The sequence below is a fragment of the Spermophilus citellus genome (genome assembly GCF_964194105.1).
Source record: "Spermophilus citellus genome assembly, chromosome: 3".
In the NCBI taxonomy this organism is placed as follows: domain Eukaryota; kingdom Metazoa; phylum Chordata; class Mammalia; order Rodentia; family Sciuridae; genus Spermophilus; species Spermophilus citellus.
The window spans coordinates 225,352,584-225,423,564 of NC_138184.1; the positions used below are offsets into that span (position 1 = coordinate 225,352,584).

At 48.6% G+C, this 70,981-nt stretch overlaps 1 protein-coding gene across 5 annotated transcripts; it reads left to right on the forward strand.

Moving 5' to 3' along the window:
- Positions 1-18,584: 18,584 nt before the first annotated feature.
- On the forward strand, positions 18,585-59,258 carry KRBA1 (KRAB-A domain containing 1). Of its 5 annotated transcripts, none has more exons than XM_081282967.1 (19): positions 18,585-18,785; positions 24,897-25,023; positions 25,410-25,529; positions 26,091-26,240; positions 26,867-27,022; positions 28,005-28,136; positions 28,353-28,526; positions 29,534-29,689; positions 30,366-30,566; positions 31,038-31,181; positions 31,556-31,729; positions 33,472-33,624; positions 34,182-34,358; positions 35,006-35,209; positions 35,300-35,440; positions 35,882-35,989; positions 36,469-36,579; positions 38,083-38,508; positions 52,507-52,868. In XM_081282967.1, the coding sequence occupies exons 1-19, from the start codon at positions 18,774-18,776 to the stop codon at positions 52,644-52,646; spliced, it is 3,006 nt and encodes a 1,001-aa protein (XP_081139093.1). In that variant the 5' UTR covers positions 18,585-18,773; the 3' UTR covers positions 52,647-52,868. The 5 variants fall into 5 exon arrangements, with proteins under 5 accessions (XP_081139093.1, XP_081139094.1, XP_081139095.1 ...); XM_081282968.1 differs by lacking the exon at positions 52,507-52,868 and adding an exon at positions 59,135-59,258 and having other exon boundaries at positions 18,586-18,785; XM_081282969.1 differs by lacking the exon at positions 52,507-52,868 and adding an exon at positions 39,087-40,784 and having other exon boundaries at positions 18,586-18,785.
- Positions 59,259-70,981: the final 11,723 nt, after the last annotated feature.

Genomic DNA, 70,981 nt, shown 5'->3' on the forward strand with positions numbered 1-70,981 from the left:
GCCCCGCTTCTGGCATATGGACCCTGGAGTCCAGCCTGGGTAGTGAGTGGCAGCCTGGCTCTGGGTAGTTACTCCCTTTCTTTTGGTAAGAGACAGCTTCATCCATTCTCGAAGTCTCCATCAACTGTAAGCGTAAATAGCCATCCCCAGTGGGACCCTCAGTAACGGGGTCAATGGCCAGCATCTCATTGGGGGCTCCTTCTTCCTGCCCAGGAGGATGTAAGCTACCCTAAAACTTAAAGTCTCAAATAATTAGTGAATAACAAAACACAAATATTCAAAAATATATTTACAAAAGTGAAGCCCCTGATAGATCTATCCACATGGGCACCGGGAACTAGACAGAGAAAAGATGGCTCCAGTGGTTTATTTCAGGGGATCCATCAAAGGCAGGGATAAGGTTTCAAGGGTGGAGTCTTGCTTTGTGATGTCTTACAGTCAGCAAATTGATTGACATCTTGGCAGGTCACACCCATCTCAGGTGCTGTGTGGGCCACAGCAGTGCAGGATAGATTCACAATGTCCCTGGGCAACTGACCAGAGAAAATATCCACTGGTCATTCCCAGACATCAGATGTTTCTATCCACTGGGCTTCCGTTTATGATGACCCATATGCAACCCATGGTTGGCTTGTGACACCTCACCAAGCCTGGGGAGGTTGGGGTTTAGATGCAAAAGGAAGGGAGTTCTGGTAGGGAAAGAGACCAGCCATCTAATTGAAAGGTGAATCTGCTGTATAGGACTGTGGTCACAAACCACCGCCAATTGGGTGACTAACCACATGGGAATTTTTTCTTTCATGGATCTGCAAGCTAGAAGTTGGAAATCAGAGTATTAAAAGGGCCGCACTCCCCAGAATGGTTTAAGGCAAAATCTTTCCTTGCCACATCCAGCTCCTAGTGGCTGCCAGCAGTTCTTGTCCCTCTTCATGCTTAATGTCATGAATATGTTTTTCCCATTAAAGTAATGAATGGCCTGAATCTGCAGTATTTCAGCTACTTTTTGAAGCACTATTTTGGCAAATTTCTTCTTGCTTTAAAATACAGTGCTGATACTGAAAGTGGCTCTCTGTGCTTAGGACCTCCTCAAAACATGGAATTGAGGACATTTGGGGGGATCCTGCAGAATCAAAAAGAGAAAGTGAAAAATATTCTTTTATAAGTCTAAAATTATGGACAGTCTAGCATTGGTTGAAAAAATAATCACAGAGAAAAGTAAAGGTTAAACTATGAATAATTGTATTACGTTATTAAAGGCCACAAACATATTAAACATCTCATGCTGTAGATGTGTCCTCCAGTTTCTACCTCTATTCTCACATGCACATGGCCTTCTTCCCTGTGGGTGTGTCTCTGTGTCACTCCTCTTCCTATAAGGACACTCTTTGTATTGGATCAGGGCCCACCCTAATCCAGTATGACTCACCTTAAATTGATTACATCAGCAAAAACCTATATTCTAAGTCGGTCATGTTCACTGACTGGAAGGTCCTGGAATAGGACTTTGGCATACCTTCTGTGTGGACATCATTCCACCCACCTGGAAGACTTGCAGAAGCAGCAGTGAGTTACTAGAATCTTGAATGTGCTGCCAAAAGTTAAAAGGTGCCAATTAGGGGATGTTAATAAGCAAGGGGTTGTAGCTCATGGTAGCTTTTGGCTGCTGATCAAGAATTCCTGGTTCAAAGTCACATCCACTTTGATTACTTTCTAATTTTCTTTATAAAAGGATGGCTAAGAAAGTAAATTCAACTCAGAAGGATAAAAATCTGCTCAGAGATCATCAGGCAGGAAGAAAGTTAAAACTATAAAGTTATTAGTGAAAACTATTTCTCTTGGAGACCCACTGAAGCTCCAAAATGTCATAACACGTCCCTTCTTTGAGAAACTACTATTTTATTTGCTGAGAAACTTTGTCCTCTAAAATCACAGCTATCAAAATCTCTTAAAATGTTATCAATAAGAATATATGATGTATCAAAGTGCATTCTATTATAACTAATTAAAACAAATTTTAAAAATTAAAAAAAAAAAGAATGAAACATTCCACTTTTTTCTTCAAATAGCTTAAAACAACTCAAATTTATCCTCTTATTGGTCTGAAAGCCTGAAATCCAAAATCAGTTCCACTGGGTCATAATCAGGGTGTGAACAGGGCCATGCTCCCTCCAGAGGCTCCAGGGGAGAGAAGCATTCATCCTCCTGCTTGGAGAATCCAAATCATGTTGGAGCAGAGTTAGAGCCTCAATTTCCAACGACTTGCAAAAGTTCAGACGAGGGGTTTCTTGTCGCAGCTTTCCATAGGGATTTTAAGTCTGTAGTGACCAGGGAAACAGAATCTGGCCCACAGTGCCACCCACACCTGGACTTCACCACAGCTTGCTTTGCTTGGAGTCTGTCAATAATCCTATCTGTTCCTTTGTCTGGTGAGCCCCTGGGGTTCCCTCCGTGTGCACCCTCACAGCAGAGGGATGATAAGCCTGACTCTCCACACGTGAATCAATTACGGGGATCTTAGCTGATAGGGCTACCACAGAGAGGCTGCCTCACCCTCCCTTCTCCCGCGGGTCAACTGACAGGAACGTTTCTGCACAACAGGAAGAGCAAGGAGACCAAGCTGCAAGTGAGTCCCAACTACTGTTCTTCCAGCAAGGCCTCTGAGGACTGTGCCCCACCCTGCCTTCTGCTAGGGCTTAGATATTTGTGATTCTCTTTGTCTTTCTTTCAAACACAAGCCCTCCCTCTAACCATTGCCCCCTCTTCTTTCTTTCTTCACAAAGGCATGGATTATACCAGAGACAAACAACCCACAGGCCAAACCTGCCTGCTTTCTGCTTTGGTAAATAAAGTTTTATTGAAACACAGCCACACACACTTAGTGATGTCTCTGGCTTCTTTCCCAAAACTTCCACAGAGCTGGGCAGCTGCGACAGAGACCATCTGGGTGGTAAAGCTGGAAATATGTACTCTCCAGCCCTTTGCAGAGACAGTGTGCTGACTCTACCTAGAACTCTGCTCTGTCAATCCCGTTCATTTCTCAGTTCCCAGAAGGCTGTCTTCCACCCTGTGCCTCTCAATCAAAACAGCCTTCCAAGTCCAAAAAGTAGGTACCAACGTGTAGAACCAGGTCTGGAATGACATGTGCATTGTATAAGTGTTATGTTTGTTTTTGTTTTAATTATCATTAGTGTCCCCTTTGTCTTCCCCTCCCTTTGCTTTGCTTTCAGGACCTGTCCCTTCCCTGACCTCTTCCTGCCTGCACACTGGTCTTTCTTCTGTCTAAGGCTTTGTTCTTTTCATGCCACGGATTAATGTCACTCTGTGGGCTAACCTACATTCCCAGTGTCGGTTCCTCTAGGCTCATGGAAGCCAAGTTTGTCTCCCTGGGCCTGTTGCACAGACACCCTGAGAAGTCACACCATCTGCTCCTTCCTTCTCCCCCTCCCCTCCTCTGTTTAGGTGACTGGCCTTGTCAACTCTCCAGATCCCCAAGCCAGAAACCTGAGAGTGAGCCCCGCCCACCCTCAGCTCTGTACCTCCTCAGTCTCCTGCAGATGGTGGTCCACACCTTCCCAGTTCCTTCTAGCTCTTCCCTCTGGAATGCTGCCCTCTCCCACCAGCACTCTCTGAGCCTCAGCTTCTGTACCCTGATGCTTCCTAAAACGAGGAACCACTGGTCCAGAGCAGTTTTGAGGAAATTGACCATGTCCTTGCTTTAAAACCTGGACCTTAACAGGAGCTCTGGCTCACAAGGGCTGAAGTTCCAAATCCTTACCGGCCACTTGATGCAGTACCCAGTACTTCCTGCAGGGGCGCAAAGGCAGCAGATCTGGGTCTGTGGCTGGCTTTCTCCAAGGAGGTCTATGGATTGCAAGATGGCTTCTAACCCAGGGGGCGGCTGCCTGCTAATCAAGCTCCCAAGATGATTCCCAAGGACATGAAATCTGAAGACTATCTCCAGGGGTGGAAGCCTGTACCAGTTCCAATTCCTGAGGCCCCATCAGCTTTTCCTGAGTACTTGAGCTCTGTGGGACATACCTACTCTTCCAAGTCCAAATTCTAGTGCCCCCACGGCCTTAGGAGTGTATCAATCTATGGCTCCAGGTATGAATCCTTTGAACCTATAGAAGATAGGGACAAGAGGAAGATAAGAGAGTCACGGTTTTAGTAACAGGGTCCTAAATCCAGAGTCAGAAGGAGTGGACTCAGCTCCTGCATCTGTCAGTAGGGAGCCAGGTGCTCGAGAAGAACATTGATCTTGAATCTCTGTTGTCAGATGCACACCGCTAAGGGCATACACTAGGGGCTCTGAAGGCCCTTCTAGCTATAAGTGATAGCATCAGTCCTATTCCAGAAAGGCCAAGGAGCTGCTATAAATGTCATCAAAATGACCGAGCCGGGTGCCAGCTTCAAAGATCAGCAGAGCCTTTATTCTGCAGTGGAGTCATGCCTCCGGTGGACCCAATTTCCTGATGGAAAATGAGCCACTGACCAAGGGGGAGTCTGGCTTATATATGCTACACTGAAAGGTGACTTAATTATTGACAGAGCATGTCAGTTTGGGCACTCAGGAAACAGGTTTATAAGAATTTGAAATTTGTTTTTACTTGGAGAAGAATGGAGGGTCTGGGTTCAGCATTCATGCTTATCTTTTTCCCTTGTGCAAAGATATGCCAGCACTACCACAATTCGCTGCACCAAATGATAGTTCACAATGTATACAAGTGATACATAGTCCAGGCAAGTTCTGCAAGCAGTTCAAAGCGGAGGAGTCTATCAATATGTCCATTTCCTCCCAAAGTAAATCGAGTCCTTGATTGAGCATTACTTGTTGAGTTATATTCATTGATGCATCAGTTTATACAGTTTACTGTGATAGCTATCATAGAAGCTGTAGTTTGGTTTTATCTTAGTCTTCACCAGCACTGGGATGGAGATAGGAATTCTGGCAATGATGCTAAAGAGACATTATCCTGAACAGAATTATTAAATATAATGAAAAGGAAAGGTGAAAGTAAACAAACAGATCTGTTAACCACCTTTAAAAACAATCCTTAACAGCTGTTTACCTAATTTAAATTAAACCATTTAAATCACGTGAATAAAAAAAATAATTCGGATCCATTTTTTCATGAGCGCTCCTCATATATGATATATGGACATACGCACACACAGACATACAACACAAAACACAAGAGTGCACACAAACGTACAACACATAAGACAATAGTAAAGGCCTTGTAGCTTTACCTAGGTGAAATCTCCATTGCAATGTTTAAAAACGCCACAGTCAAAAAATAAAACTGATCAGAAAAAACATTAACCTAGGTTTGTATGAGCTCAAAAAATAAAATAGAACTTTATGATGTGGGAAAATGCAATAATAAAATAGATATTGAAAAAAGCACCCTGGTTAATCACTGTTGCAGATGTAAGAATAGCCAAGCTGGAACTCTGGATATCAGCTGTTATGGATTTGAGTCAAATCATCTTCTTTTTGGTCTGTAGAAACTGCTTTAGTTAATCTCTCTGGAATCCAAATCGGCTGCTGTTCTCCCTGTGGAAAAACACAAACAGAACCCCGACTCCAGACAATCACTGGGTCAGAACCTTTCCATTGTCCTGTTAGAATATCTTTCCAAAGTACCTTAGGCTTATGTACATTTTTTGGATACATATGTCTTTCTGCAGCACTAAGCCTGATGAATCCAAATTTAAAAAGTTTAGAGTAAAAAGGGTTATTTTAAGTTTATCTTTGGGGGATATATACCCCTTAAAGTTCCTTTTAAATTTAAGTCTTCCAAAAGCATTTTGCCTTAGTTTTTAGAATTACTTTAGTCCTTTTAATTTTTTGATGTGGTTTTAAACCAATTTCCTTCTAGTTAATGTTTTCTAAATTGGCTCTTGTCTATAAATTTTAACGCCCTCATCTGAGACTTCTAATTTCTGCACCACCAGAAATTAAAGTTGATGGGCTTTTTGAAAAAAAAAATACTAATAATCTCCTTGTTCTTCTATTTTATCCAATATTTGACTTTAAACTTCTCTCTTCTACCTTTTTCTATCTTGAATGTCTGTATCTAATAGTTGTCTTAGCCTTTTGCATTTTCTATCTGAAATACCTTTACTTGACATTTTCAACCATTTTATATCTTATTTTTATCTTCTAGGTTTTTTTTCCTAAGGTTTGTACATTTACCCTTAGTTGCTTTTTTTCCTCCTAGTTTTCTTTTGTTTCCTATTTTGTGCGTTTAAAATTGTCTTCCTACATCTTCTCTATCTTCGTACATCTTTTCTTTTTACATCTTCTTTATCTTTTTTTCTTTTTAACTTTCTATACTTCTGTCTTTAAAGTTTTTCACTTCAAATTTTTAATCTTCTTTATCTAAATATCTTTTATCCTATTATCTTCCCATTTTCATGAGTTTTTTTTTTAAGTAATGCTTTTAAGATTAACTAGGCTTTGAATTATGCAATCTTTCCTCCGTCATGAAGGCATATTAACCACCTTCAATTTAACCTTTTAATGCCTTTTGCAACTTACTTAGACATTTTACAACTTTTTACTTTATCACACAAAGATTATCTCATCTAAAAACATCTCTTTTTCTTATAACCTTCCATATTAAAATATATTTCCACATCTTGAATCTTTTTATATCTCTTTTTTCTTTTTTTCTGCCATGAAGGTATCTCAACCACCTTCAATTTAACCTTTTAAAGCCTTCCAATTATCATCTTTACTGTACTTTTAAATGTACTTTTTCACCACCTACAGCTTCACTCTTTTAAACGAGGCTTAGATTCTGTTTAAATCACTTAATGTTAGTTTACATGGCTGCCCTTCAACTAAAGGCCTTTTTTTTTTACTCCATTAAGAAGCTTTGTCTCAATCTGCCATGTACAAATACCTTTTTGTTCTTTCTTCCTTTCTCAAGCTTTTAAAGTAAGTCTAGTTTCCTCACAATCTTTTTAAATGGCATTTTACAACTTTTTACTTTACCACACAGAGATTATCTCATCTAGAAACATTTATTTTTCTTTTAACCTTCCATATTAAAATATATTTTCACATCTTCAATCTTTTAATATCTCTTTTCTAGCCATTAACTCTTTTATAAATTCATATTCTTAAACAACTTATAAAATTTCTGATTTAGACAAATTACTCCACTTTAATAAGATGAAATACTTTTATGATTTTTTATGATACTATAATACTATAATTGAAACCCAACTGAAACTTCTTATATGTATATAAATTACACATGATAGAATCTTAACTCTTAGTAACCTTGTTTTAGCAAAGACACAGACCAAAGCAATATTAAACCTTTTTTCCATTTACCAATTTATGAAAACACACATAATGTTTAAATATATTACCTTATGGAACTTAATAAGTAAAGAGTACTTGATTTTATATTTAGTGGTTGATATTTTAACACTTTAGCTTTGTAAATTAATCAGATGTCTGTAAAAACCAAGATCTTAGACAAATGTAGTAAACAGAACTAGCCATCTCTTTCTTGTTAAAGAAAAATCCTTCTACAGGATACCATGATGGTCCCATTGATAGACTTAATAACTCGTCTTTAAAAAGCCATGGGCTACATTTTTGTATAGTATCAACATATGTCCTAGCTGTTCTTGGTCTTACTGGGGTACCTCCTTCCTCTAACAATTTCTCTTCCTCGGGGGTGAACAACTTCAAACTTTGAGCCAACCATTTTCCCCAGTTTGCCTGAGAAAGTTCTAAGAACAGGCAACTTGAAATAAAAACAAAATAAATCAAAACAAGAACACATCGTTTTTTGAAATGGTCACCCATTCCTTCGTTCTCCTTCAGGGGTGAGTAATTTCACTTACCTCCAAGTTTTAGTCGTTCCATGTACGGACCACCAAATGCTGCAGTCTGGCTGGGCACAAAATCATGAGCCACTCACACCTTGCAGATTCAAACAGCAACTCTTTATTCTCGAACTGTCACCGGCACTCTACACATGTTCTGGGGAAATCCATGTTCTGAATCCCAAATACTCTCTGAATCCCGTGAGAACTCATCGGGAACTCAAGGAGCCAGTGTGCCTGAGGCAGCAGGATACGCCCTATTCCCAGAAGGGTACACCTTAAACCTGGAACTGCCCTAAACCCAAGGAGCAGGATACTCCCTAAAACCTGATCCACCCTAAACCCAGATCCGCCCTGGTCCTTGAGCAAGGTCACCTTACTCAAGCACACATGCAATGTCACTGCAAATGACCTGGGTCCAAAGGCAAGCCCATTTCCACAATGGAGAGTCCTTCCTCTAAGCAACATGGAGTAGGCTGACAAAGAAATTGCCATGCGTCAATCCTACTTGGCAATGGCTCTCAGCACCCTTGGGCTCCCATTGTACTGTCACTGGGAAAGGATTTATTTGGGGAAGGATCAATGCTTTGGCTTCCTCCCAGGACTGCCATGCTGGGCTGGATGGATATCTTCTTCCCAGCCATGGTCTTGTCATGGATGGTGTTTGCTTCCTTCCCAGGGATTGTCCTGTCACTAGGTTCTTCCTCACTGACTCTTCCCAGGCCACGCTATTTTGGAGAGGCACGGCTGTTGAGAGGCAGGCTTGGCAGCTTCCAGGAGGCCCAGCCTGCATGAACATCCGTGGCAACATTTTATAGGAATGTTTGGGCACAGCTTCACAGGTGAAGGCCCATATAAACCTCAGGGGGCATGGCTCAGAGTACAGCATTTGACTACATATTAAGAGATTCCTGGTTCAGATCCAGCTGTCCCTGCTGTTCCAGTTTTTGCTCACTAGAGCTGGTGTTGAAGATCAGCTCCCTACTCTAATCCTAATTTCAAGATACTGAACCTCCCCAAATCCAGGGTAAAGTTAGGGGTAATTAAAACCTTCAGCACCCCAGACCCAAAACAACAAGTTCTTTCAATTCTGATTTTCTATTTCACTTACCAAAGGTTTTGTTTTCATAGTTGGTTTAGTTTTACCTTTTGTATTTGTTTTCATGACCCTAAAACAGTAGTATTGAAGCCAGATTTAAAATTAGGTAGTCAGTGTAGTTAGGTAAATCGGGTCTAATATCAGTGAAATCTAAAATGGAGGCCATGCTGAGAATGATTCCAGGAAGCAGGACAACTCATGGAATGTTAATGAAGTCCCGGAAAGGCCCTAGGCCAAAGTCCACCCCAAAGAAATGTTAATAGAACCCAGGAAACAGCCCCCAACAGATTTGGAGACATCCCATTCCAAAAAAGTGATAATGAAGTCCTTCCTGCCCAGATTACTTGTTTGGCCCACCTGTGTCCCACCCCTCGGGCCTGCCCACCTACATTCCATCACCAAAACTATAAAAAAGGGAGACAACCACACTTCCACGGATTTCACCTCTTGGGTCCCCTTCTTCCTCTGGGAGAAGTCTTTTCTGCTGTCCTTTAATAAACTTCTAATTTCTACTCTGACCTTGCCTCATCGTGCTTCTTTGGTGTTATTCTTCAACATTGGGGAAGCAACAGCGGTAACAGTATGGTGGTAGACAGTTAACACCGGACTCTCCAGGGGTATGTGATTTGTAGTGTTTTTTAAATTTCATATCATAAGTAATCCCACCATGACCAATTTCAAGCTCCAAATATGAGGTCACTCAACATCAAGGTGGAAAGATATGCTGACAAGTGATCTCTGCTGCCGGGCAGCTGCAGCACACCACTGTCCCTAGCCCATCTTCCCTGTACAGGCATACACTCTGACCCTGCTGTCTTCACGGTACTTCCTAATGTCAGAGCAGCAGCTCCCCTCCATCCATAAATCCATAAAATTACTCATTCGTTCAAGACATATTTGATTCCTATCCAGGGTCAGACATAGGAAAGCAGAACTGAAGGGTAATAGTTTTTGGTGAGCAAAACAATTCACTCAAGAAATGATAAGGAGAACCCAACAAAAGAAGTAAGGGCGCTATTTGTAAATGAAAGGATTTTTGTTACTAGACTAGATAGTCTCAAACTCCTGTCTCCCCACATCCAGAATGCAATGTGAGATATGCAAATATCTATTCTTTGCTGAGTTCTCTAAAAGGAAAGGAAATCTTGGGGTTGGGGATGAGGGATGAAATAAAGCCCTGAGTGGTGGGTTGGAGCCAATCCTGGGCATGCCTAGAATTGTGGTGGGATAATCTAGTGCTTGAGTTTTTGTAGCCATCTGGATGAAGGAGATATGGCCTTAGACTTGGAGCTCCCTCCTCTCACATAAAGTCAGACTCTTAGCCAAACTGTTAGTAAAAGGGTGGGGAAATCCATCCACCATGAAAAGAAGACAAGAGGTTTTCTTCCTAGGGGCCAAGGGCATTCCTCTGAGAATTCATAATCACAGATCTACCTTCACACAAATTAGAGTTTTGAGTTAACACTACCTGAGTCCAGAAGCTCCCCAACCTGATAATGTAAAAAGTGATCAGGCTACCCTCACACTGGAATACCAGTGCAAACACACACTCTGAAGGTCATGCCTTCAGTCCCTACCCAGGATTCTCACAATCAAATTGAGTGTAAAAAGGGCTTACAATTCAAAATATACCAGTCCCTTTATCCACATGATCTATATGTGCAGATTCAACCAACTGTGACCTGAAAAATTCTCCCTAAATTGTGTCTGCAGTAAACATGCCATTAAACATGACTTTTTCCTTGCCATTAACCCCTAAACAATACACTGTTAACAACTAATCACATAAAAGTCACATTGCATTAGAGATCATAAGTAATCTAGAGATGATTTAAAGTATGCAAGAGGTTTTATGATTAGGTTCTATGCAAATACTATAACATTTAAATAAGGGACTTGAGCATCCTTGGACTTGGGCATCTTCAGGTTGTCCTGGTGATGCTGATAGAGGGTCCAATTTGGGTCCAGGTTCTTGGTGTCTCAAAGAATAGAGCAAGACACACAGGAGAAGCAGCCATAGCACAGATTTACAGAAAACTTACTGAAAGCACACCCCAAAAAGTGGAGTGGGCCAGCAGGAGAAAATAGCTCAAGACCATGTCTACACAGTGGAGCCCATGTTTTGTTGGGTACCAGTTCTTCCCCTTCTCTCCTGGGTGGATTCCGGGTTGACGGACACCTTGATTGACAGCTGACCCTGCCATAATTTATTTTCTACTACACATGCATCAGTTTCATCCCCCACCTCCTTCACTCCCACGAATACACAGATAAGGAGCAAACCGCAATGCTAATGGTAGGTTAACTAGCAACAGGTTTACTTAAGGTCAGTCCCTGGGGCCAGTCTGCATGCCCAAGATCCGGGACTTTCCCTTCCGGTCTTGAATTCCCCTAGTGGTTGTCTTGCTTCCTCCTTTTAACCACAAGATGGCCCAGTTTCCCCTCGTAGGAAGTTTCAGGTGGAGTATTAAGTGGAACTGAGGCCCTGGATGAGGCCTTCTCCCTTCCTCCTTTTCTGTCCCTTCCCCATCCCTCTCTCCTACCTGATGCTGGAACCAACCCCCTGAAGATTTAGAGGGGTGTCTATAATTAAATATAAAGGAGCCAGTCTAGGATAAGTGAAAACCATCATATAAAATCATGTCCCAGAATAACATTATCAGACACTATAAAGTAAGTATAGGGTATTGACTTAATATTCAAGCAGCCATCTTCAATGTTAACCGTCATCTTATAAGTTTCACTTTCCTATACTTCCTCTTACCTGAACTCCCCCCATCCCCATCCAATCCCAGAAGGACACGACCCCTTGACTCTGGAAAGCCCCTTGGTGCCATTGACCTAAGCCAATCCCATGCTATTCCCACCCACCTATCTCTGACACAAGACCCCCAGCCTCTCCCATAGTGCCACAGCTACACCGCCAAACCCCTACCCCACAAAAGCTGAACCCCCAAACATCTTGGGACCTCTCTCCATCTATGGAGAGATGGCCTTTATTTGTCAGCTCTGACCAATAAACTCTTGTGTGTATCTCTGTCTGGTCTCCGTCTTTCATTTCTCACTGGCCCATCTCCAGGTTCCTCTCTTTCCTTTCAGTAAGAATGGTTAAAATTATTGAGGACAGAAGGAAATGAAAGCATGATGCGATTTTAAAAATATATATATAAAACATTCATCTTACATTGTGGGGAGCCATTCTCACTGGGCAACTCCCGGTTTGGGTCTGAGGCGCTCTGGCTAAACTGTGTCAGAGCTTTCCCGACCCTCTCCTGGTGCGAGAGCCTGTCCATGTGGGGGTGTGACTGACCACTGACCCCGGGGGCCAATCACTGATCCTGACCTTGGAGTGCTGCCTCCCTCAACCTTCATTGGATGGAATTCTCCCCTGAATTTCTTGTTCCCCAATAAAAGTCCACTCCCTGGTGTGCTTTCTCTCTCTCTCCTGCTAGCCCTGAGTAATCCTTGCTGCCCTACTGGGTGGTTCGAGGTGGGAGCCAGAGGGGGAGCCGTCTTGGACCTAGTCATAGAAAAAGGTAACTGAGTCTGTGTGTTTATTTCAATCTCTAGCTAACTTTTATGCCAAGAACCTCTTTAATGAAACCAGTGCGCTGGCCGCATGGTGGAATTACATCTAAGGTGAAAAATATAATTACTAAAATTGATTATTTGACTAATAAACAGAGTAGACAAAGCTGAAGAGAGATTTAGAAGTGACATAGAGTTATAAATCCTAAAAAGTGCCTAAGAATGTAACAGTAGTACCTCAGATTTAGGCTTTATAAGTAAGATAAATAAAAGATTCTCACCTAGGCATACTGCTGTGAAACTTCACCTACCATAAACAAAAGGATCTTAAGATCAGCCACAGAGAACAGACACATCATGAAAAGGAATAATTAGACTTATGGTAGGCTTTTCAACAGCAAGAGTGAAAGTCAAAAGAAAATAGAATAAAGTATTAAAAGTAGGGAAGAAAATAACTGCAACCTAGAATTCTCTGCTCATACCATTGGGCGGAAAGAGAAGTAAGATATTTGCATAAAACAGAAAGCATTTCTAACATACCCTTGTTGAAAGAACTTTCAGCTTATACCTCAGGAAGCTGAACTCTGGACCCAGAAGGGAGAAAAAAAGCAAGAAAAAGCGAGCAGAGAGAACTCTGGTAAATTTAAACAGCATAGATTGTACAAACAAACAGTGACTTTAAATAGGGAGGAACTTAAAAATATAATGAAAAAGAACAACTCACACAAGATGGAATGAGTGTGGTGTGATTAAACTAGTATACCAGAAGCCTATTATCTGGAAGGAGAGTGGAAATAGGAATTAATATTAGTTTATATAAAACCAAATATGTGTATGAAGTTGTAAACAGTAAACCCCAAAAGAACAGAAAAGTAAGACATTGCTTTCAACAAGTAGAAAGAAAATAATAAATAAAGCAAATCGATCAATCCAACATGGAGAAAAATGGAGGAAAAAAGTCTGAAAAAATCAGAATAAATAGAAGCACAAAATAAGATGGTAGAAATGAATGAAACCTTGTCACAATAAATGCAAGCAGATTGCCAATTAGAATAAAGATTGTCATATGGAATTTAACAACAACAAAACCTAGCTACATGCTCTTATATGACACACACCTAAAACATAAATTTACAAGAAGTTTGAAAGTAAGAGGATAGGAAAAGATATATCAAGTAAATGTGAGCCAAAATGAAGTTTAATGGAGTGTTATGGTTTTGTAAGGGACCGGCGAAACGTTGGAGGAAGAGACCACAAGAGACTAGCTCCATGCAATTGGCAAAAGGGGATTTATTGAACCAGCATGCTAGGGCTCCGAGCCCACTCGAGAAAGGAGAGCAGCCCAGAGCCCAGAGCAGAGGTCAAGCAGAGCTTAAGTACACTTTTTGGAGAGGGTGGGGGGCTTTGCATACATCAGAACAAATCATCTTGAGGTGTGGGAAAATTGAACAACAACTCTGAGCCATGATTAGTACATTCATTGGTGGGAACAGTCTGGGCAGGGGTGATTGGTCACTCCTGAGCAGGGTACACATTTAAACTGATTGGTTTTGTAGCCTGGATGCTTATGTGCTGGGCTATTTGGAGCCCTTAGCTAATAAACAACCAGGGAATCAATGGAAATATTTACTGGTCAGTTCAGGTATTGTCCTAACAGCTACAGAGATTACAGGTTCCGGGGGTTGCAGAGGAATTTTAACAATACCTGGTCTATTATATATATTTTTTTTAGCCCAAGCCTTTCAATTTAGAAACTTTACAATGCCCAGTCTTTTACACTTTAACTCAGACTCTTGTAGCTTAGAATCAGCTTAGAAATTTTACCTTTACAGTTTAGATTTGGAGTGTCCTCCAAAAGCTCATGTACTGAAGACTTGATCCCCAATAAAGCAATGCCCAGAGGTGGGGCTTTGGGGAAGTGACTGGATCACCAGGCCGGTAACCTCATTAGTAAAAAAAATCCATTTGATGGATTAATGATTTGAATGGACTCACAGGAGGTGGTGGAAAGGAAGTAAATCACTAAGGGCTTGTCCTTGGGGACTGACCTCTAAACCCCTCCCCCCTCTCCTTTCTTTCTCTCTCTGCCCTGAGTTGAGCAGCTTCCCTCTGGGAGGCCCTTTCTCCAGGAAGCTCTGCCTCATCTCAGGCCTACAGGAGTGGAGCCAGCTGACCTGCATGGCAACCTCTAAAGCAGCAAGCCAAAGCTGTCCTTCTTTAAATTGTTCTTGTCAGGTATTAAAAGCTGGTTAATGCATGTAGGTATATTAATATTAGACAAAACAGATTATAGACAAAAAATATTATTAAGGGTATTGTTACTTCCTAATAATAAAATCAACAACTCTACAGGAAAATACTACAGTTCTAAACTTGAATGCACATGGCCTCCAAATACAGAAAGCAAAAATTGTGACAAATACAGGAGAAATTGACAAATGCATAATCTTGATATAAGGTTTTAACATCTCTTTCTCAACAATTAACGGTTTAAAAAGGCAAAAAAAAAAAAAAAAAAAAAAAAGATAAGATGGGACTGGGAATGTGGCAGTGGTACAGTGCTTTCCTGGCTTGCATGGGGCCCTGGGTTGATCCCCAGCACCATCACCAGAAAAACAGAAAAAAAAAAAAACCTAAACTATATAAGAAAACACAAATAGCAGCTGTTTTCGTCAGCTTTTTCACTCTTGTGTCCAAAAGACCTGACAAGAACAATTGAAGTTTCTTTGGGCTCATGGTTTCAGAGGTCTCCTTTCATAGACGGCCAACTCCATTCTTTGGAGCCTGAGGTGAGACAGAATATCATGGAAGAAGTACGTGGCAGAAGAAAGCAGCTCAGGACTTGGCACCAAGGGAGGAGAGTGTGCTGTGCTCAACAAGGACAAAATATATACCCCAAAGGCATGCCCCCAGCCACATCCCCCGTAGTTACTACCCAGTTAATCCATTCAAGTGGATCAATGCATTGATCAGGTCAAAGATCTCATAATCCAATCATTTCATCTCTAAATTTCTTGCATAATCTCACGCATGAGCTTTTAGAGGATGCCTCATACCTAAACCATGACAGCAACCATTTCACATGGAGCAGTGGACAGCTCAACTGCCACTAGAGAGGCCAGATGATTCATCTGGGGTAAAGAGCTAACTAGTCTGCTAAAGCCCATTCATAGAATGACCAGATAGCCAAAATCCAAACATGCCGAAAGCTAAACCACTGTATATCAACTTGCTGAACAACCAATTTGAATTATTGAGATTTTTCCAAAAATGTGTTTCATCTCCACTCCTGACCTTGCCTGTGTCCAAACTGCGAAAGTTGTCAGAATCAAACTGGAGTCACCCATGTCAAACCCTAACAGATTGGAGCCACCTGCGTGTAACCCTAGCAGAAACAGAGAAACCATGAGAGAGAAGGTTTCCTCACACAGATTTACCTGATGACAAGAACCATCAAAAGACTGACAAAACCACAATTTTGCACAAAGGTCACAGCAATCTTGCAGAAAAAATACATCTGTAGGATGCCTACCCTGCAAGAGCCAGTTCAAAGTTGACTGGCACCATCCTTGTGGCCACAGATTGTTTCAGAAGAGCTATGTAACCTTGCCTATCTTACTCTTTTGGAAACCTTGTCCTTCTTTTGCCTCCTCTCTGGCAAGTATATCTTGGATTGCAACCCCTGTCATCTATACCATTCATTGTAGGTTGATTAAAGCCACCAACGAAACCCCATTTAGGCAAGTTTTCTGCAATCATTTTGTATTGCAGATACAAGAACTGGCACAGATGCACATACAGTCAAACGTGCAACCAAAGCTTTAGGGGAGAGGATCGGGGAGGTTTCTTATAATTTGGCCATCAGCAGATTTGATGCTGATAAACTGCTTTTAGTGACTAATGGCCCAGAGTCTACAAATGGGGGTGCTTGAGTCAAGAGGGGCCAAACGTTGTACTTTAAAAAAGGAAAGTTTGTCTTTCTTAGATGGAGATACTCCTTTGAAAGCTTTTAAGGTGAAAGAATTTTAAAGTTTAGGGGTCTACAGACCAGTGATAGTGTCCCTGGCCTTAGGCCTAAGACCAAACCTGAGTTGCCAGGTCCTATAGGGATTTGGAGAGGAGACACTGAGTTTTAGTTTGACTTTTCTGCATGGTTAAACTTCCAAATCTTCTTCAATAGGCTAAACAATGCTGGACCTGTGCCAAAGGTGCTTCCGGGTATGAAGGAGGGGTATTGCCCCAGTGTGCTCTGGGCAGTGATGGAGAGTGGCCAAGCCAAGGGGTGTCAGTATCATATCCTGTTTCCTGGATTTCTGGGAGGTAACCAGTCACAAAAACAGTGGGGCCTATGGTAACCCAGCGCTGCTAGAGACCCACACCTGGATAACTGGGATAGAAATTCACTTTCCTGGCTGAATGTTCTCTCTGATATGTGGATACTATATAAAATAAGGGGGAGGGAGGACAAGAATAGAAGTTCACTGGATTAGACAAAGGGGAATGAAGAAAGGGAAGGGGTGGGAATAGAAGAGACAGTAGAATGAATCGGACTTTGCTCTCCTATGTTCTTAGATGAATACACGTCTGAGTGTAACTCACATCGTGTACAACCACAAAAATGGTAAGTTGTATTCCGTGTATGTATAATATGTCAAAATACATTCTGCTGTCATGTATAACTAAAAAGAACAAATGATAAAAATAAATTAATAAATTTCCTCTCAAGTATTCTGAGTTAATGATATGGAAATGACAATCCCAAAGCAAGAGGGAGGAAGGAAGAAGGAACATTGATAATCTTGATCCTTTCCCAGAGACAGAACAATCTCTGGGAAGGAAGCAAACATCATCCAGTGATAAGACAATCCCTAGGAAGGAGATATCCATCAAACCTAAAAGTGACAGTCTTTGGAAAGAAGCCAAAACATTGATCCTTCCCTGCCACAAAATCCTTTCCCAGGGACAGTATAATAGACCCCAGAGGGAAAGAGATAAGATGTAAACATTTGAAATTTGTTTTTACTGGGCAAGTATGAAGGTCCAGAGTTAGCATTCAGTGCTTATCTGTTAAAGTTTTCAATGGTTAAGCCATCTCCCAGTGTGTAACCTATGTGAACCCAGACTTCTGTAATCAGAGGCCATTTTCTACCCAGAAAGTGAGCCATCTGATGCCTGACTCCACTGCTGAACAAAAAGCAGAGCTGATCCTGAAGTCTGGTCCTGGCCCGATTATTTGTACTTTCTTTATGGTGCCAAAAGGGTTTTGGTTATTTTTGCTTATACTGAGTATTCCCGAAGATGAGGGGCCCTGGGCGGCAGGCATCTGGACTGGGTCCCAGATTTAGAGAAGGTCTGCACTTCGGGAGACCTCTGTTCCCGCTGTCCCTCCGGACTGGAAGAGCAGGTTTACCCCCGCCCAGCCCACCTTCTCTGGATTCTTCTAACTGGCTCTCCTCTTCAGAGAGGAAAACGCGGCTCAGCGGGCTCTGCCTGTGGCCTCCCCGCAGAGGGCCCAGCATCTGAATTCCGGGTAACACAGCAGGAAGTGGATAATGGTGAGGCCAAAGCTTAGTTCACTCATTGCGTGTTTACTTAAAATCCCACAGAACAGAACAGAACAGCAAATAGTCACATGAAATACAATGGCACGCAGGGGTCAGTAGTGTGGTGAGTGAAGGGGCTGGGAACAGATCCTGAATACGCGCCAGGATCTGGCGGCCGCTCCTGCCATCCTTGCTGGGCCCCGCGCCCTTGGGCCCGCAGCCCTCGGGCTCCCCAACTCAGGGTCGAGTTTACATGACAGCGGCCTCTGGGAGACACTGGTCGCTTCTCGTCGGAGCATCCCCATGTGGCTCCTGGACAGGATGCTCTCGGTGTCGGATGCCTGCATGAATGAACAGAGACAGAAGGATGCTTCCACGCGGGCGCGTGCAGCTGCAAGCTGGACAGAGCCGGTCCGCCCGCCCAGCTGTCTGGCAGCCCCGGGGTAGCGGGTGATGGGCAGCAAGCAGGCCCCGGCCCGCCCCGGCCCCGCGGGGCCTTCTGGGAAGCGTAGTCCGCGCGTGCGCCGGCCGGAAGCGGGACCACCCTCCCGGGATGCGCGGCGCGGGGGCGGGCTCGGCCAGGCGCGGGGCGGGCCCCGGCGCGCCCACTCCGCCGCTCCCCCGCGGCCGGCGCTCGCGGCCCCGCCTCCTGTCGCGCGCAGCCGAGCCGCCACGGCCGACGGTGGCTGCCTCAGCCTGTGGCCGCCGGAAGCTGGGCCGGCCGCGGGGCGGCCGCGCGGCTGAGTGCTAGGATGGCGCGCCAGGTAAGGCGAGCCGGGGCGGGCGCGCGGGCCGGTGGACGCGGCGGCGGGTCTGCTGTGCGCAGCGCGGCCCGGGGCGGCGGGGCGGGGAAGAGCCGGGACCCAGCCAGGCCAGCCCGGTGCTGAGGACTTCGTGCGCTGAAGTCCAGGTCCAACTCCGACCCCTACTCTCTTCCGGGACCCACGGACCCGAATCCCAGCCTCCTGGGGAAACTCGTTCTTTGGACTTAAGCATCGTCCTCCCTTTCTGCGTGTTTCCTTTTTGCTACAAGTTATCCTGAGAGTGGTGGGCATGGAGGCCTAGGGGGAACTACTAAATCCTGGCAAGATCCTGGCTCCAGGGAGTGGGGAGGTGGAAGTGGAGAAATAGAAGATAAAACAGATTCCAAGTTTTATGTCGGTAAGATGCATAGTGGTATATCCAAGAGGTGGAGGGAGCCCCTGGGCACCTTTGAGACTGAGTTTGTGGGCAGTGAAAATGCCAGTGGGGAGTTGCAGGGTTTCCTGGACAGGAGCTGGCAATGCAATTGTGGTGGCCTCTGAACTTTGGCCACCTTTAGGCAACTATGTTGGGATAGTGGTGGGGACCGTGTGTGGCCAGGTAGAGCAGGTACTGTGCCAGGATCTTGGCATGGCAAGTGCCTAACAAGCATCTTGGGAGAAGGAAGAAGCCAGGAAGCCAGATGGTACAGGCTAGGGCAGTCTCCTTTGTAGCTCTGGCTGACAGGGCAGTCCAAGGACACCCTTGCTCAGATATGCTCACAAACCCCATCCTAGGGCCTCCTCGTACAGTAGTTTTCTGTTCTGCAAAGTCAGGGGGTTAGAGCACTGGTTTTTCAGATCTAATGTGCAGGGAAGTATGCATTCTCATGCTATGTGACTTCTTGGAGAAGGTGGCCTGTATTGGCCTTGGGGAATGCAAGGTCACAGTGAATACAGGGCCTGTAGTCTTCATGTCCAGTGTGACTCCCAGGAGCCCAGGACCTTGTGAGCACAGTGAGGGCAGTGTGGTACAGGGTCTGATCTGCTAGTCTGAGTCACACTGGGAGAATGGGTCTAGACTAGCAAGGACTGTGAGAGGTGGACAAATCCTCAGGACACTGAAGCTGCAGTTTTGCATGGGGCTAGTCATGCAGTAGAAGGGATGTTTTAAGAGAGAGCTACAGTAGGCCTGGATCAGCCCCAAAAGCTTTGCTGTGTTGGTTGGGGGAGGAGAGCAAGGTTGAACACAAAGAGGACAGTGGCTTTCCTTCTCTGAAGATGAGTGTTTGCACACTTACTTGTACACACACGTGCACGCACACTGCTCACTCTTCTTAAACTCAGAACCCTGAGAAGCCTTTGACAGGAGCACTTACCCAGGCCACAGTCAGTTCCCATTCGCACTTTATACCTCCATCACCCAGGAGTCCATCTTGAAGCTGAGGTGGGGGACCTCTGGAAAGCATTGCTCACAGATGTCTAAAAAAGCCAGATATATATATTTAGCCTGGCGATAAAGAGTTCCTGGGAGGTTAGGAGTAGTGTGTGGAAGAGCCAGAGGTGGCAGGCTGTGCCCTGCAGGTGGATATTAGCAGGCAGATCTGGCTGCAGATCAGTCAGCATTTATTTTAGGCATTTTTCTTATATCAATTGATTTTTGTCTCCATATCATCCCTATGAGGTAGGATGTTGTGATCCCAGTGTTATAGATGAGTTTGTTAAGGCTCAAATGGATTTAGTAGTTTGGCTAAAATCCCATAACTAATCTGAATGTTGTTCATTGCAACCCTAGGTTATGGTTCCCAGGAGAATCAACTTTGAGTTATCAACTCAACTGTGAGTTATCAAACTCACAGAAGACAGATAAATCAGGATGCTGTGATTTAAGGGTGTCTCCCAAATTTCATGTGTTGGAAACTTAATTCCTAAAGTCAAATGCCATTTGAGAGGTGCAAATTTGGGGAGGTGATTGGGTCTGAGGGCTCTGTCCCTGTGAATGAATTACTCTATTCATGGATTAGTGGTTATCAGGGAGCGGCCTTGTATGAAAGAGAGAGTGCCAGCCCCCTCACCATATTATGCCCTGCATTAGGTTATGATGCAGCAAGAAGCCCTCAGCAGATGCCCTCAAGTATGGAGTTTCCAGCCTCTAGAACTGTAAAAAATAAATGTCTTTTCTTTGCAAATCGCTGTCTCAGGTATTCTATTACGGAAACAGAAATGGACTAAGACACAGATTAAGCCAATTGCTTCAGTGAAAAATAGAACTGACAATCAAACTGGAAATAAGTGGTGGCCAATTAAGTCTTCGGCCACCTGTCTTGTTTGTTTTGTGCTGCTATACCAGAACACCTGACAGGGCAATTTATAAAGAACAAAGATTTACTTCACAGTTTTGGGAGATCACAAGTCTAAGATCAAGGGTTCGGGATCTGGCTCTTGTGGAAGGGGGAAGGGCAAGAGAGAAAGAGCAAGGGGCTGAACCCAGCCTTTTACCAGGAAACAATCCCAAGGTCATTAACCCGCTCCCACAACAGTGGCATCAGTCTGTTCTTGGCCTGATGACGTCATAAAGTTTCCACCTCTCAACACTCGAGTTAGAGGTGAGGTGTCCAACACTTGGACTCGGGGGTCACACTCACACCATAGCACCACCTGCAGTGGAATCTGCACGGGAAGCCTGGTCCTGACACAGAGCTGCTTGGGGAGCATGCAGGTCTGCTCCAGTGCAGAGCTGGAATGGCTGAAGTGTCCACTGCCATTCAGGAAGAGCTCTGCAATGCAGGCAGAGCATGCCTGCTGCCTGGTCAAGGCACGTGAGACAGTGCCACTCTGTTGGCACACCCTCTCTTCAGGCAGCATGCATTGCTGTTGACCCGTCTCCACCTATTTTGTGCTCCTCCAGTCCCCCAAAAGGTCCACATACAACACCTGTACACTCCTGGCACTGTTGAGCGACATGTTGCTGTGCCACTGCTCTGGGTATTCCTTCAGGTGGTTAAATGTTCCCACTTGCTTTAACTTCAGCAGTGAGACAGTTGGACTGCAAATAGGGGCTTCCAGCCTTCTTGACTCTGTGACTCCTCTTTTTAACTTCCCCAGTCCCCACATGGTGGTATTCTCAGTGCATTAGGTTGTAGTTTTTTCACATATTTTAAATTAAATCCATATTACTTTTAAAGGACATGCATGCTGGCCATCACAGCATCTGTACCTTTAAACTTAGTAATCAAGGAATACAGATAAAATGTTCCTGCTCAGTCCATAGGTGGCATTTATGTCCATTTGGACCCTAGGCCTATTGTGACAAGTCTGAAGCTCCCAGCAGCCTTCATTAGTTGGATACTGACTTGCTTTGATGACCTTTTGGCCCTGTCCCACTCTGCAATCCCCCATGGTTCCCAAGCCCTGGCTGGGTAGGTCTCTAGGAGGAAGAGGGAGAGCAAAGGCCCAGCAGATGGAGGGGAGGACTGAGGAGTGATGGGCCCAACACAGTGGGGCATGAGGTGGCCAAGCATAATGGAGCCCTGTGCTGGGGTCCCCAGGAGCATCCAGGGCCCAGGAATCCCTAGGAGGACAAGCAGGTCGACAGGCTCACACCTGATTCATTACAGTGGGAGGACACAGCAGGCTCAGCAGTAGCAGAGGCACCGGAGTGAGGTCAGTGGAAACGGGCTGATGGTTTCCCAGGGGCCTCCTCCAGATGTACCTGACACCGGATGCACTTCATTCTTCCTGCATGGCATTGTGACAAGCCGTGCGATAAGTTGTGCATCTAGGCAGTCACTAGAGAGACTGTCTAGCTGGGTTTGTGGATGGTGCCCACAGCACCAGGGGATGTGACTGCATGATGCTAGCTGTCAGCTGTCAGGGTGACAGGCAGGGGAGTACAGTGAGTGAGTGACAAGGCTGCCAGTTAGTAGCAGTGACGGTTTTTAAAATCACTGAGTAGATGAAACAAGACAGAAGCTGTTTTCTTTGCTTTACAAGTGTCTTCATTTTCTTTATAATTTCTTTCTTACAAATCATAATTCACCTTCATTTCTGAACCAGAAGGACACTTCTCAGAACTTACATTTTGCTTAATTTATACAAAGTTCATTTTTGCCTTAACTTTAAATTCTTTCCTGTCCATTTTCTGGGTGTCATGGTTGTTTTAAAATCTACTGAATGACAAATTTTAAAGAAACTAAGAAGGGTTGCTTTTACCTTAAAAAGCCACAGGGTAGCCGAAGATGAGCGTGGAAGGTGTAGAAATCGGATGAGTACTGGGTGTGTAAGAACTCCATTTCCAGAGCTGTCCAGGGTTCTGGGGTTTCTTCTGGGTACTTCTTTAAGAAAGGCACAGTGTCTAATAGACTCCCATCCCCAAGGAAGAGAGGGTGAAACAGAGGCCTGGGGTAGGGAGCATGGCGAGGTGAGGACAGCTGGACTACAGCCTGGAGTGTCACTGGACAGGGGTCCAAGGAGGTCTCTCCAAGGGGACAGTGGGATCTTAACTTAGCCCCAGCAGGTTCTTTTCTATGCTGCTAAAAATAACAGGACTGTCAGAAGCCAGGCACAGGGAGAGATGTGGATGCCTCTCACCTGAGACTGTGGCTTGCCCTGGGTTGAGCTCTCTGAGTCAGGATTTTCCTGGGAAGAGAAGTGCAGATTCCCAGGCAAGCTTCCTCGAAAATCAAATCCCATGCCAATCATTTGATATATGGGTTCAGAATGATTCTTCTTGGTTAAGCATTCTAGCCATAAATCAGTTGTGGGCTCATCGTGTGGGTCTTTGAATCTAGTGATGTTTAAATTGATGATGTTTTTGTTCTGGTTGACCTGATGCAAACATGCGCTGGAGGTTTTGTTTACCTGACTAAAGAGACAGTTTGACTGGTTTTGCTCGGACACCTGGGCCCCTGTCTAGTAAGGGTCTCTTTATCTGTCTCCTGGAGAGTCTACCTATGCAGAAGGGCTTCGTGGGCATCACCTCATAGAGCTCAGTGCCTGTGTACTGCAGGGTCCCCATGGGGATGCGCTGTTGAACGTCAGTCCTCAAAGGGCAAGTGGGACCTGGAAAGTGAGGCAGGCTGTGCCTGGCAGAGCTGGGAGCTGGACTCAGCCTGGCAGCAGAGGGTCTGTGGAAGAGCTGTGGCCATAAGATGGGAGTCTGAAGTCAGAGGGGTCACAGGCTACTAGAGTGGCCTAGGGAGGGGGTCAAACTTTGTTTGATTCCTGAGTGTTGTAGCATCCCTGCTTAAAAAAAAAAAAAAAAAAATACTTTTTTTTTCTTAATTATATAGATGTGCATCCCTATCCCTAATAAAAAATCCTGAAATCTAAAATGCTACCAAATCCAAAACTTTTGAGCATCATGCTACATGTGGAGAATCCCACACCTGAGCTCGTGTACCAGGTCACAGTCAAAAGGCAGGCACATTAAAAAATACCTTCAGGCCATGTGTATAAAATACGTAGGAAACATAAATGAATTTCAGGTTTAGACTTGGATCCTGTCCCAAGTCTATCTCATTATGTAGAAGCAAATATTCCCAAACTGGAAATCCAAAAGACTTCTAGTCCCACAGGTTTGAGATAAGGGATCCTCACCCTTGATAACTAATTGTTTTTATTAGTCGACTCTTTTTTATTTTAATCCTCAGCAGTAGGATCTCAGGCCTTCACATTCTCAGGGAGGTGTGCTTATTAACTCAGAGAATCTCACAAGGTGAAGTCCAGGCTGGCCAGAGTTCTCATCCCAGGGTTGACTTTTGTGGGGCCTAGGGACTGGGCGACATGAGACTGTTGTAGTTTCCTGGGCTGCTGTGATGGAGCCACAGACCCAGGTCTTAAAGCAACAGAGCTTCATTCCTTCTGAGTCTGGAAGCCTGGAACTGAGATATCCATAGCTGCACTCCCCCTGCAGGTTTGAGAGCAGGCTCTTTCCTTGCCTCCCAGATCCTAGGGACCCAGCTGACTGCCAGCACCGTCTCTAATTCTTGTTGCTTCTGGTATCAGGTCCCACCCACCCACCGCTCCCCCTCCATCCCCATGTTCACCCAGAGACATGTGCAGGGCACTGAGCTGAGGGGGCAGCTGGGCTGGCCCTGCTGGCAAGGACTGCCAACATTCCCCAACCACCCGCAGGTGCCCATCAGCTTCATGGACTTGGCCGTGCGGTTCTCCGAGGAGGAGTGGAGGCTGCTGGAGGAGCGGCAGCGGGAGTTCTACCGAGACGTGATGCGGGAGAACTACGAGACGCTGGTCTCCGTGGGTATGCCTCCACTGGCCTCCCTGGGGTGCAGGCGGCGAGTGCCAACTGAGAATGGAAGCGGAGAGGCTGGAGTCCAGGAGGCCCCAGGACTGCAGGACCCCAGGCCCCACCAGGCCTTAGTCTTCTCATCTATGAAAGGAACAGTTTTAGGGGCCTCCTGAAAGCTGGGTGCTGGGCCGGGCCTCCCTTCTGTTCCCGCTGGGTACCGTTTGGTGAGGTCTGCAGTGACTGCCAGGTTCTGCTGCTCTGTTCTTTGAGTGTGGGTGGCCCCACCAACATGCACAGAGATACTTGCACAGATGTGTGGGGTGCCTGGGCCACAACTCGATTCTGTGACGGAGAGACCATTCTGTTTCCAGGGTGACTGTCCTTGCTTTTCTCCCCAGGGACAGATGAGCTGCTTCCCCTTTCTGCTTTTCTGTCACCTACGGAGCCTGGAGCAGCTATGGGAGGAGGGAGTCGAGGTGATGAGGGGCAGGAGCCTCCTGTAAAGGGAAGCCCCCAGGGTAAGTCCTCTGGGCAGACTCTGGGCTCCCCCTCTTACTCATGGTCCTCAGGTGACACTGTGACCTCAACATGCTTAATTTAGCCCTCCCTACTGCAGCCCTCCCTGGCTTTGACCTGTCACTGCTCTGGACTAGGAGCATGTTACATATTGTCCCTTCCACCGAGCAGTGCCAGAAGAACCTGGGCTCACCCTGGAGAGCACACCCACCTCAGGCCTGCTCCTGCCCCCAGCGGAATCCTTATCCCTCTGATGTAGACTTGCTCCACAGGGCCCAGATTGGGCAAGGCCGGGAGTTTAGGGGATTCCAGGAAAGGCCGAGGGCTAGCTGGTGGGGACAGCCCTGCTTAACATTCCCTTAAGAAAGAGACAGGTGTAGGAGACCCCTGTGGCCCTGTACACACTGCTCCTACTCGATCCTGGCTGTTCCTTAGGCACATGTCTTGATCTGAGCCCACGGGACATCAGGCTCTCCTGGCTGCTCCTCCTGTGGTCGGGAGGGCTGCCTGAGGGACAGGTGCTGAGCAGACGGGGGCGCGGGGCTCACTGTGGCCCTCCACAGGAAGACAGCCTCGGCACAGCCTGCACCTCACCGCCCTGGTGCAGTTGGTGAAGGGGATCCCAGAGTTCTTGTTCCGGGAAGTCAAGGGCACTGAGGACAGCCCTGAGAGCAGGGGGACCAGCCTGGACGGGGAAAGAGCGAGCCCTGAGGGTAAGTCAGCCAGCCAGGCCGGTCTCTGTGGCACTCACAGCTCCTCCACAAGGTGAAGTCCAAGTCCACACCCTGGGCCCAGTGTGCCGCCCAGCTCCTCTCCACTCCTACAGGGAGGCAGTCGCCAGTGGCTCCTGATGCCCTGGCTGTGTGCCTGGCCTCTGAGCTCCTGGGTGCGGTGAGCGCAGAGTAGCTTGGGCTTCTCACGTTGGCCCCAACCTGTGCCTTGGGCCCTGCGTGGTAGGTGAGCTGTGTTTATTGATGTCCTGCAGATGAGGGAGGGAGGGAGGCTGAGCCTTCTGAGTGGCCAGTGAGGCCCAGGTCACTTCCCAGTCAGTGCTCTTTCCACCGCCCCAGGCATCTGTCCTCCCCCTGGTCTCTGCTCACACACCTCAGGCCCCTCCTCCCCACTCAGCTGGTGACAGATGAGAATGGAGTGAGCAGAGGCTGGAGGAGTGCGGCCTCGTCAGTGCGTGACCAGGGCTGTAATGTGGGGGTCAGCTTAGTGACAGCAGTGCCTAGGTCCCTAGTGTCCTGGCCATTGTTAGTGGAGCATGGCAAGGAAGGACCCCGGTGGTGACAGTGGCAGGAGCACCTTGGCATTAGTGTCTTCTCCCCCTCAACAGTGACCATGGAAGAGCAGTCTTGCCCTCCCCCAGGTCTGCTCAGCTGCCTTCCGGACAGCCCTGTGAGCCAGCCCAGCCTGGCCACTACACCGACCAGCAGTTCGTCCTCCAGTGGCCCGCCTGGAGATGGGGGGCCCGGAAGGCCCCTCCTCATCAGTGAGTCTAATCCAGCAACGATGGGGACCATCAGCACTTCAAGGTCCTCAACCCTGGAGTCAGGGAGCTTGAACCCTCACCCTCTTTGTTTTCTCTGGGACTCAGTCTCCTCTGCTGCTGAGTGGGGGCGAAGGTCCCAGAGAGCAGGGCAGCACACTTTGCTTCTGGTCAGGAGACCAAATGGGAGGGGCACAATGCCTGGTCCCCAGGAGGCCTCTCATCCAACCCTTATTGCTGAGGACCATGTGCATGTACACAGGCAGTTTCTGCCACAGGGCCCAGCAGGTAACTCACCTGTGTGCACCTCTTCTGACTCTTAGACCATCTCATATCAAAGCCTAACCTCAGAGAAGGCCTAGAATTTCTCTGGGGTCTCATTGTACCTTTAAAAATTCTTGCAAATATCTTTTTATTAGAATATTTTGAAGTAATATGGAATAAGATTGGCATTCCCAGGGCTGGGGTTGAGGCTCAGTAGTAAAGCATTCGCCTAGCATGTGCAGGGTCCTGGGTTTGATCCTCAGCACCACATAGAAATAAATAAAATAAAAGAAAGAAAGAAAGAAAATAAAGGTATGGTGTCCAACTACAACTAAAAAATAAATATAAAAAAAAAAAGATTGGCATTCCCCAAAACACAGCCTGCTTAGCCTCTGATTTCAGGTGTCATCCACCCACATGCCCCAACATTCTATGTGCCCTGATTTGAAAAGCACAAGCGTGAGATTGGGGTCGGTGTGTTGAAGCTGCAGACATTACTTGCTGAGCCGTGTTCAGAGGCTGAGGTCGGGAGGAAGTGTCCAGGCGTGTTCAGAGTGAACTGTCTTGGTATTTACAGTTGAACAGGTCCTCCAAAGCTTCTGGGACTTGACTGCCCCCAGGGAGTTGAGGAACTAGAGGGGTCTCTCCTCATGGGGACTGGATCTGGGTGATCCCAAAGTGGAGCCCAGGCTAGAAAGGCCTTCCTTGTCTTCTGCAACAGAAACTGTGGACAAACCATGGCCAACAGGAAGGGGAGGCCCAGGAACGCCTGCTGAGGAGCTGAGCCCTCCCACCTGCAGCTCTGGCCAGAGGAAGAGCCACCAAACCCAGGAGAGAGGGACCCCAGGGACTGGTGAGAATCTGGCTTTCCTGGGGATGAGATCAGGCCTGCCCTGGAGCTGAGTGGGCTACAGGGGAATAGTCAGTTTAGTCTTGTAGCAGCCTCAGTGGGCAGGCCTCGTCTGTTCACATGGGTGATTCTCAGCTGCCCAGAGATCCCGTGACTGTAGAAGGTCTTATGTTGCCCTGTCAGGACTACAGTGACCTCGGTGACCTTGTCTGTGTGCAGGAATCTCTCCTGGGAATAGCCCCTTGCAAGGCCTCATCAACTGCCTGAAAGAAATCCTTGTGCCTGGGCCCCAGAATGCTGAGGCAGCACCAAACTTACTACCTGCTGTCCCTCTCCTGGGTGCATCAAGGTTGACCACGGTGAAGCCTGGGCCAGCAAGCCCACCCTGGCCAGGTGAGTCCTTGGGCATCTGATGCCCTCAGGCCAAGGGCTCCAAAGTGCCTGGAAAGCCATTCTGTAGCTATTTCTCTGTTCCACACTGTCTCCCTTGAGGATCATTACTAACCTGGCTGCTCCTGTATTCCCAATGTCATGTGACTGAAGCCAGGTGTGTGTGTGTGTGTGTGTGTGTGTGTGTGTGTGTGTGTGGTGCTGGGGATTAGAACCCAAGACCTTGTGCACGAAAGGCAAGCATTCTACCAACTGAGCCATGTCCCCAGCCCCAGGTGACTCTTAAAGAAGCATTAGGATAGAAAAAGAAAACTCAGAAGCGCGCCTGCTGCCCTGGTTGCTCTTTGTTCTTCACTTTTCCTAACCTGGGCCTCAGGAGAAGAGCCACAGCGCTCAAGTGTTACTTCCTGTTGACACTTGGGGAGGTGCTCAGAGTGGCCCCGGTCTGGACAGCAGAGGGGCAGGAGCTCCGGTCTGCAGTGACACTTTATTATGTTTTTTATTTTTTCTCTTTAAATACTGCCTGCATGTAATGTTAATTTTTTGTTAAGTTTTCTTTTTCTTTTTTAATTTTTTGTTTCTTTTTAGTTATACATGACAATAGAATCTGTTTTAAAGGCTGCTGCAGCTTTGGTCCTTGGTTCACTCCACGGGGTCCAGGCAGGGTTAACTCCAGCAGTGTACCTCTTACACGCACTGTGTGTGTCACAGCCCCTTCAAAGTAGGCTGCGCTTGGGACCAGGGCACTGTCCAGTGCCCCGCCTCCTTCACTCTGCCTCGGAGTGCCTCTCCGTTCTCACCCATCCTGTTCTGGGAGGGATGGTTGATAGGCATTTGTAAGTCGGGCACCAAAATGACAGTGACTTAAACAAGACTAAATGAGGCATGGGAAGACCTGACTCACGTCTGCAGATTTCTGGCCCTGTGTCCTCACTGCACACTGGATGGTTCCTCTCTGGTGCGAGGACTGGACTCTGGGCTCTGGTGGACATGTGTGCCTTTTTCCTTAGTGAAGACTGAGTCACCTTCGGGGGATCCTCCTCTCCAGGGTCTGCTGAACTGTCTGAAGGAGATCCCAGAGGCCCAGGACAGGTGTCCCAACCCCTCAGGAGCAGGGGACCTGCTCCTACAAGAGGATCCAGGGACCTTGAATAAGAATTCCGAAGGTAAAGGCCACCTGCTGAGCTGGGGAGGGAAGGGGCTGCCACAAGCAGGGCAGTGGGTGACCTTCCGCAACAAAGCACACAGGCCTTAGTCAGAGGGCCTGATACTGAGCACCATCACTCTGCAAATGGAGCAAGGCACAGAGGAGGTGCCTAATCAGTTCTTGATCATTTCCCAGACTGGCTTTCATAGAACGAAGTAAAAGTTTGGAAGGAAGGAAGGGGTGGTGGGGCGGGAAACCAAAACATAGAAGCTGGAGTTGTAGCCCAGTAGACTCTCAAGCCATAATTGTGATTTGGGGTTCCTGGCAATAGGTGGTGTGACTGGGATTTGGGCTAGCCTCAGATTGTCTGGTCTGGTAGTAGGACTGGGGCTTGGGGTACCCATCAGGTGTGTTTAGACTGGGTGGTTTGTCTGGCCAAGGAGAAAGATCTGATTTGGTGCTAACTGGGCAGAGCTGACTTAATCCTTCTTTAGACAGCTTCAGAGCAACCAAAAGGGACTTTGATGGAAGTAGGAATGTGACTTGGGTCTGTGCTGGTGATTGAGAAGTGACTGTACCCAGGCACAGTGACTGCTGTGGATGCAGAGGGGCCGTAGAAGCCCTACCTCACCTCACAAAACCTGGGGTGAGTCCAGTCCTGAAACCTGGGCTGCCTGGTGACCTCCTTCACACAGGGTCCAGACACCTCCAGACCCCTCCTTCCTGCCCTGGTACTGAAGCTGGCAGCTCATTCACTGTGGTCAAGGTAGAGGACAGCTGGTCCCAGAGCCACTTGGAGCCTGTATCCTGCCAGCTTGGTAGGCAGGGCCATGGCCTCTCTGCTACCAGAGACACCAAAGGGATCGGAACACACTGCTGGGGCCCCACAGCTCAAGGTAAGGCCTGGGATTGTCTTACCTTGTCTCCGTGGGACTGTGCTCAGAGAAGCTCCCAAAGCCCAGGAAACCTGCATGTCCCTCGGGCAGGGAACTTGTCCCTGGGCTTCCTTCCAAACAGTTACCTCAGTCCATGTCCTCAACCCAGGCCTTGCCCCGGCAGCCCTCTGGCTCAGTAAGGACCTTCATTGTGCCCTGAGGTCCTGCCTGAGGAAGATGGCCCCTGCAGGCAGGTGGTTTTCCCTATCTGTCCTCAAGGCTAGGGACACCTTCATTCCCTCCAGAGAAGCAGAGAGAGGATCGAAGTACCCTCCAGGAGGGTCTGCTGCCGGGCAGGTCCCAGAGTCTGGTGTAAGACTCATCAGCCCTGTAAGAGGCAGGCCAGGGGCAGCCAGCCAGGGACCAAGCCAGGGCCCGACAGGCAGGGCAAGGACCTGTGAGAGACGATGACAGTGTTCTCTCCTTTCCCAGCCAGCAGGGCCTCAAGCTCACCACTGGCAGCTCTGGAGGCCTGTCTGAAAGGCATTCCCCCAGGTGGGTCATCACCACTCCGGACACTGGCCACCTCTGTGTCCCAGCGGTCAGAGCTGCAGTCTCAAGGATCACACAGTGAAGGTAGACTGTGTAGTGGGCCTGGGGTAGCCTGTCACCATGCACACGGTGGAGAGAGACACCGAGGCCACTGTTAGCTTGTCCTCTCCAGCTTCCTGAAGCATGTGCCTTCTTCCCACTGCCCTCTTTCGGGCCTGGCCCCAGGCAGCTCTCCAGCTTCGGTAGCAGCAGTTACAAGTCTTCTTGCCCTCTTCTTGGAGAACTTTCTTTTAGTTTTAGGAGGTGAAATGTGGGGCTTGGGGATTTGTATCTGTGCCATGGGAAACCCTGGAGAGAGATACCTCAAGGCAGGGTCTCCTGGTGCCATCTACTCCATGGCCCAGGGGCCTCTTCTCCAGCAGGCTCTGCTGTGACCTGAAAAATGCTGTTTCCCGCAGAGGCCACCAAGGAGCCACCTCTGCCTCTGGGCCTGCAGGGCTATGTGAGAGAGAGTCTGGCTCAACCCTCAGGCTCCCGAGGCACCCCCACCAGCTTTTCCTCAGCCTGCAGCACCGATGGGGACCTGGAATTTGGGAGTCCTGGGGGGAGCCAGGGACAACGGCCTGGAAAAGGTGAGCTACCAACCCTCTGGGACAAGATGTCGTTCAAGGCCCTGCCCATCAAGGTCTCTGGCCCAGTCAGGTCATCAGCCCCGTGCCAGGGCAGAGATGGGGACATTGAGGCAGGAATGGACTTGTCTTGGACAGGGTGGGAGCAGGGGTCCATTTTGGTGACTTGGTCCGGAAAGACAGGTAGTATGTTCAGTTTTCCTATTGAGTTAACTCTGCATTGTCCCCGCCACAAAGATATGCGAGGCTGGCCTCCAGCTTAGGGGAAGGCATAGTGTGCTTTGAATAAACCAGCTTCAGAGGTGTGCTTGGGGGCCTGTGCCTCCCTGGGTCTCTCTGGGAGACTCATTCCTGGGGACTTGGGGACATTGGGGTCTTCCAGTGCTTCTGAGCATCCCTTTAGCCTCTTCCCCACCTGAATAATCCAAGTACTCTTGGCCTGGCCATGTCCCATGGGTGCACACCGGGTACCTGCTTGTATCTGTGTCCTGGCTCCATCTCTAGTTAGTAGAAAGGCCTAGAACTACAGCCTGGACTCTGGCTGGGCCATGCAGGCCTTCTTCTCAGTGCCTGAGTCCCCTGGAGGAACCCCTTGGGTGTGGGGTTTTTTGCCTGAAACGCAGCTGACTTGGCTTAATTTTTAGTTACTAATGGGTAATAAAATCAAATGTTTTTGTTCAAAAGCTACAGAAAGTTACATGGGAAAAGTAAAGTCTCTCTCTTTCCCCGCCCCACAGTCCCCATTGTGCCTCCCACAACCACCACTGAATCTGACCACCCTCCAGAGACACTTGCCAGTTTCTGTCTCCTCATGTGGACAGTGGCATTCCAGGAAGGTCCCCACCTTGCTTTTCATCTAAACATCTGCCATTGGCATGTTTCTGCATTCTGTCCCACTAACCCTTGGCCACCAAAACCACTTCATCTTGTGACAGGGCAGAGTGTCCTGGGGTGCACTTCTTTTTCATGTGTCCTCTGCAGATAGACGTGGGTTACTTAGACATGGGTTCTAAGTATTCCAAATGGAGGGGCCTTCACATTGCCCTTCAGGAGCTTCTGGCGCAGCCCCCAGAACCAGCAAACACCCTGTGGTAGCTCATACTCTGCCCTCCACATGCATGTGGCTTTTGGTTCTAAACTTCTCCTGGGCCCAGAATTATCAGCACATGTCCCTCAGGGAGGAATGTGGACAGTGCTGTCTGCTTGCCTGGAAAGGGGTCTTCCCTCTAGAATTCCAGCTCAGCTCCTTCCCATTGCTGCCACAACTCCATCACTAGGATACAATTTTTACAATGTATTTGTTTTTTCAAGTGGCCTGTGGCCTGTCATATGCAGAGGACAGGAAGCCTGCATGGTTGCCTTCCTTTGAGTAATAAAGGAAGCCTTACTCACAGTCCTTAGGGCCACCTGGTGTGTTGCCATCCCTCACCATGGTGGCAGCTGGGTGCACTGAGGGAGCCTAGACCCATACCTGTGGCCAGGCTCCCCATTATTTCCTTCCTGCACCCTGGGTAGGCTTCTGTGAAGGTGGCCAAGGAGACAGGTCAGGCTTCTTATAAGGCAGCCTGGACAGGGCCACCCCAAACCAGGGCTGGTAGATATTTGGGGCCAGGTCTCCATCCAGGGCCCTGAACTACCACAACACGTCCAAAGCTCTGTGCCTCTTCTGATGGCCCCTAGCCCTGGACGCTGCAGAAGAGGCAAGGCTCCAGTCACCCAAGAAGGCCAATGTTGTATCTTCACAGGATGCCTGCCAGGAAGCTCCCCACTCCAGGGGCTGGAGAACTGTCTCAAAGAGCTGCCGGTACCCAGGCAGCAGCCTGCCCGGGCTTGCTTCTCAGCAGCAGACAGGGAGCCCAGGAGAGTGGAACCTAAGAATTGGATGGCGTACAAGGAAGGTAACTCAGTGGTGGCCCTGGTACCTGGGAGTGGGGCTGGATAGCTTCTGTACCATTGGCCTGGGCATGGCTGCCCCCAACTGTCTTGGGCCAGATCCACTTGAGCCAAGAAGATACTCCGAAAACAGCGAGGACAGAGGCTTGTTCTGAGGCCAGAAAGCCAGGTGGTCTGTTGAGCACACATACAGTCTCACTATTGAATGAGTGTGGGCAGAGTCCAGGACACGGACACTCTGGCCATTATCCACTGCTGCACCACACAGGCCTGAGCAGGAACCCTGTCCACTGAGCATCTTCATCCTGGCAAGGAGCCCCACGTGGTATCTGAGGGCTCCCAGGAGTCCTTAGAGCTGGGTCCCTGAATAAAGAGATGCTGGAGGATCTGAACAGGCTCTAGTGGGCACCACTTCCCCACCCCATCTGAGACAGGCAGAGTGGGTGATTCCTTAAATTTGTGTGCCTGAGAGCCCCCTGTGGGCGGAATTCTCTGTCTATTCTTCTGTGGTAGCACAAGGCCCCACAGGGCTCACAGCCATTTTGGCTTCTCATTAAAACAGGACTGAGGGGTGAGGCCTCTGAGTCATCCTGCCTCAGACAGGGTGGAGAAGTGCCTGCCGGGAGCCTGCATCTGACCAGCCCACAGGCCTTCACCTCCAGCTGCATCCGCACCTGCCACCAAGGGTTCAAAGAACAAGGGACCATCAGGCCAGAGCCGTGGAAATGGCTGCAAGATGGTGAGCTGCCTCCAGTGTTACTGGCATGTTTTTCCTCCTTCCTTCTCTCTCATCCCTTCCCCAGAAGATGGAAGCAAGAGCCAGGCAGAAACTGAAATTGGTGAAAGAAAAAGATAAAGTGACCCAGTGCTGAGATCAGGGTGGGAAGACCATTGTTCTGTGCAGCCATTGGTTTCTCCAGTGGAGACTCTGGGGGGCAAGAGCCCCCTTCCACCTGCTATGTCCAGATAGATCCTTCTGGCAGCTTGCTGCAGGTCTGCAGGGGCAGGAGGATGGCTCAGCAGGTCCTGTGGCTTTTCTTACCCTCCTGCCCTTGCCCAGCTGCTGGTCTCTGTGGTGCAGGGTAGAGGGACGCAGACTGCGAGAGGCTGCAGGACTCGTAGACCCGGGGCTTGGCAAGAACCTGACCACAGTGGCTTCTAGGGACTTGACACTTGTGGAAAGTTTCCCAATTGGCCTTCCAGAGTAGTCAGGGACTTGACCAGGCTTTGATTTCTCCATGTCCCATAGCCAAAGAGAGAGTTGTTCAGACCCCATGTGAGCTGGGGACTGAACCATGAGGGACCTGGTCTGTGAACCTGGTCATCAGGGCAAACTCCTACCTGCCATCAGGTGATAGCCAGCTGGCTCTCTTGTCGTCTGCATAGGGGCAGCCCCCAGGCCCTCCCCACTGCACTGTCTAGAGACCTCTCTGAGGGGGATCTTGCCTGTGAGGCCCTTGCGCTTTGCCTGCTTGGTGGGCCCTGGCCCTGGCCCTGGCCCCAGCCCCAGCCCTGGCGCCAGCTCAAGCCTCAGCAGCTCTGATGAAGATGCACGGATGGAACCCGAGCCCTGGCGGCCACCCCTTCAGGGTGAGTCTGCTGGGGCACGGGGCAGGGGTGACCATGAGCTGCTCTCCAGGATACTGGTCAGTGCTCTGATGCCAGCTTTGTTTGTGACAGACTTAGAGCACCTTCGCAGCTGCAAGCATCCAGTTCCTCTGTCCCCTGGCCCTGGTAGGTCCCCCAGAGGCAATATTGGCAGCAGCCCTCGTGACGGGCATGAAAGAAGAGAGCTTGAGGACCGCAGTGGCCTTGGTGCAGGTGAGCCTGAGTCCCCGCATGCATCCACATGTCCCCACAGGGCCCGGGGTCCAGACTCAGTTCTCCAAGCCCCCTTGTTACTCTGCCTGGGGACAGAAAGTCCTCTATATTTGAGCCTGTAAGGGAAGCTGAGGCGGAAGAAGATGGGGCCCTTGAGCAGAGTACCCAGAGCAGGGCTTGCACGTGACTGGAGGCAGGATTCTTGGCAAGCCACTCGATGACACATACTTAATACTATATGTGCACAATAGGTATGAGTGTGTGTATAAAATGATAACATTGTCGTCATGTAACTTTTTGAAATCTTGGCAGTCAACAAAAAAAAAAACATCAAAAGCAAAAATTCTTGGAGGTTGTCCTGTCAAGAAAGTTAGAAATGCCACCTGCTGCCCCCAGCCACCACTCTACCACCCAGGTTTGTGACCCAGTGTTTGCTCCCAGTAGGAAAAGCAGAAGGGACAGGAGGCAAGTCCCGGTCACCCAGGAGAGAAGAGGCTGCAGAGAGTGCCTGCCTACCCATCCCTCTCAGCAGTGCCGCAGGAGGAGGAGGTAAGGTCAGGGAGTTAGTCAGGGGCCGGAGCTACTCCGTCCACAGGCCTCGGCCTCTGCCTTGCGCCCCTGCACACCACATTCCTCATTGCTCCATGGCCCTGCAAAAGATGTCAGAATGACTTCTTGTGGTCTAGGGGATGCCCCCAGCATATCCTTGGGGTATCTTGCTGGGGGCAGGACCTACCTAATGGATCCCTGAGCATAAGGCGGGAGCTGCAGAGGACACTGAGACTCCAGCACAGCCCTCCTGCTGGGAACAGGGCAGGGGCTGCACACCAGGGCCTTCACCCATGTGCCCATTTCACCAGAGCCAGGATCCCTGGTGGGCCCAGTGTCCAACTTGCATCTCATTTAATCCTTGTTTAAAAGTGGAAAGCTCGATTTTTTTTTTTCCACATTTTAACATCCTCATGTCAGAGTGGCTCTGGCAAAATTACATGTGTCCCTGTCCCAAGTACCCTGTGCTCTTTCCACAGAGGCAGCGGGGCATCCCTGGTCTGCCCCTCAGCTGGAAGAAAGGCCCGGGTCCGGGGGAGGTGAAGAACCCAGAAGCCTAGAGCCTGGATGTGGAAGGCACAGTGTCGCAGGTGAGCTTGGTGGCTTCCCTGTCCCCTCTGCACTGGCCAGGACCCCAGCCTCCAGTTCCAAGAAGAAAACACCCTCCCAAGTTTGTTGTGCAGGTTGTGGGCAGGGAAAGTCTGACCTATGAGCCACTCCTGGTGCCCATTTCGCTTCCGTGTCTCGTTACAGGAACTGTGGGGGTTTCCCAAGACCTCATGCAGTGAAGAAATTGTCCTGAATCAAAATTTGGGGTTTGAGGGGACTTCAGAGAATAGATGAGGAAACAGTGACCAGCACTGTTGAGTGACCTGGCCAGGGTCATCCCAAAATCTTTGGTTCCAAGTCACACTTCTGAGGAGCCACAGTGAGACAGGCAGGAGGTCAAGTCACCTGTGCCCTGGGTCACATTGGGGCAGCCTAATACCAGGGACTTGGGAGTGTGGCCTGGAGTGGGGGTGCACTCTGGGGTAGCCCCTGCCCTCCCTCAGGGCAGGGCAACGTTCTTGCTTCAACTAAAGAACTAGACCAGACAGGGCTTGGGGCCTTGGGGCCTTGGACCACTCAAGCCATCACTCTGCTCCACCTGCAGTTCTGGGGGTGCTGACAAGAGAAGGGCAGAGCCTTGGCTGGGGCGCAGGAACAGGGGTAGCAGTTCCCTCCACCCAGTCGACCAAGTGTCTTAAGAAATGGCAGGGTCTGGCCTAGGGCTGCCTGCAAGGCTTACCTTGGGAGAGCCCAGCTCCAGGGGAATTGGGGGTAAAGGATTAGATGAGTTTTCTTTTGTGGAGGGATACTAGGGGATTAAGCTCAGGGGTGCTTTACCACTGAGCAACACCCCCAGGCCTTTTTTATATTCTATTTAGAGACAAGGTTAGCCTTGCTAAGTTGCTGAGGTTGGCTTTGAACCTGAGATCCCCTGTCTCAGCCTCCTGAGCTGCTGGGGATTACAGGTGTACACACTGCACCTGCTAGATTATTTTTTTAAATAATTTAAGACATCAAAATCTCTCAATCTATAACTTTTGAGTGAGGGGAAGAAAGACAGGAGGGGCGTTTGTATCCAAGGGCACTGGGTATTGAGTGACCCCATTGGAAATATCCTAATGGTTCTCAGCTGGACTCCTGGCCCATCTCCTGGGTGCTCACCCTCAACCCTAGCTTGTGCCATTGGGGCCTTCTCTGGGCCCTTCTCACTGACCCCCCAGGGCAGGGATAGGTGGAACATTTGGCCCTAGTGGTGGCAGAGGAACGCACCAATTTTTTTTTCCCAGAAGTTGAAAGACCACTGTCCTGAGAAAGCTGGTCACCATGGAACCCGTGTCTGGCTGGTCCTACCCATCAGGGTGGGGAATGGCAGAAGATGGCAGTTTGGCTGTAATGAGGCGTAGCTACGCCTGTGTTCTCCAGCCCGAGGCAACTTCCTTCACTCTAGAAGCCAGGCTTAGAGCAGGCAGGACACTGAACACTAGTGCAAGGGAACTGGGGGTCAAAAGCTCCTTGTCCTAACCTTGTCCTCACTCTGGTTTTAGCCAGGACCCAAAGGAGGCAGCTCCCCAGGGACCCACCTGAGCCACCCAGCAAGTGTCCCCCTCTGGCAGCTGACTCACCGTTGTGGCCAGCTGCCCCCCCGCAGCCACCATGCCCCTGCGGGAGGCCCCTGCAACAGGAGCTGCACAGTCTTGGTGCTGCGCTCACAGAGAAGCTGGACCAGCTGGCCACAGCCCTGGCAGGACTGGCTCAGGAAGTAGCCACAATGAGGACCCAAGTGGATCGGCTGGGGAGGCACCACCAGGGTCCTGGGCCAAAGCGCCAGGCTTCCTGGCCCTGGTCACTCCCCCGGGGGCCTCGCTGGGCCAATGGACTGGGTCACAGACACGTGTCCTACTGGAGGCAAAAGGGCCCTGCCAGACCTAAACCAAAGATCCTGCGGGTCCAAGCAGAAGGCTGCCGGACAGGTGACCCCCTGGGACTCCCCAGAGGGAGGGTCCACCTGGTGCCCCCTGATGCTCCCCCAGCAGAACCTTCCAGACCCAGACCCAGCCCATCCCAGCAGCCCCCCTCCATGACACCCAATTGCCACACTGTGCTGACTGGGCACCCCCTTCTTGGACATCCTGGGTGCCAAGGCCCTCTCCCCACTTTTGTGCCTGCTGCCTTACCCCCCTGATGTCTCTTGCAACAAGTGCAGACATGGAGCCACTGCCTGCAGGGGCAGCACCAGTAAGGGTCCAAACCAGGCAAGGATCTTTGCAGCCTGCTGGGAGAGCCCTCCTGGGGACCCTCTGGGGTGGTGAACACAGGAGCCCACGGTGAGGCCCCTCAGCAGCTCAGCTGTCTGAGGACGCAGGGCACCCCAGGTACCCCTTGCCAGCCCCAGGCTGCCCTCTACCAGGGTGGGCCTTCCTCCCCTGCTCTGCTGGCGTCCCCTTGCCAGACGCCCGCCCTTTGCCCTGGTTGTACCAGCTCAGTGGCGTCTGCTCAGGAGGCTGCTGTGGGGTGCACTCCTCACTGTGCCTCTGGTGTCTTGGCTCAGGTTCAGTCAGATGCTGCTCCCTCCTGTCCTCACGAGGACCATCCACACTCAGGTGGTGGTGTGCGCGCACACAGAGCCGTGTATCGTGACCATGAGGCCCTTTCCCTGACCACTGCCCCTCCTGATCTTGGAGCCCAGCAGAGGGCTGGGCCCTTGCTTTCCTGGAGTAAATGCTGGCACATGTGCTTTTGAGAGAACTCTGCCCTGCGGTCTAAGCTGGATGACCAGTGTGGGTTCTAAAGGACGTTAGCTGCTGAGGAAGGGCCCTTGGCTCCTATAGGAAGGCACTTGGTGGGGGCCCACACTGGGGCATGGTTGGCTGGACTGGGCCCCCAGTACAGTGGGGACAGTGCAGCTCAGTGTCCCACATACATGCACCTCTGGAGACGCCAAGGCACCTTAGCAGTGCTGCTCCCAAGGGGCTAGCCTGGGGCTGCCCAACAAGTGCACAGGCTGGCCTTGCACGCCCGAAGCCTGAGCTCAGGATCCTCAGGGTTGGTTCTTTCTGCTGGCCACGAGGGCAGGTCTGTACTGGACTCTGCACAGGCACAGAGAGGTGCCATCTTTGTATCTGCAGTGTCTCGTGCATCTCTGTCTCCGGGTACCTGCTTTGTGTCAGGGTGCCAGCTGTGTTGGGGAGGCCTGCCCTCAGAGCTCATTTCAACCTGATCACTTCTATAAAGACCCTCTCTTTAAGTAAGGCCTGAGGTCCTGGGCACAGGCTGGGACACCGGCCCATAACACACAAGGGAATGGGGTCAGTCTTGGGTTTGTGTTGGACCCCAGTGGCATGACCATTGTCACTAAGCAGGCTCCTGCCCTGCTGGGTGGGACAGACCAGCCTGTGGCCCCATCGTGGACACTGGACAGTGCTCCAGTGCCGCTCACCTCATCTCCAGAGCCAGGGCTCCACCCACATCCTCATTTAATCTGAAGAACGTCCAGGAACTGTGCCGATGCACACAGGGCCCTGGGTGCCCCTGCTGAAGCCCAAGGCCACAAGGGACCTCTGTCCACAATGACCACGCAAGCTGCTTTGCCCAGTGTGTCCCTAAGGCGTGGGCCACTGGAGACAGCTATGACCTGATGCCCCTCCAGGTCCTGCGTGGGACTCACCCCTCCTTGCTGTTGGCTGCCAGTGGTGTGTCAGCAGAGCAGCCCGGGGCAGAGACCACCACAAAGGGGCATTTAAGGTGCTTACAGGACCAGAGCAAGTGCCGAGCTGATGGCGTGGAAGTCAGCATGCGTCAGATTGTGTAGGCAGAATGTTGACTGGAAGAAGTGGCCTCTCCCCAGCTGTGCTGACAGGACGGGAAAGTCCTCAGCTCTCAGCTCCTGTTCCAGAGTAGCACTGGGCACTTTTCAGCAGCAACAGGCAGGGGTAGGATGCAGACTGGCTGGAGAGGTGTCCCACGTAGGTGGCCCTTGCCTGGAGGAAGGGAATTCTGTCCATCTGCTGAAACACGCCCTCTCCTCTCTTCTCTCCCACTTTGAGTGGGACATCAAGGTAGTTTTTGTCCCCTGGGCTTTACAGACAGGCAGCACATGAGCCCTATGCCACAGGGGCAAAGGGACAGTTTGGCACATGAAATACTTGCTCGGGGTCGCAGCTGCTGATGGTAGAGCTGGAAAGAGCTAGCATTCTCATTGTGCCCAGCACTTGGCCCCTCCTCCTCGGTGTGCCACCTCCTCCTGTCCAGGGCTCACCAGACTACTGTGGTCAAAGAAGTGTGGACCATGGGATGTGAATGGTTAAATGGTAGGAAGTTCCCTGACGGGCAGCTGTGTTCATCTTGCAGGAAGCAGGTCTCTAGCGTCTTCCACAATTGCTAGCTGAAGAGCCTTCTAGAGTCTGATTTGATGAGAGGCTATATACAATATAAGTATTTGGTGCTGTGTCCAGCTGCTGTGCAGGGGCTCTTTTGGAAAAGAAATATAGCCACTTTGAGGAAAACAGGACCTTTCTGAGGGGCCTGGAGGTGGGGACAACGAAGGCTCCAGGTCTGCATGCCACCATCCTGGGAAGCAGCTCCCAGCTGGCCTGAGTGCAGGTCCTCCCTCCCTCCCCACCCAGCTCATGAGGGGCCCTCCGCCTACTCCATCTCCTCCTGCCAGCCCAGGCCTTCATGAGGCAGGAAAGTGGGAAGGTCCCACTCAGATGTGAGTAGTTTTCCTATGTCCCCACCCAAGCCACCCCTAAGTGTCCAGTGGAATTGGGGGAGAGAGTACAGGGACCACAGTTCACTGCCTGTCAACACCATGCGGTTCACTGCTCCCTCCTAAAGGGGCCTCATGCACTGGTAGCCAGATTGCTGTTGGGTTTGTTAATACTTTTTTAGATATTGATGAAGCTTTATTTTATTTATTTATATGCGGTGCTGAGAATCGAACCCAGGGCCTTACACACGATAGGCAAGTGCTCTACCCCTGAGCCACAACCCCAGCCCCGCCAGATTGCTCTTGACCTCACATCTCCATGTGTTAAATGTGCCTCCTATCAACCATCTACATGTGGATTTTATCTCATAATCCATCTTAAATTTTATTCTGGGACCCCTTAACCCATTTAAATGTAACAATTACAGATAATACTTAGGATTGAATGTAGCATCGTAGTGTGTGCCCTATATTTACCCCACATGTTCAAGGGTTTTATTTTCGATGTTGTCATTTATTTGGGATTTTCTCTTCTCCTCCTCCTCATGCTTTTCCTCTTTCCTGTCAAGTTTGGATGGACAGTGTTGCTATGGGTCAGCGGTGGGGGCAGTTCTCATTCATTCCATTTTTCCTTGCGCTACCTTAAAGGACTAATAGTAGAAAGCTCCAAATTGACCATCATCTGGGATATTTTACCATACTTTCCTCAAAGACAGATCAGGAAGGAAACACAAGATCTGAACAAGCCAATTCACAGAATCAGCCTGATCAGGGTCACAGAACACTGCACCGCAGGACTACTGAACACACATTCTTTGCAAGCAGATGCCAAACATTAGAAAAGAAAAAAAAAAGACCAAGCAGTTTAAACAAATGTAAAAGTATTGAGATTATATGAGTATGTTCTCTGACTGACCATGCCTTATCTTTTAAGCTAGAATCAAGCAGCAAAATGTAACCAGAAATTCTGTATATTCAAAAAATCTGAATTATACTGCTAAAATAACACGTCAATGAAGACATCATAATGAAAGCTAGAAGCATCTAGAACTGTAAGAAAATGCCATGTATCCAAACTTGTAGCATAAAGCTGAGTACTTGGGCACAGGTGAGCTTGTGATGGCTGGGAACTTAGAAGCTGCCAACTGAACAGCAGAGCAAGTCCACGCCGGAGTGAATGGGGAGAAAGAGACAGCAGAAAGTAATGGAATAACATACTACAAAAGATGGAGTCAGCACCATCTTACCACAACCAATAACTGATTGGGCTGTGGTGAAATTTGTCAATGGGAAGAGAGAGCACAGCCAGGCTGTAATCCCAGCACCTGAGGAGGCTGAGGCAGGAGGGTGGCAAGTTCGAGATCAGCCTCAGCAACTTAGAAAGAAAATAAAGCACAAATCTGCTTCAGGAATGAAAAGGGTGCATGACTTCAGGTACCACAGACAAGAGGAAGATAAGATGACAAAGCAACTTTTTACCAAAAATCTGAAAATTTAGTTAGAATATTAAGCTCCCACAAGAATACACCTTTAAAAAACATAAAAATTGTTATATTGATGTGGTAACATGGAATGTTTTGATACATCCATACTTTAGGTAATGCGAAACATATCTGTGCCTTCAAATAGTTACCATTTCTTTCTTTTTGTTTTTTAGTTGTAGTTGGACACAATACCTTTACTTTATTTCTATGTGGTGCTGAGGATCCACCCACGGCCCCACACATGCTAGATGAGTGCTCTACTGCTGAGCCACAACCCCAGCCCTCAAATAGTTACCATTTCTTTACGGTGAAAACTTTAATTTACTCTTACCTCTTGCTTAGTTTTCAGAATGAAAAGTGTGTGGCCCACTTAGACTTGATGAGATATTCAGGCAATCTGCATTACTATTCTTTAAAAAAGTTATCCCTTATATTTCCTCCTTTGCCCTCAAGGCCTCTTTATGACCCCTTTCTCCTAACACACATATTTGAGTAATGTTCCTGATGAGGAAACAGGCAAAGAAAAAAAAAAAGACACCTTTAAACAGAACCAATGAGAGAGAAAACCAGAGCAGTTCTATACCAATGAAAAAAATTGCTTCCATCATGAAACGTCTTTCCGTAAAAGAAGCCGAAGGCCCGGAGGTGGCGTGGGGACTTTCTTCCTCCCATTTGCAGGGGAATTATGTCAACAATACACAATCCTCTCCAGAGGAACAGAGAAACATGGTCTCTTTAGCTGGTTTATGAGACAAGCATAACCTTGAAACTGACTTCAGAAGCATAATCCAGAGAAGAAAATCACTGGCCAGTCTCAGAACATGTACACAGAAGCAGAATCCGAAATAAAATATTCCCAAATCACCCATCCACGTGTAAGAATAATAAAATACCATAGCCAGGCATGGTGGCATGCTCCCATAGAATCCCAGCTCCTCGGGAGGCTGAGGCAGGAGGATTGCAAATTCAAGGCCAGCCTGGTAACTTGTTGACCCTGTCTCAAAATAAAAAGGGCTGGGGACGTACCTCAGTGATAGTGCATCCCTGGGTTCAATCCCTAGGACCAAGAAGAAAGAAAAGGAGACGAAGACATCATGGCCATGTTTGATTTTTGAAATTCAAGAATGATTTTTGACAATTGAAAATCACCAATAGTAACTGGCATTCCTACTGAAGGAAGAAAATTGTGATCATCTCAATGGCTACAGAAAGACCATGTGATCAGAGCCCACACCTGTACGTATTCTAAATAAGTTAGGATGAAAAAGGAAATTTCTTACTTTGGTAAAAATTGCAAACAAACAAAAAAAGCTTAATACTTAACGGTGGCATATTTAAGTGTATCCTCAGCCTGGGAACAAGAGAGGAGTCCCCTCAGACACTATTATCAGTCTTATACTAGATATTCTAGCCAGGTCAGGCAGAAAGAAAACAAAGGTTTGAGGATTAGAAAACAAGGAACAGGAATCACGACTCCAAGGTAGAATGACTGTGCACAGAATCAGTCATATTGTGAAATAAAAAAAAAAAAAAAAATGAGCTTATAAGGTAACTGATAAAAAGCCACACCAAAAATAATTTGTATTTGCATATACCAATAGCAGTTACGAAATCAAAATTATTTAAAAATTTTCATTTGTAGCAGAGGGAAAAAATCAAGAATCTAAGAATAGGGCTGGGGATGTGGCTCAAGCGGTAGCGCGCTCGCCTGGCATGCGTGCGGCCCGGGTTCGATCCTCAGCACCACATACCAACAAAGATGTTGTGTCCGCCGATAACTAAAAAAAAAAAAATTAAAAAAAAAAAGAATCTAAGAATAAACCCACTAAAGATTCATGTGGAGAAAACTTGAACACTCTCGAGGATTTCCTTCATTCCTTACTCCTCATAACAACTCAGGTAGCCTCAGTTTACAGGTGAGGAAGCTGAAGCACACAAATGTTAAAGAGACATGCTCCAAGTCACACAGGTGTGTGTGTGTGTGTGTGTGTGTGTGTGTGTGTAAACACTTACTGAAGTAATCAACAGAAGGAAGGCACAATCCCCCAGCATGTATTCAAGTCTCGAGGTTCTAACGTGCAGCAGGGGCTGAGAGCTGTTCTTGGGGGCAAACACAGAACAATCCCCCTCTGTGGTCAGGGTTCCCGTGGCCTTTCAGCTCCCCTCCCTGCTAGCCTTGGAGTTCCTTGGCCCAGCCAGACAGGCTTATGGCACTTCTTTGGAGGCAGAAGTTCACCGTGATGGCAGGTGGGTTGGGGAGAGGGACCACAGAGCCCTGTAATAGGCAGGGGGCAGCTGCAGGGGCGGGGCATGTGCATGGCACGGGAGCCCCCCAGGTTCTAGGGTGAGTGTCCCCAGCTGAGAATCCTCCTACTGGCCTTTGCCCCTCCTTCTCCCAACCCAACAATGAAATTTATCTCTCTGGATCCCAGCCCCTTGGAAATTCTCAACTAGGGAGCTGATTAAATTAGTCCATTTTATTGCCTCCCCCTCCCCCACCGCAGGAAATATTTGCATTTTACCAGAAACTTTCAATGGACTCTCAGGCTGCTGTGAGCAGAAAAGGAGGCTATTTTTGGTCTGAGATGTCTTTGCTTGTCCCTCAGATCACACAGAGACGCTTTCTGTATTAGATCTAGGGCAGAGCGGCAGGAATTCCTGTTTCAGAGGAGAAAGCTGGGGCAAGAAGAGGGGCTTCAGTTCCAGCGCCTCAGAGCCATCTGCAGGGAAGGGGAAGCAATTACAAACCAAAGCTAAACTAGCAGGTGAAAGAGAGGCTGAAGGAAAGCTGAGAAGCCACAAAGTCCACCCTTCCTGTCCCTAAACACAGGACCACTGCAAAGATCCTGCGGTTGTGTCTGTGCAGCTGCCCTGTGTGTCACTGGACAGGGATGACCATATGCCTTCCTATTGCCAGGTCTGTCTTCCTGAAGCACAGCCAGATCCTCACCACCTGCTCCAGCTTGGGGGAGGGGGGTCCTGCATGTCCCCCCACTGGCTGTGGAGTCAAGCCTATGCCTCACTCTAGCTCTGGCTGCCTCAGCTGAGTCCAGAAACCACTTGACTCACTGCAATCTCCCACAGAGAGAGTACTGTGACTGTGTACTTCAGCCAGCCCAGACTGCTCCCTATTTCTTATGCATATCTGAGCCCACACATTCTTCCTTACTGTTCTCCCTGCCAGAAATACCCTCCCTCAAATTCTCAGTTGTATTTGTCAAAGCCCAACTCAGTTCCTACCTCCACCTCACAATCAGAGCTGATAGCAGTAATAATGATGATGGCTAATGTTTCTTAAGCACATACTACATCCAGGGATTTTACAGTAAGGACTTTAAAGACAGCAAATCCACATAGCAATCCTATGAAGTTTGTTATCCCCATTTCACAAGTTCAAAACCCGAGCATCTGAACAGTTCTGTAGCTTGTCCCAAATCACTCAGCCAAGAGGTGCCACACAGGTGAAAATCCAGGTGGGACTCCAGGTGCACTGTTCACTGCTACTCACTACTGCCCCCTTCTGTTGGTTTAGCCCAAGTGTTCTATGTTGCTTGTACATTTATGATTCTAATTACTGGAACTGGCACTCTTTATTTATCATCTTTTTACTGCCCGACATTTGGCTTGTGGTGAACATATTTGTGACCAAGGCTTTCTTCTTGTTTTAAAATCCCCAGAAATAGAATCACCAAGTATGTACAATTTCACGATCCAGATAGGGAAAGTCAAATTACTTTCCAAAAGGGTTTCTCCATTAGTCGGATATATCTGTATTAATTTTACAAATTCCATCATATAGTGCAATTAATCATTTTTTATTTAAAATCTACAGAAAATGTGAGAGGATAGTATAATGAATATCACATATGCTTAACCTATAACTCACCAATTGTTCATATTTGGCCAGAGTTCCATTCATATTCTCTGTCTCTCTCTCTCCCCCATCCCTACCCCTCTATATAAGAAGAATTTTTTCTTATTTGCTGAACCATTTGTAGGTAAATTTCAGACATCATGACATCCCCAAATCCTTTATCACGTATACCCCAAGAAAACATTGTATATAATCATAATACTACTAACTACATATTACAACCCCAAGAGACTTGATATTAAATAATATTATTGAATAATGTATAAACTATATTCAAATTTTCCCAATTGTGCCAATAATGATTTTATAATTTCTTTTTGTCCAAGTTCCAACTAAGGACCATGCGCTGCATTGCCACAGCTCTTCCATTTTTAAGATCTAGAACCATCCCTTTCCCTTTTTTCTGTTATGATGTTGACATTTCTTAACAGATCCAAGCAGTTGTCTTGTACACTGTCCCATCATCTTGATTTATCTCGTTGTTTCTTCATGATTAGATTCAGGTAAAACATTTTTAGGAAGTGTACTTCATAGGTGTTGTTGACTACTTCCTATTCTACTCATCCCAGTATAGATGATGATAAATGCAGTTGCTCAATTACAATGTGTGTCAGTCAGCTTTTCATCACTGTGACAAAAATACCTAACACAAACAACTTGGAGGAAGAAAGGTTTATTTTGGTTCATGGTTTTGGAGGTTTCAGTCTGTGGTTGGTGGGTTCCTTTCCTCTGAGCCTGAGGTGAGGCAGAACACACATCATGGTGGCAGGGCATGGCAGCAGAAAAGCTGCTCAGGACATTCCTTCTGTATTTACTAGACTCTATCTTCTGTAAAAAGGAACTCTAACCACTGCTACTCCTTTTAGTGTATCATAAACTCATGGCTTCTTTTTTGCTGTATTTATTTTTGAAACTCAAATTGTCCAAAATTTGGCCAGTTGGGTGCCAAGCTGCTGTGCACATCCTGCCTCTCCTTGGAAACAAAAAAGAATCTTATTTTTGGCACAACAAGAAGCCAGGTTCCCCTTGTGCTTTCCCTGCCCCAGGCGTAGAAGGGACCACTTCCTTTAAGGCTTGTTCCGCTTCAGTGAAAATGCTATTGAGAAACTCAAATGAAGCACTGGCAGCGCCACTCGACTCCTGTGTCACTGCAGCCAAGTACACAGATACTGGCATCCTCTGTTCTGTCTCAGCCATTCTTCTTTCACTGCCTGAACTCGGAGTCTTGTTGATTTTATTTATTGAGTCCCAAATGGCAGCACCAAGATCCCAGGGTGCAACCCTTATTATCCACAAGGTCTCTTTAAGCCATTCTTTGACATTATTCTTTGCTAAGGAAAATGGATATGTTTGAAAGCTTATGAGGAAGATAGGGAAACCTGTTTTTAGAAAACTTGACAATCTTTATTCATTGGTGTCATTGAAACTTATGTCACCCTGAACTTAAATGTCACCTTTTCAGTAAGACCATCCCTGTCCTCCCAAGTAAAATCGCAATGGGGCACCACAGCCCTCCCGGCCCCCCACCTCCACCTGACTTCTCTCCACAGCACTGGCTGATAAGATACTGCTTTCTTCACTTGTTCTTCCTGTGCCAGCAGGGATATGTGGTCCCTTTGTCATTACGACTCCCCCAGAGGCTACAGCAGTACAACCACATGGCAGGTGCTTGATAAACATTTTGAGTAAATTGAATGAATCAATGAATCAGTGGCTCTGGAGGCTGAGACAGGAGGATCACGAGTTCAAAAGGGTGCTCTAGCCAAACTAATAAATCCTTTCATCTATTAAAAAAAAAATAAAGAGTATCATGGTGCCACTGCGGAGCCCAGAAGCAACCACTGTTAGGGGCTCTAGCAGAGGCCACTAGGAGAGCCAATGATCCATTAATCAATCCTGGCAGGGAGAGGCTGTGGGAAGCAGAGGGTGGTTAACTAGAGCCTGTGACCTCCGACGAAGACAAGTTCATTAAGGCCTCCAAGAGCCCCAGAAAGGAAACTAATTTGAGGTCTTGCCACAGTGGGCTTCATTTTGGGGGCTGAGCATTCGACTGTGTGCCAGGAGCACTTCCAGTCAAATCTGAATCTCCCGAGGACTGATCTCCCCAGAACTCACATTTCTGCCTCACACTTCTGTCCATCGGCTACAATGCTAGGTGTCCTCAGTCCCCACACACTGGGAGCCTGAGGCCAAAGGAAGTACAGGGTGAGGGACTCACCCAGAAGGGGACTGACACAGGCAGCAGCTCCAGGTTCTGGTGAGAACATCACCTGGTAGATGCGGTGGAAGGGATTAGAAGTAGGTGAAACTAAAATCCCACGCTCATTAAGACTGTGTAAACCTCCAGGTCTTATGTGAGATGAATCTGTATCTTGAAAATCTGTATCTTGGCTCAAATGAGATCAACAAGAATGGAATTGCAAAATGTGAAAGTTTTGTGCCGGTACCTGTGAGTATTCGGAGGGCGACCCCCCTTGACCTGCCTGCTCTACCCTCGGCTCCCTTTCCTGCAGGTGAGAGTCGGTGTCCGCCCTTATTTCATTACTTCATGGGTCTCTGCTGAACCATGCACCTCAGAGTGCTGCAGGGCCTCCAGGTGCAGAAAAGACAGGAAGGTGCCTGCCCAGAACTGTGATTCCTGGCTTGCCAAGGGCTCTTCCTCCAACCTTGGCAAGGACACCTGGCAGAAAAGCCCATCAAAAACTAGATGCCTGTAACCCCAGTGGCTCTGGAGGCTGAGACAGGAGAATAACGAGTTCAAAGCCCGACTCAGCAACAAAATAAGGCTGGGGGTGTGGGTCAGTGGTTGAGCGCCCCTGAGTTCAATCCTCAGTGACCAAAACAAACAACTACAACAGAAAAGCACACTGTGTCCTCCCTGACCCTGGGGAAGGGCTGAGGAAAACTACACAGAGGCCAGTGAGCAGCCTTCAGCCAAGGCCCAGGGAAGGAGAAGGTGTTCCCACCACAGGGGCAGAGTGGCTGTGGTCCAGGCCAGCCATGGCCTGTCTCCTGGCCCTCACTGGACCAACTTGTTGTAGGCTGTTTGGTGCCACTGAGGAGACACACTGTCTTCTTGGCCCCTACCTGCCCTGAGGCCTTCCCCAGTCAGGTATGTTCTAGCCACTGTGCCTAAAACCAGTGGTGGGGACTGGTGGGTGGGGAACAAGCAGGGAACCTCAAGAACCACCTCTGAACACTCCTAAGTTCAGGCCGGTCATCCACTACTAATCCGTGCTTTGTGAGGGAGGACGGGTGGCCCTGCTCCCCTAGGAAGGAGAAGAACCAGGTTCAGAGCGAGAGGCTGTCTCAGATTCTTCTGCTGAGGGATGTTTGAAAGGCCTGCTGTCACCTGCTTGTGCCCCAAATTCATACAGTTCACATGGCACCCCAATTCCCAAGGTGACTGTATTGGAGTGAGGAAGTGATTTGAGTTAGATGTGGCCATGAGGTAGGGCCCTCCTGAAAGGACACCAGAGTGCGCTCCCCCTCCTCTCTCTCTCCCCCTCTCCCCCCCCCTCTCTCTCTCACACACACACACACACACACACACACACACCTATTAGACATAGCAAGAAGATGGCCCATCTGTAAGCCAAGAAGCAGACTCTCACCAGGAATCAAATTGCCCATCACCTTGATCTTGGACTTCAAGTCTCCAGAACTGTGAGAAAATTAATTTCTGTCATTTAAGCCACCCTGTCCATAGCACTTTGTCTTGGAACCCAAGCACACTAAGACAAGGCCTCAATCTAAATGTGCTAGGTATGAGCATGGCCTGAATCCTGGGGGCCAGCAGAACTGGCGGGCCATGAGTGGTGTGTGCAGAGCTGACCACGTACCAGGCCCTGTTCTGAGCCGCCCACTCACGTAGGTGTGACGACAGCTCTCCCAGGAACCCCTGGGCAGGGGCCTTGGTTCCCTCAGGAACTCTGCTTCTCAGCTGAGGTACAGCCCTCTGCCCAGGGCTAGAGGACTAGCGCATGCTGCAGCCAGGATGTAAACTGAGGCACGAGCTGTCCAGCTTTTCCGAATCGTGTGTCCCCTTCTGTGAGCCCGGCGGTGTGAACCCAAGGGTGCTGCTGTTTCATGAGCCAACCCACAGAAGGCTGCTCATGGGGGCTGACTGGCTGGGAGCTACAGATGGTCAGGGACTGTTATTTAGAAGGACGCTCCCTCCTCCCCCCATGGAAACTAGGAAAAGTAAGTTTTAGACCAAATCAATGAATCCCCCTACAGTTATCTTGAAGGTCCTTCAGTCCAGGTGCCTCAAGCCCAGCTGCAACGTGGGCGGCCCTCAGGGAAAATGCAGGGTCCTGAAGGCTCAGGGCCGAGCTTCCTGAGGGCTCCCAGCTTCCAGGCTTCCTCTCAGCTGAGCTTTCCCATCCAAGCTGACCCCCATTTCCACGCCTCGCCAGCCCACGCCAGGCCTGTCCCCCCAGGAAGCCGACTTGCCTCCCAGGCTTGGGCCTCCAAGGTGCTGCATGTACTTGGCTAAAAGTTCCCCAGACTTGATTACACTTGAGGCAAACCCAATTAAAAGCAGGCCTCCTCTGGGAGGCAGTCTGTCCCCACCGCCCTGTGAACAGGGACACAGGCCTAAGGAGAGTGTCGTGCAACTGCGGCACCACTCAAAGGCCTTGTGGACAACCCTTGCTCTATGTGACCTGCCTCCACAAGCTTCTCGGGAGTGACGTCCCCGAGCCTACGTGACTCCCCAAACTCTGGAGTCCCTCTTAATTCTCTTCCTTATTCCTTAGCCCCATGCTTCCTCTCCTTGGGTCTTTCTGCCTTTGCTGTGACCTCTGTTGATACAACGATCCCAGGAAGGAGAGGAGAATGTTCTGGAACACTCCTGGAGGAGGCTTTTCCTCTGCTCTGTTTAATGATATTGAAGGATATGCCCATAAGCTAGTGGTTAAGACAGACAAATAGACCTGACACCAACACGCAGGCGCCAACACTCCGCTGGTTAGGCCCACCCACCTTCTCAGCGGGCCTAGCTGCCGACACCTGCCCTCTCCACTTAGCCCTGCACACTCACCCACACACAAACACATACACACATACCCTCACTGACACAAACCCACCCTCACACACTCCTCACACCCACACACTCACATGCACACTCAGGTGACGCGCTCAGGTCCTGTGCTCCTGTCCCGTCTGCAGCCCCTTCGTTGCTCTGGGGCACACAGGAGTGTGAGAGGAGGGGGCCCGCCCCGCTGTGCTCCGCCTGTCCCAGCTTCCTCCCCTGCCCCACTCCCCTCCCTCACACCGGACTCCTGAAACACAGGCCCGGCCCCAGGGGATCTCCATTTGAAATTTAGGAATGATGAGTTTAGGACTCTGACATTTATTTCAAAAAGGTCCACCTACCATGGGGGACAGACTCTAAGGAGCCCCATGGCCGCCCTGGGTCTTCACTCCTGCATAAGCCCTTCTCTGGAGGGTGAGCGGCTCTGTGACTTGGCTTTGAACCAAGAAGGTGGCAAAGCTGCCAGGAGGCCAGGCCGTCATCCGGCCACATGATTAAGGCTCTGTCCTGCTAGCAGGGCTCTGTGCCAGCTGACACGGTAAGCGCCATGTTGGGAAACCCACCGCAAAAAGCCTTGGGTGACCTCTGGGGGGCCTCCGTCCCACAGCCCTGAGGAAATGCATTCTGCCCACTCAAGTGAGTCTCGGGCCCATTTTCCCCAGTCATGCCTCCAGCGGAGGCACAGCTTGGCTGACACCTGACCAGCAGCCTCAGGACCCTGGCAGAGGCCCCCTGAGCCATATCTGTACTCCCAACCCACAGGAACCATCGACACTAAGCACGTCTTGCCTTAAATCAATACACTACAACTGTTACCCAGCAATCAATGGCAAAGCCACCTCTGTGACCAGCTTCGTCTTCTTTCAGTGTTTGTCTTCATTCTGATGGTAAAACAAATGCATCATCCTAGAAAACATGGAAGGGGGACATATAAAGAAGAAATGAAAATCGGCCACATCCCTGCTGGGCTTGCCGTGTGCCGGGTGCTGGACAGTGTGCTTTCCTGAGCGTGTCCCCGCAGCACCCTGGCAAGGGCTGGAGTCCTGTCTGGATCCCAGGACAGACAGAAGGGGCGGACACAGGGTGAACCAACGTCTGCCCAAGTTGACAGCCAGAGCGTCCAAGCCACTGTGTCAGAGGTCCTCGGCTGAGACACTTTCAGACACATTTTGGCAGCAAGCTCCAAGGGATTTTAAGGTTTGAAACAATGTTACTCAAGTCTGGAAAAATAAAAAATAACCACCATTACATTTTAACAATGTCTCAGAGAGTCAATGAAAGCACCTGACTGTGGCACTGATTACCCGGTGGACTTTCTTTATGTATCACTGTTTAGGAAGAATGACTTTTGGCCAAATCCACATTATATTTAAGCCTCTTGAAGCATACTCCATGCATTTTTTCCAGTACCATTTCTTTGACCTTGACTTGACTTTGCCATATCATTTCCCTTTCTCTTGCAGTAAATGGTCATTTACTCAACTTGGTGTAGCATTGAAGCCAGATTTAAAGTTAGGTAGTCAGTGTAGTTAGGTAAATCGGGTCTAATACCGAGTGAAATCTAAAATGGAGGCCATGCTGGGAATGACTCAGGGAAAACACAGGACAACTCATGGAATGTTAATGAAGTCCCGAAAAGGCCCTAGGCCAAAGTCCACCTCAAAGAAACAGCCCCCAACAGATTTGGAGATAGCCCATCCCAGAGAAGTGATAAGCCCATACCAAAAGTCCTTCCTGCCCGTTTGGCCCACCTGTATCCTAACCCTTCCCACCTACATTCCATCACCAAAACTACAAAAAGGGGAAACAACCGCACTTCCACGGATTCCACCTCTTGGGTCCCCTTCTTCCTCCGGGAGAAGTCTTTTCTGCTGTCCTTTAATAAACTTCTAATTTCTACTCTGACCTTGCCTCGGCGTGCTTCTTTGGTGTTATTCTTCAACATCGGGGAAGCAAGGACTCGTCACCGGTCAACAGCGGTATCAGCATGACCTGTCATTGATAAGGACCCATTAGCTCATACCAACTGAGTACTTAGCATATGCCAGGCACATTAGGAATGTTTAATGAGAAACCACATTGGAAAGATTTAGCATAGTCCTTCCCTTGATTGGATTAGTAAAATAAGATTTTTTTCTTTATTTTTGTATCTGTTCTTTCTAGATATACATGACAGTAGAGTCTATTTTGACATATCATACATACATGGAGTGCAACTTCCCATTCTTGTGGTTGTACATGATGTGGAGTTTTATGCCGCAGTCTTAGCTGGGCACAGAATCACGAGCCACCACACAGCTTTGTAGATTCAAACAGCAATTCTTTATTCCCGAACTCACACCGGCCTCCACACACGTTCTGGGGCAATCCCAGTTCTCCTGCCACCCAATTCACCTACTCCACGAGGCTTATTTCCCAAAATGCTCTCTGAATCTCACGAGAGTTCAACAGGAGCTTAGGCAGCGGGAACGCCCTAATTCCAGCAGCAATAATCCTCAACATCGAACTTCCCTAAAATCCAAGGTCTTAAACTGGGAACGCCTTAAACTTGTCTTAAACCGGGAACGCCCTAAACCCAAGGATTGGGATACTTCCTCAAACTGCAGGATACACCCTAATCCTGGATCCACCCTCGTCCTTGGGCAGGGTCACCTAACATGCAATGTCAACAGCGAAATTAACATGGGGTACGCTGGCAAGGAAATTTCCTACTTGGTAATGGCCCTCAGCAGTTTTACTGGTCATGTATTTGTATATGAACATAGGAAAGTTATGTCTAGTTCATCATTCTGTCTTTCCTATTCCCATCTCCCCTCCTTTCCCTTCATTCCCCTTTGTTCAATCCAATGAATTTCTATTCTCTCCCTCTCTTATTGTGAGTCAGCATCCACACATCAGAGAGAACATTCAGCCCAGGTTTTTGGGATTGGCTTATTTCACTTAGCATGATAGTCTCTAGTTCCATCCATTTACTGGCAAATGCCATGATGCGGCAGTCTGGCTGGGCACAAAATAACCGCGCCGCCACGAGGCACTTGTAGGTTCAAACAGGAACTACTTTATTGCCTGAACTCTCACCCGCACTCCATGCGAGCTTCCTGGGAACTCTCTCACTCTCCACCAGGCTCTGCAAGAACTCAAGGGAAACTCAACGGGAACTCCCGGAGAACTCAAAAGTAGCATGCGCCTGAGGCAGCAGGAGCCGCCCTATTGCCGGACAGCAGGAGTCTATATACAACTGAATACATAGCCTGTTTCAATCCAGCATCATCCAGTCACAGCAATAATGCACAGCTTAACTTAATTATCATCATCTTAATGGCTCCCCGGTGTCACCTCTCAACCACTCCTTCTGGCAAAATGCCATGTGCCGTCCCTACTCGGCTGTGGCTCTCAACACCATGATTTCATTCTTCTTAATGGATGAGTAAGATTCCATTGTGTGTATATATAACACAGTAAAATAAGATTTAATTTTTTTCAATTAACTTTAGTGAATATCTATGTCCAGCAAGTGACAGGCCCTAAGCTATATTATTTCATCATTGTGCATCATTTAATTTCATCCTAGAACCAATCAATAAATCACTATTTTGTCCTCATTTGGCAGAGGAGGAAACTGAAGCTGAGATAGGTACATCAACTGGTCAGCCTACTGTTAGACCAGGATGCAAGAAAAGACCACTGACTCCAATTAAAATCAAATTAAAGCAAGCTTATTATTTCGACCAGCCGGGCTGCCTCTCCCTCCCAAAATGGCGGCAACAAGACAGCCCAGAGGCTTCTTTGTGGCCCAGTTTTATAGCCCAAAAAGTTACACAAAGGGGGGTTACAGATAACAACACTCTGAGGAGCATAACACAAGTTTACATTTTTGCTGGCCCCGGCATCAGAATTTATGGAGATCTTATGTAAGGGTCCTGCAGAGCGTCGGAGAAAGAGACCACACAAGAGACTGGCTCCATGCAATTGGCAAAAGGGTATTTATTAATTCAGCATGCTGAGGTTCCAGGCTCACTCAGGAAGACAGAGCAGCCCAGAGCCCAGAGCAGAGGTCAAGCAGAGCTTAAGTACACTTTTTGGAGAGGGCGGAGGGCTTTGCATACATCAGAACAAATCATCATGAGGCGCGGGAAAATTGAACAACAACTCTGAGACAGGATTAGTACATTCATTGGCGGGAACAGTCTGGGCAGGGGTGATTGGTCACTCCTAAGCGGGGTACACATTTAAACTGATTGGTTTTGGAGCCTAGATGCTTACGTGCCGTGCTACTTGGAGCCCTTAGCTATTAAACAACCAGGGGACCAGGAGAAATATTTACTGGGCAGTTCAGGTATTGTCCTAACAGCTACAGAGATTACAGGTTCTGGGGGTAGCAGAGGAGTTGTAACAATGCCTTGTCTTTTACTTTTTAGCCCAGGCCTTGCCATTTAGAAACTTTACAATGCCCGGTCTTTTACACTTTAACTCAGACTTTTGCAGCTTAGAATCAGCTTAGAAATTTTACCTTTACACTTAGAGACTCAGAGAGGGTCGTTATCCGGCCAGGGAAGGCCAGAATTTATGAGGTGTCACTAAGGTTTAGGAAAGGGTTGTTACCTGGTCAGGGAAAACTGGACATGGGTGAGTTCAGGGCATGGGCAGGCATTCCAAGTAGGTTCAGAATTTGCAGTAATTTATAGTAAAGCCGAAATTATCTTTTCATGGTTTTATGGCGAGATGCCCAATTTTAAGAAAAGATCAGGTTGGGTCTATCAGTCAGCCTACCAAGAAGGGGTGACAGGCAGCCTTGCCCTGAGCATCCACTCTAATCCATAGGGCCAGACTTTAGCCATAACACCCATTTGTTTGTGGGTTGGTCTCAAATGTTCTTGCAGTATCTGAGTTGGTGCAGTTTGCAACTTGGTGTAAGAATAAGCAGATCTGGAGCCTAAGGGTAGTAAAGACATCTATTGTTGACCCAGTGACTTTTTACCAGGTGGATTTTTTGTGTCACTGTGTCACATTGTTTCTCAGCACTGTGTTCTGGAGCGTCACAGTGGAGCTGGAACCTCAGGTGACACTTAACAGAGCTTGGGGCCAACTGAGGGGCAGATTCGGGACATTTTCAGCCTCCTTGGGTCTCTGTCACTGTTACTCTCTCCAACATTAATGAGGGACATCTAACAGGACCCCAGAGAACCTACATTCTTGGCTTCAGATGAACCCACCTCCCACTCCTCACCCAGATTCAACTCTTGACCCCCTGGACCTTTCTTCAGCAGGAAAGCTGATGGGAACCTGGGGAGCCATGGGGGGTAAGAGGTGCATGGACCCCAAGTCTCCCTGTCCTTCTCCACCAGGAGAAAACATTGAGGGGAAATTGAGTCATATCCATGCAGGATGAGGGAGTCCTCTCGGACACAGTCCTGCAGGGGCACATGACCTTAAACAGGCTGCAATCCAGGGAGCCTGTCCTTCTCCTCCACCTCTTGCTCGAGCTGTTGGAGCCCAGCCCATCAGAACCCATCTTTCCGGGTCCAAGGGAAGCCTGCGTGCCTCCAGCGAGCCTCGCCCCGTTTGCATGGAAACGTCTCCGGTGGTCCAGGCACAGCGGCCTCCCTGCAGCCTTTGGCCCGGCGTCTCAGTCCCCACTTCTTCCTCCGTAGCATCATCCTGGTTTGATGGGGAACATTTATTATGGAGAGTGAATTTGGAGGAAAAACTTGTAGGGCCTGCGGCTGCCAATTTCTTTTCTTCTAGTGGTGAGGAATGAGGTGAGGCTCAGCCAATGGGCAGCACCAAAAATGAGACTTCGTGGGTGTTGGCAAGGTGGCCTGGTGAGTAACTCCACAGCAGCTGGGGACTTACAGGGTGAGGCCTGCTCCTCACAGGAATCCTGTTGAGCAGGGGCTCTTGTGCATCTCTGTTGCTCTCTCACTTGCAGCATTTTGAACAAAGACAGGGCAGCTGTGTCCTCTGGGAATCAGTGGGGGGCTGTTTTTCATCATGAATCTGTGCTTTTTCCTCCAATGAAAATCACGAAAATGGAGTCTCAGGCCACAGTTACAGCCACCACAGATGGGTAGAGCTCTGGGCTCCAGCCTCTTCGGACCCACAGGGACGAGCCAGGGTCCAGGAGAGTGACTTGTTCAGTGGGGAACCAGGCCAATTGGATCCTCTGGGGGTAGGTGAGGACCAGTAGGTTCCAGGAGGTGAAGGAGTTCTGAGCAAAGAGCTGGGGGCTTAATTCATGTTTCCAATACTACCCTACATGGCAGAGAATGGAGCTATGTTAGACAGGTACCGGGGGAAAGAGAACCAATAGAATGGATGGATAGGAGGATGAGGATGGATGGATGGATGGATGGGTGGGAGGATGATAGATAGATACATAGATAGATAGATAGATAGATAGATAGATAGATAGATAGATAGATAGGGAAACAATTATGGGGATTGACTCATGCAGTTCTGGAGGCCAAGGAGCCTCAGATCTGCCATCTGCAAGCTGGAGACCCCCGAGGGCTGGTGTTGAGACTCAGTCTGAGTCTAAAGGACCAGCAGAGCTGATGGTCCCAGTCTGAGGTCACATACTGAGAACAGCAGGGAGTGGTGGGAAGCTCTGGCATAAATCCCAGAGTCTGAGCCTGACAACCAACAGCCCTAATGTTTGAAGGCAGGAGAAGATGATGTCCCATCTCAAGAACAAAGAGCATGTCTGGGGCTGTGGCTCAGCGGTAGAGTGCTCGCCTAGCGTGTGTAAGGCCCTGGGTTCGATCCTCAGCACCACATAAAAATATACAAATAAAACAAAGGTATTGTGTGATACTACAACTAAAAATAAATAAATATTAAAAAAAAGAATAAAGAGCAAATTCCCCAGTCCTCCACCTTTATGTTCTCTTCAGCCCTCCGTGGATCGGATGATGTCCACCCACATGGGTGAGGTAGAGACCTCTACTCAGTCTACTGATTCCAACGCCAATCTCTCCTAGCAACCCAGCTGCACACCCAGAAGTAACACTTGCTGGCTATCTGAGCATCCCTGAGACCAGTCAAGTTAGCACCTAAGATCAACCATCACAGAAATTTACTCAAGTAGCCAGGACAAAGATGAAAGGGCATTAACTCAATGAATTCCTGGGAAGGCTTGCTTTAAGAAGCATAAGGTGGTTCCTGTGAGAGATTTTTAAGAAGTGGGGGAAGCTGTCTCAAGCCTGATGTGCCTGGGACCCCTCTGATGGGAAAGCTGGGGTGGGGGAGCAGGACCTGGCAGGCGGAGGCTCGAACCTCAACATACAATCTCAGCAGCCCAACGGGAGCTCTGGAACAGAGACAGCTGATCAGGAAAGTCCTGTTCTGGGTAGAAATAGCCACCACCCTCGCACTCTGTCATGCTCAGTCATTGATTGGGGACTTCCCAGAAGGACCATGGGCTGGGATGACGAGCTGAGGTGAATTCTGAGGACAGAGAGGACTGAAGATCAGTAGTTCACTGTTTTTCTCACAGATGAATGGCTTGGGTTTGGAAGGGAATCCAGGGTGCACTTCCACGGTTCGCAAAGACAGATGGAGATGCAATTTGGCCTCAGGAATATCAAGAATCTATGGTTCATCTGATACCAAGATCCTCCATCTCTCATCCTGCTTCTCTGAGGTCAGCTCCCTCCCCCTCACTGAAAACCAACCTTGTGCATAAAAGAAATATGGCCTATGAAAGCTTCCATGGTTTACTTTTTATGTTTTCTGCTACCCAAGACTCACATATTCTCTGGTCCAAAGTTCCAAATCCTGGGGAAGGGTCTAGGGGACCCAGCTAGGTTTGGGTTCCCCCTGCTGGACCATTCAGCAGGTGACAGGGACAGGACACTCAGGAGCATGGCAGCTCTGTCGTAGCCACATTAGTGAAGCAGGAAGAAAAAAGAAGCCCTTTTTCAGAATAATAATTTTTAAAAAATAGTTTTCTACTCCAAATAGTCTACACATCTTGCCTCCACTTCCTCGCTTCAATTAACCCTTCAAACACGTGCCCTGTAAGCTCGGCCCCCACCCCTCTGCTGAAGCAACCTTCTAAGGACCACCAGTTCCTTCATAACTAATGAAGCGGGTTGTCCTCCAGAATGTTCAATAGGAGAGCTGTTCATATAAGACAGGGTCTGGTTGTACCGCCCCAGAGTAGATATTTGAGCCTGTCTGACCAGCCTGAGGGCCAATGACCACCTGTTTCTCTTATAAATGGGGGGTGGGGTGGGGGAGATGCCATCCAAGGTAAAACTATGTGACCCCCATCCCCTGATCATAGCTGAGAAAACTAGGGATAAACTCGACTTTTCTTAGCCAATCAGGTATTCTCTTCCGGGAATCTGAACTGAGGAAATCAATCAGTTGTGGAATGACTATACCAGTACCCAGTGTGGAAGCTGTGGAGGCCACTGTCACCTCACTGTGTGAATGAAGACTCAGGAAAGCTGGTCCACAGAGGAGGAACCCACAGATGTACCCTGAGAAGCTGGGTCAGAAAACAGCCTGCCGGATGAGACACAAGTTACAAACTGAACCCCCAGTGCAGGGTGCCACCCGAGGGGGGTGATCAGATAGGAGGGTCTGTCCTTATGGGTGGATTAAGGTCATTTTTGTGGGTTGGATTATTATTGCAAGCTCAGGTTTGTTATAAAAGCAAACTGGGCCCTTTCTCTGTCTCCCTCTGCATGCTCCCCTGCCCTTCTGCCTTCCGTCAGCACAGGATGGCACAGCATGAAAACCCTCATCGATGCCGCAATCTTGGATTCCTAGCCTCCAGAACCATGATCAAAGACATTTCTGCTTATCGTCAATTACCCAGTCTCAGGTATTCTGTTACAGTAACACAAAATAAAGCAGTTGTTTGGGGTACACCTGCCGAGTAGCTGAAGGGGGGTTATCCAGACTGTGTGTTGCCCTCACTGGGATACAGTGAAGCCTCACGCGGATCCACACAGGGAGAAAGAGCCTTAGAGGAACTCAGAAAAGCACCTCGTGAGAGAAAGAGTCAATATTCCAACAGCTCCCACCACACAGAGTATCTCTGTGCCAGATGACAGCATGGGTTGAAAGAGGTTTTCTTCTCCTTCCCCTCACCCCATCCTTGGGGTGTTCACTGGGGCCCAGGCGTGAGGAGTAGGAGCAAAAAACCAAATAGACACTGTGGAGACCTGGACCTCTTTCCCATCAGTCAACACCATGTATAGATCAGCCCAGGGGGACCAGGGAGAAGCTTCCAAGCAGATGAGGCATTAAAGTTTTGGTTTAGATCAGGCTGGACTTTGTGATCACTGAAAAGGAGACTGTTCAAGCACAAAGTTTAGGGTCCACCTAACACGCAGTCCAGATGGGAGCAGGAGATTGCTGACAAAGATGGCCAAGACTCCCCCTCCCTTGGACGCTCACTACTTGATCATCGAAGACTCTCTTCCCACCTCTTGAATCTAGGTGGGGCTTGTGACTAGATTTGATGGAAAGAATATGGCAGAAATGTTGATGTGTAAGATCTGGAGCCAAGGACTCTCCAGCCCTCTTGGAATAGGGAGCTTTCATGTTGAGGTGCCCAGGCCAGCCTCCCTAAGGGAGAGAGAGGGGCCCAGCCCAGGACTAGCTCCAACCACCAGGAATCAGAGTGGGGCCATCTCGGCCACTCGGGTCTAGTCAAACCACAAATCTAAAGATTACTGCAACTGCAAGAAGGACCCAGGCAAAAAGGCTATCAGCCGAGCCTGGCCCCCACTGAAAACCCAGAGAACCAAAGAAAGGCTTGTTGTTTAAGTCACTCAGATTAAAAGTGATTGTTGCACAACCGAGAACTGGTGTGGTAGGAAAGACAGAGCTGACAGAATGAGTTTTAAATGATGATGGGCAAAAAATCTAAAGTCGCCTCCTGCTTGCCACAGCCAAGTGTATTAATCAACCAACCAGTTACACTGGCACAAGGTGCTGGATCCCTGTAGTGTATCAGGTAGGTTCTAGATATTCCCCACCAATAGTTGAAGGGGGTCATCCATGCCTAGGCATCTACTTGTTTTAAAATAGATAATTCATGTTCCTGGAACTCTCCCTGCCCCCCCTCAGCAGCATCACCCTCTGGACACTACCCACAGAGCCCTGGAAAGCTTTCTGCAACCCCCCAGGAGGCTGCTGCCACTCAGGGCTGAGAAGAAGCCATGACCTTGACTGGCAGTAGAGACAGGGTGAGGGGCACAGGCCTCTGCTTTGCTTCCTTCCTAAAATGAAGCCACACACAGCAGGGGAGGCCTGGGTCTCGGGCTGCGCCACTGGGAGGTGGAAAGGATGGTCCGCAGACTGCTCTAACTTGAGAGCTAGCCCGCCAGCAGAGTGCAGGGAGCGCTTCTTCCTCCAGCCCAGCACGCAGTCCTGCACCCATCCCAGCCCAGCAGGTGGGTTGCTTGGGCCTGGTTTGGGGGGTGATGGTGGAAAGCTGCTTTAGGCTACTATGAGTCCTGATCTGGTCCCAGGCCCTTGGGCCAAGCCAGCGGTGGGATTTAGACTCCATTCTCCCCTGCCCCTGAATAGGACCTGGAGGTGTTTCCGGAACCCAGGCACAATCACAGGAAAACACAGAAAGCTGCTAGCAAGGGCTGCCCTGCAACACCATGGAGTTGATCCCCCTCCCTGCCCACTCTGCCCCATGGCACCCCCTCACCTTCTCCAGCCTTCAGTTGTCATAAGTGTAGGATGAGAGCAGGGGTTCTCGATCCAGCTAGAGGGACTTTCACGTCCCATGCATGGGTTTAAGGGCAGGCCCTGTGCTCTCCAAAATGAGATATTATTCTTAAAGGAGTGTCCATGTTTATTGCAGCCCTATTCACAACAGCCATTTATCGTCAACAGATAAATGGGTAAAGGGTAGTATATAAACACAGTGGGATATTATTTGGCCATAAAGAAGATTATTCTCCTGTCATTTATAGCAAAATGGGTGGAACTGAAGGACATGATGTTAAGTGAAGTAAGCCAGATGCAGAAAGGCAAGTCCTGCATGTTCTTTCTCATATACAGAAGTTGTATAAGTGGACCTGAATGTAGACTAGTCATTGATCCAGGTTGGGAAGGATTTGACCAGTATGTGGATTTGACCAGTATGTGCTGTACACATGTGGAAACGTCACACTGAACCCCACTGATTCGTACACTAATACAGGTTAATAATTTTAAAACGTGTCTGATGGTCCATGAAAGTTTATAAACTGCTGACCTAGAAAATTCCCAGGACTCACAGGCACAGTGGTGGACACCTGTAATCCCAGCAACTTGGGAAGCTGAGGCAGGAGGATCCCAAGTACCAGGACAGCCTCAGCAACTCAATGAGACTCTGAAAGGTAAAAAAGGCTGGCAATGTCGCTCAGTGGTAAAGCACCCCCCGGGTTCAATCCCCAGTACAAAAAAAAGAAAGAAAAAATCCTGGTCCTCTCCACCACAGAGCCTGCCAGAGGTGACAGGGCTGGAAGGGCCCATGCAGGTGGGGAGCAGCATCTAAAAACCCAGACAGGGTAGGAAGTGAGGCCCACTGTTCTGGAGAGGACCTAGGGAGGTCACAGCCCCCTCTGGAGAGAGCCTCACCCACCCCACATCCAGCCTGGGTGGGAAGACCCCGAGGGGCACAGGGGTGACACCTGGAGGGTCTCCTGAAAGCCCTCCAGTGAGACCTCGGGGGAGAAATTCCTGCAGGAGCCAGGGGCTCTGAGCCCTAGGGAGCTCTGTTCTGTGGGACTGGAGGAGAGCCCCCTTCTGGCTTCTGCAGAGCCAGAAATAGAATCCAATTTGCGATGCCCCTAATGATGTTACATAATGACATTACATAAGCCCATTACATAAATCAAAGTCCCTCCATTGACAAGAATGTCCCTGCCCCGAGGCTGACCTAATCCCTTGCCTGAGGGCTCTGTCCCTGTCAGGGCAGTCGTAAGAATCTGTGTCCCGCAGCCCTTGTCAACACAGGCTTGGGGCTCTTCCTCCTCCTGCTGCCCCAGGCAGCTTCTCTACCCTCTTAGTCCTGGTTAGGCACCACGCGGCCTCTTCCAGGCCACTGTCCCAAAGAGCACCGCAGAGGGCGAGTCCTGGGCATCCCCGCTCCTCCTCTGAGGACTTTTTATTCCCCTGACTGAAATGATAGTTGTCTCTGATTACAGAAATTTCAAGAATCAATGGGCGAGGAGCAGTTTAAGTCTTCCCGTGGGCGTAGGGGGAGCCTGAGGCCTGGAAATTCATCCTGACTTTGGGGAAGGATCCTGAGTCCTTGGGGCAGAAGGAAACTTTCCCTACTAGAGGCCAATGTATCTGCAGGGCCCGCCCCCACCCCGCCTACCTCTGCAGGCCCCTCCCTCTCCCTCCAGACATGGTGCAGAGCCCACCCACCAGCCCTCCTCCCACCACCCCCCAGCTCCCCTCCAACCCTCTTACCTCAGAGGCAACCTCACCCCCTGGGGCTGTCTCCCTCCTCCCTCCATGTCCATCACAGAGACGCTAGCACGCACACACCGTTTTCAGTCTGTCTCCTAAAAGGTCCAGCGGTTACTGTCGCGTCCAGGCCATCTTACTATAGAGAAGAAAACGTAAGTCTCAAGATCACTTGTAGAATAAAGTAACACAAATAGAGCAAAGCGAAATGCTTGTCCTCTTCCGGGTTGTTGGAATGGCACTGTGCATCTCCAAAGCCAACTCCTCTGGCACAGCAGGGTCAGGTGCAAGAGCTCCTGCTGGTTCCTCTGGTGGTGCTGAGCTGGCCCAGCCCCAGCCCTCCCGACACAGGAGCATTTCAGCTCCTCCTCCTGCAGCCTCCACTCAAGTTCCAGATCTCATTCAAGGTCCCTGATATGGGTGGAACTGCCTCCCCCAAAGAGATGTGGCGAAGTCCTAACTCTACCCCCACCTGTGAGTGGGACCCGTTTGGAAAGAGGGCCTCTGCAGACACCATCAAGTTGGACACGGTTGTTAGGAAGGCCCTCACTCACCATGACCAGTGTCCTTATAAGAGGAAAAGAGACATGGAGTGTCAGGTGAGGCCAGCAGACATGGCAGTGAGGTGCCTGCAGGGGAAGGAGAGGTGGGGAAAGGACAGGGACAGGTCCCCCTAGAGCCTGCAGGGGGAGCGCGTGTGGTCCTGCCCACCACAGTTACAGACCTGGCCTCCCCTCCCGTGAGAGGACAGACAGACACCTGTCATGTTGAGCACCTGCCTGGTGACACTTGGTAAGGGACCCCAGAAGGTGCACACAGTGCTGCCAGGCACAGCCACCCTGTGCACGGGGCAGATAGCAGAGGGCAGAGGGGCAGGAGACTTCCAGCAATTCTCAGACACTGAAGCTTGGTGTTCTGCCCGGGTTGGGTAGTGTCCCCTATCCGTAACACATGGGGACTCTTCCCAGGTTCCCACCCACACATTCCATGAACACAACCCGAGATTCGCCACCTTCCTCCTTCCATGTCCTCCTCTGCCCTGCCTGGTGTCCCCCCAACATCATCTGCCAGGACACCAGTCACCTTTGCCCAATGCCTCTGTTTGGGATGTCACAGCATACATTTCCCCCTGCCTGGCAATTCTAAATGTTTGAAACAGTGGCTGAGGTCCCAGCCTTGACACAGACCGCGCCTGTGCCCTGGGGTGTCTCTGCCATTGACAATCACTCCTGGGGGTGAGCGCCTCAGCCCAGCGCAGGGGCCTTTTCTCAGGTCTCTTCCACCCCCGCCCCCCACCGGCTACTTGTGATCCTGGTGTGGGGGAAGGAACCCTCTCTCCTCTCCCAGGAGACAGACACCTGCATGCTGCAGGTTAGTGGGACCAGGTGGCCTGGCTGGCTGGATACCCAGTCCCAAGAAGCCTGCAATCCTGGCAAGTTAACTGTCTCCTCAGAGATGCCTCCTGACCCACCAGGCATCATTCATTGCTTTTTGCTCTGCGTTGCATGACCCTTTTTTATACTCCTGTCACACTCTGACCCACTGGACCCACCCACGAGTCTGTGAGTGCTCTGTGAGGCTCCTCTCCGCCAGGGGACAGTAGAGCCTGGTGTTGAAAAGTCCCCGCTCTAGGGAAATGCCAATCAAAACTTCCATGGGATGCCACCTCACATCCATAGGATGGCCACTATCTAAGTCAGAAGACGGCAAGTGTTGGCCAGGATGTAGTGGTCCCCCTGTCCTCAGGGGTATGTTCAAAGACCTCCAATGGGTGCCTGGAGCCATGGATAGTGCTGAACCTTATGTATACTGTGTTTTTCTCTCTATATACATATCCATGGTAAAGTTCGATTTGCAAATTTGGCACAGTAAGAGATTAACAACAATAACAAGCAATAAAATAGTAGAATTGTAATAATAGACTGTCATAAAAGTTATATGAATGTGGTCTCTCTTTTATTATCTTACTGTATTGTATTGACCCTTCTTGTGATCGTATTAAAAGGAAGTATTTTATAGCCTCTTTGGGGAATATCCGAATTGCCAGAATCACTAGTCTTGTACTTCATGTCCATTATTACGTAAGGCTCACTTGAACACAAGCACTATAATACCACCACAGTTTATTCAGTGATGGAGATGGCTACCAAGTGGCTAACGGGTGGGTAGCATATATATTGTGAATACACTGGACAAAGGAATGATTCACATCATGGAAAGGGTGGGAAGGGAGATGTGGGATTTAATCACATACGAAGAACACTGCACAGTTTAAAACTTATTAACTCTTTATTACTGGAATTTTTCACTTAATATTTTCAATCTGTGGTTGACCACAGGTAGCTGAAACTTCAGATAACTGAAACCACAGAAAGTGAAGCCATAGGTAATGTGGTAGGGGACTACATAATTGGAACACTTGAGCACTGCTGTAAAATGGTATGGCCACTGTGGAACAGTGTGGCAGCTCCTCAAAAAATTAAAAAATGGCATTACCATATGATGTAGTAATTTCACTTCTGGATGTATTTTCAAAAAAGCTGAAAACAAGGACTCCTGTTCACAGCAGCATTATTCACAACAGCCTTTAATTGGAAACAACCCAAGTGTCCATTGACAGATGAATCAGTAAACAAACAGTATTACAGATGTACAATGGAATATTACTCAGCCTTAAAAAGAAAGGAAATTGGGTTTGATCACCAGCACTAAAATAAATAAATAAATAAAAGAAGGAAATTCTGATACATGCTACAACATGGATGGAACTTGAAGACTTTACTCTAAGTAAAATAATCCAGACAAGTATTATGTGATCCCACCTATATGAGATACCTAGACTGGTCAAATTCATAGAGACAGGAAATAGAATGCTGTTTACCAAAGGCAGCACGAAGGGGAGAATGAAGAGCTGCTGTTTAATGGGTACAGAGTTTCGGTTTTTTAAACTGATGCTAATAACTGTACACACTGATGGGGTGTGATGTTTTGGTGCACACACACAATGTGTGAAGATCTGAGTAATCATCATACTTATCACCTCCAATATTTATTAGTCCTGCAGAGGAAGGTTTTCTCTGCACTGACACTAAGCAAGATAAGCCCTTCTTCTCCCTAACCTACAATTACAAACAGCCGACCTCTTGTGTTCTGAGCCCACTGCACGGTGGTCTTGTGTTGATTCTGGGTTCCTGTGCCTCTTCCTTGTCTGTTCCAGTCCTAGCACCCTTCAAGATTCCCCCAGGATCCCTCCTCCCTTCATAAACCACCCCTGTCCACTCCTGAAGAATAGGAGGCAATACATAGACCCAGCTCACTACACATGATGGTCTAGGTGGGTCATGAAACCCAGCCTTCTCCTCCAGCTGCAGCCTGGGTTTACCAGTCAGAGACTATGGCTCTTACTTCAGTCTCCCACAGCACCCGGCATGCAGGGCCCATAAGTGAGCCACAAGTGTGTCATACATCTGAACAATCAACTCCAGGGGACATGAGCTTTTGTTTTGTTCTCTACATTTGCATAGGGCTGGGTAGAGTTGAAAGCTCAGTCAATCTTTAGGAGTGACAGATGATTAAAACGCCAGAGTTTCCTGAGTGACAGATTAAAACGCCAGAGTTTCCTGCCTGCCTGCGTCAGTCAGGTTGGACACACCTGGAATCTTTCTGACTTAGATTTGCAGATGTCTCCTCTTGACGTTGAACCCTGCAGACAAAGAGAGAGGAGATGCGGGAGATTGGGTCACCCAGGAAGATTCTTGCGTCCTATGAATCACGTGACAGGTTTATTTCACTAGAGTCTGGATAGAGTATTGCTAAAGTCTTCACACTTCACTTTGCTCCACCTCCACCCCTGCCAAACACCCTCTCCACCCCTGCCAAACACCCTCTCAATTACCGATTAGTTCCCCAGACATGGTGTCACATAGATGGGAAGCAGCATTCCGGGCATCTTTCCAACACAATGCAATCCATGGCCCGTGTGGTTTATTGAAAACACACAGGCTGGCTCGTTCACTGACCACTTCCCCTCCTCCTCAAATTGAAAAGGCAGCAGCAACTTGGGGAGCTAAGTTTATGGATACTTTGGGTGCCTGTTAATTGGTGCCTATGTACTAAGGAGCCTGATGAGCCTAGGGATGAGCTGAAAATCCCAAACAGGCAAGAGACATATTAACTAGAACTCTCTATTAACTAGAACTCTGCTCCAGTCTCTGGGCTCCTAACCTCTCACATAGGAGGGCCGTGCTGTCTTCTGTCGTTTCCCACCTCTGCCCATCAAGACAGCCAGCAGAACACTATGGGCTGAGTTACATTTCAGATTCCTCCCATCTTGCATATCTAAATCAGAAGGAGGTTAGAAGACTAGTGTGGGTTGAAAGAAGGGAGGGACCCAGAGAAAGGACACAGAAGAGATAATGTGTCCACTGGACACAAGTGAGTCCCTGGCTATCAAATATAAAGAGCACCTGAGTCTACGGCCATGCAAATTCTGGAAACTAATAGCAAAGAGATAGATGACGCCCAGCTCACCCCTCTGAGATGGGTGGCAGTGTGTGCTGTGATGTGAATATGGTTTGTCTCCTCCCAAACTCAGAGTGAAACATGATTACCACCTTGGTGCTGGGAGGCGATGCCTTCAGGGAGCGATTAGGTCTTTTAGAGAGATCAATGCCTTTCTCACTGGGTTGATGCTCCTCTCAGTAGAGAGTTCCCTATCTTGTAGGACTGGTTTCAGTCACTGTGAGAACAGTCATTACAGAACAAGGTTGCCTCTTGTGTTTGGAGCTTTTCACATACATCCACTTGCCCTTCTGGCTTCTGTCAGGTTATGAAGCAGCATGGGGCCCTCACCAGTGTGGCCAACTGATGTTGGGTTCCCAGGAGCCAAAATAAATGTCTTTCCTTTTTAAATTACCCAGTCTCAGATATTGCATTGTAACAACAGGAAGTGGACTACATGCATTTGTGTCTTTGGGATGCAGAGAACTGAAGATCCTGATAAAAACTAAGTCATGGATAAAGACTTAGGCATCACTAGGTTGAAGCCTAGTGGGGTCAACCGCCCCCCCCCAGCCCCGTGCTTCTTATCTGTAGTGGCTATTATAATCCAGGGGAACTTGTTGGATATCTACATTGGGTGAGTGAATTTGGTAATCTCCCTCACATTCGAGAGATGGAACAAAGTTTTCTAACCTGTTAGGAGAGACAGGAATGCGGAGGTCACCATCAGCTACCAGGACCACCAGGCAGAGATTGGTCTCTCCCTTTCTTTGCTGTGCACCAATCCAAACTCAAGCTATGCTGTTCCACATTTTACCCATCTCCTCCTCAAGGTCTGTCTGCTCCCTCAGGTGTTCAGAGTCCTTGGAAAGCCGTCAGCACTTATGTTCAGTCATGGACATAGACATCTCATCTCCACCAGAAGGAAAGTTCCTATGGATAGGTGTCTGTGGTCTATACCTGGCCTAGTACATACTGGGCACACAATGGCCACTCTATACTCATTACCTACGTTTTTTTTTTTTGGGGGGGGGGACAATATTAGGGAAAAGTAAATAAACTGCAGCTAATTAATAAAAAAAATTCTTTTCTGTATGAAAATAGCAAATTGGCGCTTTGCTTCTCAGAGCACTGTGACATACTGATATGTGATTCTAAAGTAAATAGTTTGTGCCAGGATAGTTGGACCTGGGATGGCTCATACCTAGGGTGGCATGGGGTATGTGCTGATTCCAATGAGACCACCATCGATGGCATCTAGAACTCCTACAGAAAGCCTCCAGGAACCTCAGCCCTTCACTGCAGACAGGGCACATGTTTTGAGCACACATCTTCTGTTTGGGTCCCCACCAGGCTTGACACTAAGCATATGGACTATTTGTAAACAAGTTCAAAGGACAAAGATATGCCTTGTAGAGAATCTTTGCGAGAGGGCAAAATCCTGGAAATATCTGGCACGTGGTAGGTCTCACCGAATACGCAGGATCTCAAAGCTGTTCTTACTCAAGAATTCCAGAATGTTTAGAGAAGGAAAGGCATTAGTATAACCAACGCAAATGTTGTTTTCGTGTGTTTGAATTGGAAAGTCTGTGAGATTACTTTTCAGCGGAATCACAAGTCACTGCCTAAAAAGACAGGTAGGCAGTTTCAGAGACAAAAGCCAGTCAGGCTTTAGGAGTGGCGAGACTCCCATCCCTCAGTCCAAGGAGACCGGCTTCTACTGCCAAATCTTCTAATTTTCACAAGAGGAGCTAGAAGCTCAGATTTTTATGTGAAATTTCCAGATATTTAAAATACCCTGGGGGTGCTTTTTTATGGCCACCCCTACATTAACCAGGAGTCACCTACTCATTCATGACTGCAGCTAATTAATAAAAAAAAACTCTTTTCTGTATGAAAATAGCAAATTTGCGTTTTGCTTCTCAGAGCACTGTGACATACTGATATGTGATTCTAAAGTAAATAGTTTGTGCCAGGATAGTTGGACCTGCATTCATGCCCCGCCCCCCGCCTGCCTTACAGCAAAAGAGGCTTCCCATCTAGCATCCAGCCCTCATCGTATCCAGGTCCCATCTTACTCCACCTGCTCTTGGACCTGGCTTTTGTGACCTGCCACTGCATTCTGAGTTTGCCCCAGCCACCGATGCTGTTCTCACCTTCTGCCAATGATCACCTGGACGTGAATCCCAGGAATCAGATGTCCTAACTCCTGTGACCTCTCCACAGTTGTCCTGCTTCCTGCATCCTGACGCTCTTTCCTTGGCTCCTTCATTGTCCCCTCTCAGGGTCTTCCTTTCTATTCTCTGACACCCTCCAAGTTCCCAATCTTCTGATGTTCCAAAGGGTTCTGATCCAGGCCTCCTGTTTTTCACTTCACATTGAATTCTTTGAGGAGCTCACCCATACCCCC

Excerpts from the sequence above, each read along its gene's own strand:
- KRBA1 (XM_081282966.1), top strand. Across the intron at positions 25,024-25,409 it reads CGAGACGCTGGTCTCCGTGG|GGACAGATGAGCTGCTTCCC; the intron begins GTATGCCTCCAC and ends TTTTCTCCCCAG. Across the intron at positions 26,241-26,866 it reads GGAAAGAGCGAGCCCTGAGG|TGACCATGGAAGAGCAGTCT; the intron begins GTAAGTCAGCCA and ends CCCCCTCAACAG.